This window comes from Vicia villosa, unplaced genomic scaffold (assembly GCF_029867415.1).
Source record: "Vicia villosa cultivar HV-30 ecotype Madison, WI unplaced genomic scaffold, Vvil1.0 ctg.001794F_1_1, whole genome shotgun sequence".
NCBI classification, from domain to species: Eukaryota; Viridiplantae; Streptophyta; class Magnoliopsida; order Fabales; family Fabaceae; genus Vicia; species Vicia villosa.
Genome location: NW_026705731.1, coordinates 171,432 through 243,520, shown reverse-complemented (window position 1 = coordinate 243,520; position 72,089 = coordinate 171,432). Strand labels below are relative to the sequence as shown.

Here is a 72,089-nt window from a genome sequence, read left to right as displayed (position 1 = left end):
TACAACTCTGTATAAGTCATAGGAATAGTATCAAAGCGGCGAGGCCTTTTTTGTTGTTTCCTCAATGTTTTATTCAGCTTCTTGCCTTGCCACTGATAACCTTGGCTTTGTCGAGGGATAGGCAAAGATTGTTGATCAGGAATTTTTGAAAAGGAGGGTTGAGGAAGATCCATAGGAGACGGGCCATAGGCTTCCACTTGAGCAACCACTGGATGATACAACCTTTGGGCTATAGGAGCTTGCACTTCTGATGCAATGATCGGTGGAGAGATTTTTCCACCTCTCAGTAAGACTTCCAGAATTCCCATGATATGATTCATCTGCTCCCTCAACTGGCCAACTTCCGCTCTCAACAACTTTTGGTTTTGTTGAAGTTCTTCCATAGTCTTGAGGAATCAGCTTCTAGTCAATGTTTCGAGGAATCAACTTGACGATTGAGGATGACTGAATGAAAGAGACAGTTGGAATGAGGTATAAGGACAACATGGATGTATGCATGATGCAAATGATATGCAATGGCATGCAATATTGAATGTAAAGCGTGATAACAAAACAACCTATAGGAAGGCTCCTTAAGTTAGGATAGTTCTAAGTTCTTTACCCAAAAAATCCCCTCACAAGGTTAGCTCTAAAGTTTTTTGGATATAACGGTTCCTAGAGGCACCCAAGCATGATCAGAATTTCATCATGCGACAGGTGAACCGTCTTATAACGAACTTCATGAATATGCAACCTCTAGGCGAGGTTATTGTATCAATCAGACAAGGAGTGCACCTTGGGGATCGATACATAACTTCTTTAGATGGAACGGGTTCTAAAAGGTCCTTGGAGTTAGCGACAAAATCAGATTTCGGCCATGCGATGGGCGAACCATCTTATGACAAATCTCATGACTAAGTCTCCTCCAAGTGGGGTTTTCGTATTAGCCATTCAAGGTGTTCACCTTGGGGACTAGCACTACACAACCACCTCCTAACTTATGTTTTTTCTCTTGTTTTTCAAAAGCTCGGGTTGAGAGCTTCACTCAAATATCATTCCCATACCCACAATTGAGTTTATACAGAAATAAAATAAAAGCGATAAAGCAAGAGTAAAGAAACATAAATAGCACAAGGGTAAACATAAAGAACATAAGCATAAAGAACATAAGAAGGAACAAACAAAAACAAACACTCAAATATAAAACAAACTAAACTAGGGTTGACTCTCTTAGGATGTAATTCTAAATTTCCCCAGCAGAGTCGCCAATTCTGTAGCGCTAAAAATTACTCGAGGTGTCTACACACTCGAAAAAGAACAGAGTCGCCACCGATCTTTATTAATTCCATAATGGAAAGGGAAAATATCGAATAAAACCCACGAATAAAAAGAAATGGATAAGACGGTCATTGCAACCAAATTAGGGTTCGGGAGTCGGTTAAGCAAGGGGAAGGTATTAGCACCCCTCACCTCCATCGTACTCGATGGGACCCATTTAGTTAGTTTTATGAATGAGTGTTTGCATAATGTTTGCGTTCTTTAATTTATTAATTAATAAAAGAGAAAAGAAAAAAGGATTTTATTTTTTATTATTGTGCTCGCCAAGACGTTTGTGTCTTGTGCCTACGTATTCCCTCGTGCAATGGGAAAGTCAGAGCAATCGTAGTTCGGATAAAAACTAAACTACGATTTTGTTGGTTATTTTTATGAAGGATGTTTAATGTTTGGTTCAATGGATGAAAGGTATTCAAGAGGTGTGCACCCCTTGTCACTTAATCACTTCGATTTAATTAAGAAAGATTTTTATTCAAAGGATCAAAGGTATTCAAGAGGTGTGCACCCCTTGTCACTTAATCACTTTGATTTAATTAAGAAAGATTTTTTTAAGTTTGATTCAAAGGATCAAAGGTATTCAAGAGGTGTGCACCCCTTGTCACTCGATCACTTCGATTTAATTAAGAAAGAAGATTATTCAAAGGATCAAAGGTATTCAAGAGGTGTGCACCCCTTGTCACTTAATCACTTTGATTTAATTAAGAAAGATTTTTATTCAAAGGATCAAAGGTATTCAAGAGGTGTGCACCCCTTGTCACTTAATCACTTTGATTTAATTAAGAAAGATTTTTTTTAGTTTGATTCAAAGGATCAAAGGTATTCAAGAGGTGTGCACCCCTTGTCACTCGATCACTTCGATTTGATTAAGAAAGATTTAATACTTGATTCAAAGGATCAAAGGTATTCAAGAGGTGTACACCCCTTGTCACTTAATCACTTTGATATAGTTAAAAAAAATATTAACGACTTAACGTTGGATCAAGCTTTTTAGGGTTTTTTAATGGAATCAAAGCATTCAAACAAAAGCTTAACGGCCATCGCCTAAATGCTTTAGAGCAACTTGTACAAGTACGTACAAACCCCTCTTTTCATCCATTATTGGCAAAAATTCGATTTAATTATTAAAATCATATTTTGAAGTTTTTGATTGTGATAAAAGAAGTTTGAAATGGATACTTGGTGTTAACCAAAAATGATTATGAAATTGTTTGAAGTGGGAAAAAAGTGCTTGGTGTTGACCAGGGTTTATTAAGATTATTTTGAATGAAAGAATTTAGTACAAGATCAAGCATACAAGCATACAAGAATATGGCAAGTAATTCATGCAACAATTCCAACAAGATTATATCTAAAAGACGAAAACCTTGAAGAAAATAAAATCTTTTTGATCTTTTGAAAATATTTGAAAGAAATCCTAAACATACATCTAAAGAGAAAATATTTTTTGATCTTTTTAATTTGATAAAAATATTAAATATTTTTTCTTTAATTTTGTTTTATCATTTTTCAATAAAACTAAACTACTGTTATAAAAAAAAAACTAAACAAAAGACTAGATGAGCCAAGAGTTTTACTCGGCTAACTATATGGCCTAAGATAACAACACAAATGGAAGCCCAAAGTGTGAACAAACTCAAGATTTGAACTGGGCCGACATGATCCGACCCGCGACCCGCCTTCCTCACTAACAAAGTTGATGGGTTGAGAAACCCTACAAACAGAAACACGCCATGCTCCTTCAGATCAAACGTATCTCTCTTTCTCTTATCTCACGAAAACTCAGTGTTCTCACACTCGGCTTCCATGGCTTCTCTCAATCTCGCAATCGATTCGGCTCTCTAACAACAAACGCGAAGATCTCGCTTTGTCTCTCGATCTCTCATTCGCCCACTCTGCGTTCGAACAACCACGACGACAAAGAAAAAAAACTCAACGTCTCACTCGATCTCTCTCTCTCCCGTAACTCTCTCGATTTCAAGACAAGCACGGTATCAGAAGCAATCAATCAAGCAAGAAAAACAATACCCTCATCCCCATAAAAACCCTAATACCCCCAAAGGATCATGAGATTTCAGTGGTTACATACTACAAGCACAAATTAATGGAAGCAAGAAAAACGAAATTACATGAATCAAAGAAGGAAATTCGGAAAAAAAACCAGGTATGTTCGTAAACTCTGCTTCGGTTCTGATGGATTTTTTCTTCTTCTGTTTCCTTCTTCTTTCTATCTTTTGAGCTTCTGAACCCGCTGCTTCCCTTTCTGCGATTCTGAATGTGTTGTTCTTCCTCTGTCTGTGTTGTTTTGATGGCTTTAATGTGAATGTTTGTTGTTGAGGGTGGTTGGCTCGAAGGTGAGGAACGGTGCGGTTGAGTGAAGTTGTGTGTTAGGGTAATGGTGTGAACGGAAAGATGGTTCGGTTCTGCTGGGAGTGAGGTTAGGTTGCTGTATGAAGGGCGATTTGTGAGGTGATTTGAGCGTGGTTGAGGTTGTTTACTGGTTTTGTCTTGCTGTGTTTATGAGTGTGAGAGTTCAGTGTAAATATTGGGTTTGAAAAGAGTGTATTGTGAGGGATATGATGAAAGGTTTGATTGCTCAAGTGAGGTTCTGAGAGAATTTTTTTCAATTCTGTGTATTTCGGCAGAGGTTTTGTAGGTCTAGTTGTTGGTGTCTGGTCTGAGTGTGTTTAATGTTCTGTTTGGGACATTTGAGTGTTACATTGAGTTGAGCGTTATGTTGCTGTATTTTCTGCAGGTTTATGAGATGTTTATGAGTGAGTTTGTGAGGATTGAAGGTTGGGTGAGACTTTGAGGCTATGATTATGGAAATTACTGAGGGAATGCAGAGTTGTGGTTTCTGAGGTTATTGTATTATGCGTTGGTGTTAAATGTGCAGAGGTGAGTATTGAGGGTGTTGGAGGTGAGGTTTTTGTCAAGGTGTTTGTGGCTGCCTCTAGGGTTTTTCCGGCCTCCCCCTCCTTTTCTTCAGGGTTTATCAGTATTTATACTAGAGAGTCTTCAAGGATTGGAGGGAAAAGAGGTTTGAACAAATACCTTAAACTGGATAACTCTGCATAATGCTTTTTTCTGATTCATCACTACTTTCTTTTTTCTCAACAATTTAATGAAAATTTTGTCCCTTTGTTGCAAGCCTTTTCTCTGATGTGGTATCTGATTTTTCTCTTTTTGATACAGCTTTTGTTCTTGGCCATTTCCAGCAATTTTGGCAGCAGACAGCCGGTTTTGGTGGTGTATTGGACAAGTCAATGCAAGCTTGGGGACAGCATTGTTTTTTTGCAGGTTTTGCTGGTTTTGGACATAAGGTTTTTGGGCATGGTTTGAGTAGCAACAATTTGGGCTTTGCAAGCAATAACTTAGGGCCCTTAGAGTTTGGGTTTATGGATTGATTTTCTGTAACAGCTTGTGCAATTCATTTGCAACATTTTCAATGCTTATTTCAAATGTTCATTTCAATTGATTAATGAAGCTTTAAAATGTATCATGTAACTCTTGTAATTTTCAAATGAAATTTGAATGAAGTATCTCTTTTTTCTTGTAAGATACAATGCCATTTGAAATTGAATGGAATGTAACCTTGGGATTTTGAATGAACTTGCCCTCATGTTTAGATTCATGGACTTTGTATTTAGATAACAAGTATTCTTTATAACTTAAAGAAATTATCTTATAAGTTAACTTATAATATTGTCAAAAGCGTACAATCTTTATTTCCCGAATCTTTGAATCAAACGTTCGCTGCTCTTATGTGAAACTGGTGCTTAATCTTGAATTCTCAAACTCAAGGAAACATAACTTCACCCTAAACCAATAATCGTGACCAAAAATGATTCTTAAATTGATAAATTGGATCAACATATTGATGAAATAGAAAACCCTAATTTCTTTCCACTAGAACCAACACTTGAATCACACTCAATTGATATACCCAGCTTAAATCACGTAGATAACCCAATCTTGATAGATAGGCGGGACATTTAACGTTTCTCGGTTGAAGACCTTAGTCAAGCTTAAGTGCAATGGTCAACGCCTCAATTCAATGATCCTCAGTTGTCTTGGTGTAACCCTAAATACTCTAATTTATAAATCTTGCACCCTGATGCTGAGAAGAGAAGAATAGCCTTGTAGCTTGAAAAGGATCCCTAAAAATCATATTCCAAAACCCTAAGCTCAAGAGAAGAACCAGATGAATCTGCTTTATTTGGGTGAAAAAGTCTCTGAACCACCGTGAAACCCCAAATTGCACAAATGTCGTTCATTTGAAATCATGCCTTAGTGAATGAATGAATGATATGCAAATGATCTAGTGGAACAAAATGTATGGGTCAAAAATTGGGGTATGACAGTTATGTTGTTATATTATTGATAATTGTTGTTGTTTTTGTTTTGCCTCTATTAATTGGAAAATTCAAGTTGTAGGCATATGGCTAATGTTGATGTTGTTGTTAGGTTGTTGTTGAAAATTTTCGTTGAGTTGTTGTTACCCCGCATTCATTGTTGTCGCAAACATAACATATTCAAGTTGGAGCTAGTGCTCAGTAAGTTGACCTGGATTGGAAAATATTAAGTTGGAGGCTTATGCCTTGTTTTAAAGTTGAAGGCTTATGCCTTGTTGACGCCTCTATTAATTGGCGGTTTTTAAGTTGGGAGTTCTGCTCCAATGGTACCACATGCATGTGCATTGTAGGAGTCGCATTCCGAGTTGCATTTTTTATTGTTGTGATGATAAATTAGTTGTTATATTTATGTTGATAATTTTGTGGGGACGAATGTTGTTTGAAAGTTGTTGAAGTGGTGATTTTATATAATCTAGTCTAATATATTGTTTATCATACACTAAATTATATGGTTTGATATCTCACCCCTTCTGTTTGAATGTTACTCCTATGTTGGTAACGTGCAGGTAATCCAGAGTGAAGGCTGCTTACCTTCATTAGTTCGAGGGTGTTGTCGCTCTGATACGTAGCACTCGGGGGGGGGTGAACGCATGTGTTTTATCGTTGTTAATATATATCTACTTGCTGAATTTTGAGTTGAATATAATAATAAGTATTTTGTTGTTTTGAAGATGTTTTCAGTTGGACAAGATAATACGTCATTTAAGTTGAAATTGTAATTCCGCTGCTTATTTAATGAAAGTCAATTTGTTTTCGAAGATCAAAAATATGTTGTTATTGGTTCATTCGAAATATGTGTTATGTATCTGTTTTAATTGCGATTAATTGTCGTTGTTTTAAAGTTGAAAGTGTAGCATCCTACTTGTATGTAGAAATTTTATAACTCTGATTTTTATAATTCTCGCTGGATAGAAATGGGGTGTTACAAACTTCGTTAATAGTGAACCAGGATAAAAATAGTTTTGTTCATCTATTTTGTATTCACTTGTTAATCTCTTGTTTTGAGTTGAGAAAATATTATATTTGGTGCAACTCAATTCAAACCCCTTTCTTGTGTTTCTCGCACCTTCGCATATAGGGGCTAGGGATCCAGCAGTTCCATCTCCTCTGAGGGATTGACCTCATGTTGACGGTGTCTGATGTTTTAGAAATCCTCTTCCAATATTCGGTTATGGCATCTTCATTCGTCCATGGTGGCTCACATCTCCGCCATGACCTCGACATCTCCTGTACCGCTGGAACCCTCAAGAGTAGGGGTGAAGCTCTTTTGTTTGCCATGTCTAGTAATGGCTATATGTTGCAGTTGAGGGTGCGACAAGGATGATGTTGGTTGTTAGAAAACAGTGTGGCCCAAAGTAGTTTTACTGGGTCCTGTGGTGAGCGCCACTGTATTGTCCAAAAAAGTACATGTGTGTGTGTGTGTTCCCCTGTAAGTGCATAGAGACTCAGAAGCCCTAGTAGGTATATTACACGGCAGCGGGTTGCCAGTTGTCATACCCCAATTTTGACCGCCCGATTCCAAACATATAAATAATTTTCAAACTTGAGTTTTGTAAATTGTTTTGGCTTATTCTAATATTTTGGGTCATATTTATTCGCAATTATGTTGCCTGTTTAAAAAATATAAAATAGTTTGGTTTTAATTATATGTATTTTTTTCAAAATAGAAAAAACTTGTTTACGTTTCACATACCTGTAAAAAGCTATTTATCTTGAATGAATAGCCTAGCACAGTTGGTAAGAAATTATAGCTTGCAAATGCCATGTCACATGTTCGAATCTCATCTCACTATTCTTACTTTTGGCATTTTTTTCTAACTTTGCTTCCATTTTATATAATTTAATTCAAAATCATAACATCTCAAAAAAAGGAATTAAAAATGTTTTTTTATCATTTTTTTTTATTATTTTCGAATTTATTAATTACGTATATTTTAAAATTGATTTTTTTGATTTTTATGCACTTTTATTCAAAAATTAGCCAACAATTATAAAATTAAAAAAAATTATTTCCATTTTCCTAAGGGTGCGTTTGATTTGCTAAAAAACAAGAGACTGGACAGTACAACTCTAGTTGTCCTGCGTTTGATTTAAAACTTATTTATGGGATAGAACAAAAATCAGGATTAGGGACTGGACAAAAACGCAAATTTTTGTCCCTCATTAAACCATGGGACAACTTTTTGTCCCTGGTACAAATAATTTAAAATACAAAACTATCCTTTTATTTTCTACTAAAAATAAATATTCTCTCTGATTACCCTCTATTAATATTTATAATATGAAAATACATATTCTTTTATTTTATATATATATATATATATATATATATATATATATATATATATATATATATATATATATATATATATATATATATATATATATATATATAGGGAGCGTATCCGGTGAGAACTGATATCTATCGTGAGAAACGATAACTATTCATATCAATCATCAGATTTAATTGACGTCTAAGATTTAAAAATTCCATATCAAAAACAACATAGTGAATTATTTTCTATTAAGATTAACATTTAAATATTCTATAAAAAGAAATTCTTACCATAAATATTTTATTTTTTTATTAAATCATTGTAAAAATATTTTTTATAAAAATACTTATTAAATTAGAATATTATAATAAGTTAGAATATTATGAGTACAAAATATAACTCAAACGTATTGAGTATTTTTATTTAAAATTAAAATTTTCTAATTTTTTAATAATATTCAATTCTAAAAGAAGATTTCAAAAATAAAAAAAATCAGAAAAATAGTATTAATTGTTTTGTTTTTTATTTTTTTTAATACCAGGAAGACGAGTAAATAGTTTATGCTTCAACTGTTAAAATTATGTCATTTAATTTTTTTAAATATAAACTCTTATATAATTAATTTAAAGAAAAACATATTTTAACATGTATTTAGAATTTTATATAACTATATTTTTTCACAATTTACTTTGGGTAAATAAATTGTTCAAGACATAATTTTAAATGCAAACATGACATACAATATTTTAATATTAATATAATAAAGATTTCTAAGTAAAAAATTTAATACTAATACATAGTTCATTCCTTAAATTATCAATAATTAAAAATAATAAAATAATTTGATTTTCTAAAAATAAATAAATGATTGCTTCTACCTAACAAAGGACCAAACTAACTCACATTGATATATAAAAACTATAACTTCACCAAATACCAATTATTTAAAAAAAATCAAATTATTTGATTTCTTTAAGTTATTGCTGATTCAAGGAACAAAATATTTAATTAGTGTTAAATTTTTTATTTATAATCTTAATTGTTTGTTATTAAGTCTTGTTTGATTTCAAAAGTAATTTTAGAGCAGTTTATTCAACAAAATAAATATATATAAATTTCAAAATACAATGAGAAAATAGTTTTATTAATTAAATTAATTTTCTTAGAGTTAAATTTTTAAAATAAAATCAAATGATATAATTTTTTTAATAAAAGTTTTCACTAGAGAGAGTAGTAAATAATTTATGCATCTAACTATTTTAAAATGAATATAATTTTGGCATTTTAAAAAAGTGTAAAAAAACAAAAATAAATTACTATTTTTCTGATTTTTTATTTTTTAATTCTTCTTTTAGTATTGAAAAATATTTAAAATTTAGAAGATTTTAATTTTAAATAAAAATACTGAATATGTTGAGTTATATTTCATAATTATAATATTCTAACTAAATATTAAGTAATTTTCTAAAAAATATTTTAATAATGATTTAATCAAAAAATAAAATTATTTATGGTAAGAATTTCTTTTTATAGAATATTTAAATTTTAAGCTTAATAGAAAATAATTCACTATGTTGTTCTTGATATGGAATTTTTAAATCTTAGACGTCAATTAAATCTGACGATTGATATGAATAGTTATCGTTTCTCACAATAGATATCAGTTCTCACCGGATACGCTCCCTATATATATATATATATATATATATATATATATATATATATATATATATATATATATATATATATATATATATATATATATATATATATATATATATATATATATATATATATATATATATATATATATATATATATATATATATATATATATATATATATATATATATATATATATATATATATATATATATATAGAGAGAGAGAGAGAGAGAGAGAGAGAGAGAGAGGAGGGATCAAATTACACCAATTAATTACACCAACTATTACACTCATTTACAACCTTTGATTTACTTAAAATCCAATGGCTATTAAAATAACACCTTAATATAATATTTCCTTTTCTTATAGGACCAGTTATATATATATATATATATATATATATATATATATATATATATATATATATATATATATATATATATATATATATATATATATATATATATAGAGAGAGAGAGAGAGAGAGAGAGAGAGAGAGAGAGGAGGGATCAAATTACACCCTAAGAGTTACACTCGTTCAATAATTACATTTCGAATTAATATTTTTTAAATTCAACCGTTGGATTGAAACATAATATCATATAGATCATACCTATAAAGTTTGAGCTTAATCTATAATGATTTGTTATACGATCAAGATATCCAAAGATTAACGTCAAAATGAGCTTTCATATAACGTTAATTTTGATGTAATTCAATGACATAGTAAATCATTATAGATTAAGCTCAAAATTTATAGGTATGATGTCATGGCTAGTCCCAAAAGTGTATCTTATTTGAGGTGTCATAAAAATATGAATAGTGCTGCAAAAAATCTTATTGAGAAGTTTAGTGAAGAAGGTTTGCCTACTGGAAAGGTTGCTTCAATGTTTAAGGAAAGTGATTTAGCGTTTTCTAATAGACTGTTGGAATCACATGAGAAATGTTCGAACGAATAATTTGGATATCGGAGATGCACAAGCAGTTTTTAATTATTGCAAGCACAAGCAAGCTCAAAATTCTAATTTTTTCTATGCAATACAGTGTGACGATGAAGCTAGAATGGTAAAAAAAATTGGGTTGATACCAGATCAAGGTTAGCTTATCAACATTTTGGAGACGTTGTTACCTTTGACACTACTTATAAAACCAACAAATATAGTATGCCATTTGCCCCATTTACTGGGGTAAACCATCATCTCCAATCAATTTTATTTGGCTGTGCATTATTACAAGATGAATCAGAAATATATTTTACATGGTTATTTGAAACTTGGCTTGAACCAATGAATGGAAAAAACCAATATCAATAATAACAGATCAAGACTTAGCTATTAGAGCTGCAGTGACTAAGGTATTTCCACAAACCCGTCATCGTTTATGTTTGTGGCACATAAGAAAGAAGTTTCCAGAAAAGCTTGCACATATATATCACAAAAGTTCAAAGTTTAAGCATGAGCTAAAGAGATGCATTAGAGAATCACCAATTGTAAATGATTTTGAAGTTGATTGGCAGCAAATAATGGATACCTACAATTTATAAGAAAATGAATGGCTTCGGCGGTTGTTTGAAATTCGAGAGTCATGGATACCCATTTATAACAGAAAAACTTTTTTTTCCGGTATGAATACTACACAAAGAAGTGAGAGCATCAATTCTTTTTTTGACTCTTTTGTTAATTCAACCACAACACTACAAGAATTTGTGGTAAAATTTGAAAAGGCATTTAATAATCGTTATGAAGCTGAAAAGAGATAGGACTTTGAGTCTAAACATAAATCACGCATTTTGAGTATCAAATCGAAAATAGAGGAGCATGCAGCATCGATTTATACAAGAAATATGTTTGGAAAATTTCAACATGGGCTTGCACTTGTTAGCCAATTTACAAAGCACAAGATTGAGAAAAATGGCTCACAATATAGGTATCAAATATCCAATTGTTTTAAAGATCGAGACAAATTCATCGTTGATATAAATTTAGACTCAAAGGATGCTACTTTTAGTTGTTAGCTTTTTGAATTTATGGGAATATTATGCAGACACATTTTGACAATTTTTCAAACTAAAAATATACTTCAAATTCCTAGTCAATATATATTGCATCGCTGGACAAAAGAAGCTAATAGATACATGGAGGTTAGTGTTATGGATTCTCATAATGATGAGGTGGATACTTTGAGAAGCGTACACTTGCATCAACAATTTAGCAAATTTTCAAATTTTCTAAACAATCAAAAGAAGCATATGAGTTTATTATGGTAGAGTTTGAGCGTATTTGTAATACTTTGGAAACAATGGGATTAAAATTCTCCAATGTAAATGATGCTCCTATAGATTTGCAACAACAAGATGTAGATGACACACTTGATAATGTTTCGAATTTTATCATCCAAGACCCCAATGTGTCACAAACAAAAGGTAGAAAGAGAAAAGATTCTGACAGTGCCTGTGTACAAGAAAGATATAAAAGTGGTCTAGAATTGTCGATGGATAAGATACTAGTTAAAAGAAGGGCATGCAAATATTGTGGAGAATATGGTCACTATCAATCAACTTGCAAAAATAAAACAACTTGACATGTTCATTTTGTAAGTATTTGTATATAATTTTGTTTGATAAAATATTATAGAATTATAATAGTACAAACATGATATTATAGTTATAATGCTTCATACTATTTTACAGGTCTTCATGCAATGACTAAATCACATAACTCGTGTATACTTATCATGAAAGATGGATAAAAGGAAGCTAGCACATGGAGATCGAAGATATTTATAGTTATTATTATAGACATTATTTTATTTTCTAGTTTCAAGGAATTTTAAAATGATATCTCATCAGTACAGTGCTATGACATTTTATTTGTTTTAAAATTTTAGAATGATTTCTTATATATACTTTATTTTCAATTAAATTATTTTATATTTATTATTTATATATATTTTAGTTTTTATGTAAATTTTATTCTTTAATTTTAATTAATAGAATGTAATTTAATTTAAATAAAATTGAAAAAAAACAATGAGATATTTTTTAAAAACCTAAAAGAATATCTTGATGAAAATATTTTGTACAATACATGTAAATGAAAATATATGTATATATATGAATCTCTTAATTTAAAAAAATTAATATCTTAATGAAAATCTTTTTGTTTTTTAAATTAAAAGATAAAACTCGCGTGTGAGCGTGTACCATATTTTAATGAGAATCTTAGGTACATTACATGTAAATATATTTGACATTAATTATTTCACATTACATGTAAATACATTATATATATATATATATATATATATATATATATATATATATATATATATATATATATATATATATATATATATATATATATATATATGTCATAATTGGTTTTAAAGTGTTATTTTAATAGCCATTGAATTTTAAATAAAATATTGTAAATGAATATAATAGTTTGTGTAATTTGATACCTCCTCATATATATATATATATATATATATATATATATATATATATATATATATATATATATATATATATATATAAATGTATTGTAGTAAATTTTATTTATCCTGTCCATTTGTACTTTTGCAAATCAAACGCATCAATAAGTTACAATCTTTTAAAAAAGGTATCAATAAGGATTAATTATTTCTTTATTGACCCCCCTATATATGGGGTGACCCCAGCGAAATTCCCAAGTTGCTCCTGCCTCGGAGATGTATCTCCGAAGTTTTTTTTTTTAAAGATTTTTCCAGACTTCGGAAATGCACTTCCGAAAACGCCAAATGGGGGTGTTTTCGGAGATGCACTTCCAAAAACACCTTTTTCACATTTTTGGGGGTTTTTGGAAGTGCACTTCCGAATTATGCAGAAATTGTGTTTTTTTTTTTATGTTTTACTTAACAGCCCCTTATTTTTAATTAAACGAAAACGCCGAATAAAATAAACGACATATCAACATAAAATACTAATATAATAAATACAAGCCGAATAATATATACAAGCCGAATAAAATAGTAATAGTGTGCGAAAATGTACGTGAATGTCAATAAATATAACCTGAATACAATAAAATCCAAGAAAAATAATCCGGAACCCCTACTGTGTATGCCTAACCCTAACTCCCTGGGACCTCCTCTGCCTCCTATATGCCGCTGCACCGCCAGCATCAACGACCATCCTCCCCACCACGGCGACTGCCTCTGGACCGCCCTAATCAATGATACATCGCTCCAACGCGTCCCGCCCAAGCATTTTATCTGTTGGCATATCGGCAGGAGATCAATGGCATTGTCATCCTCGGTCTGCTGGTTCTCTAGGATCTCCTCGTATGCTGGCCTAGGAGCGCCGGGAGCGTCGGCTGTCATCAGAGAATGTGACACCCGATAGAACCATGTGACGTACCCCTCTACACAATGCCACTCCTGGGTGGCCTGCATGCGACGATACTCCTCCAGGACCAAATGACGCTCCCAGTCCTTAAATATGGCAGTGAGCTCCACTCGGGTAACTGTGTCGGGAGCAGCCTCAAAAGGTGATCTCGATATCATCTACACATGTCCAAACTGCCGCATGCACCGCTTATAGAGATACCTCACCAAGGTGTTGGTACCGCATGCCAACCAACCAGAGTATAACGCGATGCGATCAAAGGGGACAACAACAGTGTAGTCATTGAATGGCCTCCAAGGAATGTCATCGTGAGCTGTGCGGTTGAGGTACCCGCGATATGGTCCCACTGCATTGTTCCCCCTTTGGAGAACATATCGGGCGACCCTGGGTATGGCATCCTCGTACGCAGTATCAATGGCGAAGCCGTGGATGCGAGGGAAGTAAGAGATGATCTAGCCCTGAAACACTAACACGATAATGTATTAAAAATAAATATGAATCATAAATAAATGAAACAATTAAAATGAATAGTACCGTTAGGAGTATGGTGGATCCGGTCATCTGCCTGGTCTTCCAGTTGGAGGCTTCATTCAGCTTCTGGTATAGGTATACCAGAATAGCTGACCCCTAGTTCCACTGGTGAACGGTAGTCACGTCCATGAAGTAGCGGAGGTAGGTCACGTCGACGTATCTTGCACTCTTGTCCACAAAGAATGCAGTGCCTACCAAAAATATGAACCAACACCGGAGAGCGCAGGCATGATGATACTCCATAATAGGTCGTTACCCGCCTCCTCAGAATCGGCCGCCGCCACCAAGTGGTGCTCATACAGCTTGCTCAATATGGAGAACCGGATATGAGGCCCATTTGTCGTCCGGCACTCATAATCAGCCATATAAGGGTCCATACCCAGATAGATCTCCATCCACTCGATCGTATCAACCCTCTGGATCTAGGAATGGTTCAGCAGCATCCCCCTAATCGGCAAGTGGAGAAGACAATGCACATCGTGCAAGGTGATCGTCATCTCCCTAACTGGTAAGTGGAAAGAAGACGTCTCCCTATGCCACCGCTCCACAAAAGCCCCCTGCATGCCGTGGCTGATGGTGGTATACCCGGTCATGCACAACCCACCTAACCCGGAAGCAGTCACCGCATCATTGAAGCACTGCGCCTCTGGTTTAAAGAGACCAAAAATCTTCCGCGCGTGGTTCACCATTTTTAAAGTCGGCCTTTCCTGTTACAACAAAAACAAAAAACATTGTTAATTATACCGTTAAGAAAATGTGGAATAAAAAGCTAAATAAAAAACCGTTAAATAAAGTCGAATAAATTATAAAAAATACCTCTCCCTCCCAGACACGTCGAGCGACGTGCTCGTGGTAGGAAATCAGCACGGACGTGTCCCTAGGCCCTCCCGGGTAGCCCTCCTCTTCCTCCTCCCCGTGTGGAGGATCAACATCAGGTATCTCCTCCTCCGCCTCCTGGTATCTCACCTCCTCCTCCTCCCGTACCTCCTCCTGACGGAAAGAAGATACCCTAGCCAGCCGACTCCTCGATCCAGACGAGGAACCAGGCTCATCTGTCTGAGCGGGTGCTCGTACTCCACCACATCCCCACATCGATGCAAGCTGCGCCGCTCGCTCGCGTCTAGCTGACGCTGTCAGTGTCTCTCTCCCCTGTCTAATTCTAGCTGGGTCGCCTACCATTTTCCTGAAACAATTGAAATCCATAAGTGAACAGGTTAGAAGGCTAAACAATCAACAAAATTTAAAAAAAAAAAACATTTGGGTCAACTTCGAAAGTGCATTTCTAAAACTGGTCAGGGAGGTGTTTTCGGAAATGCACTTCCGAAAACACTTGCGACACCATTTTTGCAGAAAATCCAAAAGCTTGCCCTAAGTGCATCAAAACCTCAATTTTCCTATCTAAACAACACCAGTGACATGTAATAACTTTTTTTTTTTTTGACCAAACATGTAATAACTTAAATGAACTACACTATAACACCCCTAATATCAAATTCAAACCTACATTGAAAGTTTAGAAAACTTACTGATTTGAGATGTTGTTGGAGGTACTTTAGAAGTAGTTTAAGAGCCTTTGAAGTAGCCTTTGATGGTCTTTAAATTTGCCTTTGGTGGTTATGCAACTGGTTCAGACGAATTTTTGGATTTTTGAATGATTTAGGGTAAATGATTTGGGGGGAGGCTGTTTTGTTTAAATAGCAAAAACGCACATTATTTCGGAAATGTATTTCCGAAATATATTTTTTACGTAAAAAAAAGGTGATTTCGAAAATGCATTTCCAAAATCAGTCTTTTTTTCAACTTCGGAAATACATTTCCGAAGAAAAGGGACACTTACGGTATTTCACTGAGGGTCACCAAGAAGATAGGGATGTGGATAAAAAAATTCTCTTAATTAAATATGATCACTAAATCAAACCAAATAAATTTTGTTAATTATTTTGATCAAGTTTTATTTTATTCCTTTTCAAAAAACCCTAATTTTCTTTAATATAAATATACTCATACAATTGCACAGGGGGGCCGATTTTCTATTCCCCGTAGATTCTCATCCGAGGCCAATTTCCATCCACAATCTACACTTCACGTACAAAAAAAAAACATAACCTGCACTGTACACACAAACTCCCCAACCATTATCTCTACACCAAAACAATTCATAAAATAAACCAATATCTTATTTAACTTGTCAACTTTTCAAAGCTTTCATCAAAAGAAGAACGAGAAACAGAACCGCACAAATCGTCGGACCGCGATGAATGCAGCACCACACTAAACAACCGTGCGGCCACCTCCCAATCGGACCTCCCAACGCCGCCTTGCTCGCCCAACCGTCATCCAAATCGCACTCCGCACGGACAGATTTTCGGTCGCGATCCGCAGAAGCAAATCCGGTAACCACCTCTTCTTCTCCTCTTAATTTGTGTTGGATTAATTGATTTATTACTCGTTTGAATTGCCTTGCGGAGTAATTTTATTTTGTGGTTTGAATAAAGGAGAGAGGGTGGAGAATTTAAGAGAGTTTTTGCAATCTGAAAGAAAAAAAACGAGTGAGAGAAGGTTAGGGTATTGTAAAAAGGGGCTGGTAGTTTCTACCCAAATTTATTTCAATGTTTATTCACCTTTTTCTATTTAATTTTGTATTTTTCTTTTTCTCTTTTTTAATGCCATGTGTCAACCATTGATTGGTTGATGTTTAAAATTTTCTTTTGAGATATGAGAAGAACATCCACGTTTCTCCATTTCTCTATTTTTTTCAAATTGTTGTTTTATTATTTATTTATTTAAACAAATTTCAATGAGTCAAATGTCTTTTAATTATTTTTTTATTTTGATTATTATTATTATTATTTTTATTATTAACACAAAAAAAACAATAAAAAAATCATAACACAAAAATGTTTTAACTCTTCTAATTAATAAAGATAAAAAATACTTGTGTTCCTTTCTTGTCCATATATAAAAAATGTTTATAATAATTAAATAAATAATACATTAATAATGATATTTGTAATAGTAATTAAATTTTTAAATCTCTAACCATATTTTATAAACACTTACTAACATTAATCATTTTTTCTATATAATTGTATTAATTACTACTCCGTCCCACAATAGTGATTCATCACACCATTTCACACCGATTAAGAAAAGTGTAAAAAAGTAAGAGAGATAATATTATTTTTTACCATAGTACCCTTATCATGTATTGGGAGTTGTGAACTTTTTAATAATTAGAGGGTAGAATTGTAAAAAATGTATTGGAAATTGAAATGGATCATTTATTTTGGGACATCATTTTATTCCAAATTGATCACTTCATTGTGGGACGGAGGGAGTATAATTCTTCGCAAATAATAGAATAAACGGATATACATCCACCATATCCACGGGTAACTAATAGGTCGACTTAACACCTTACCGATGTATTATTCAACGAAACATTTAAAATTCATGCGAAATTTGGTTTATGCCTTGAGCAATAATCAAACGCTATCGCTCAAAGCGATAAATGAACAAAGTCAAATTTCTCCGCCTCGAGTGAATTAATTCTGATAAAGATCGAAATTCTTTATCAAGACTCAATCGAATCAATCACTTCGCCAAGAGCGATTTAATTCTGATGAAGACCTGACCTTCTTCGACGATTCAAAATTAAGCTAAAACACTTAACTTTTCTAATTCAATTTAACATAATTATTAAATAAAAAATACAAAAAATAGGGATTATATGCCATATTAAATTCATTGTTAACTACGAATTACGAACTGCGTAAACATTCTAAAACACTTTCAGCATACAAATAAATGCATATAATCCCATAAAAAAACACCAACAAATCCTACGAACTACGTTGACTTTGATCCTCCTTCCATTAAGGAGGTACGTAGGCATTCAGGCAACCGTTGACTTTGATCCTCTTCCATTAAGGAGGTACGTAGGCATTCGGGCAACCGAACGAGTCCCCTTTCCCCAAATCTCAATAGGTTTAAGGTTTTATCCTTTACCCTATTTTCTATAATTGGATTATATTTCTTTATCGTAAACCATAAACCTTACTGTAATACTCTTATCATAAACCTTGTTTAGAAGACATAGAAACCTTGTTTAGAAGACATAGAAAACCTTAAGGAAGTCCTTAACACCTTCCCTTAACCCTAATTTCTCAACTTACCCAATCTCAATAATATTAGGTTTTTTCTCCCATGTTTACCCTTATCCTTAGGATAAAATAAAAACGTAGGTGACGACTCTGTAGGTTAAGTTATAAACTTAAAATTTAAAGCCGGTCGTAAAACCAGCCCTGTACGGTGGTTTTTGAGGTTGTTTAAGGGAATAACCCACGTGAGGTGAGAGGTCTTGCTAGTGGTCGGCGTTGCTAGGCAGGCGGTTGAAGTTATGTGGTCAGGGTTACTTGGAGTAGAATGCTCTTTGAGTAGTGTTGAGTGTGTATAAGTATGTGTTACTTGAGAGTCCTCTATCCTCTTGATGGATAATATATTTATAAGAGTTCTTCCAAGAACAATAGCTTGAATCACAAGCAACACACACTTAGATAATTGTATCAATGATACCTAAGTTATACACATACATTCAATACTTAGCAGCTTATGAATGCATGAAAGAACTTACAACTCAATAAAACAGTCCATCTCTTATATCAACATGATAAAGCAACACACACTTAGATAACTGTATCAATGATACCTAAGTGATCGGAAAATTAGCAAGTGTACTATTTTTCACCGATGTAGTTTTAAATAGAGGTTTATACCCAGTATCGAACTCGCGGACTGCGTAGGAAATACAAGTTTTACAATGATTCAGTTGAACAAAATATCATGGGGTTTGTTGGTTTGTAGAGAAATTATATAAATTATAACTAATTAAAGCAAAAGTAAAATAACGCTTCTTGACAATATGAGAAAGCATGCTAGGTTAGGTGTTTAAATTGCCGCGCAATGAACTTTATTCCCCAATTTATGAAATATAGTTATAATGAGCTACTACCGAATCTCAAGAGTTGTTTTCCTTAATTCCTTAACGGAAAACCTTTGGTGTTTATCTTTAATCCTAATTCCTTAGCTATTAAAGATAACATCAAGTGCTATAATAAAAATTATCAAGAATTAAACGGTTACTGCGGTTAAATCCTCATTCCTAAGCAATTTCACTGAAGTATTATTGTGCAAATTGCGTTGATTGGTTTGTCCGACCTAAATCTCATCCGTGAATCCGAAAACTATTTGTCCGATAGAAAAGGCATTAAGAATTTTGCACAATAAAAATAAACTCATAAAACTTCAATAACATAAATTGATGAAAATACGGTTCATAACAATGGCAATTCAGGGACACCCCCCTAACAATGGGGGGTTTAGCTACTCATAGTAATATTCGAAGAATTAAAAATAAAGATGATAAACATTACAAAAATTAGGGAAGGCTTTGATCTTCAATTGCGATTGCCGTTGAAAATCTCCGTTCTCGAAACCCTTGTTAGCTTCTCTTCTTCACCGTAGAATTCTTCAATATGATCCAAGATAATCCCCAAAAAACTCTCAAACTAGGTCTAAGTAAGTAGTGTTAGGTTACATTTCATTCATGTAAAAAGTCGAGAACGCCCTTAATGAGACTTGAAATAATGAAACAGCTAAGAAAACAAATTCTGGCCGCATCAGCTGACACGGTCGTGTCTCACGACACTGGCGCCCGTGTCAGCCTCTATTTTCTCTTAAAAAGGCTCTTTTTCATGTATCAGCTGACACGGCCGTGTCCCATGACACTGGCGCCCGTGTCAGCCTCTGTTTGCTCCCAACAACATTTTTTTTCTCTTTTTCAGCTGACATGGCCGTGTCCCACGACACTGGCGCCCGCGTCAGCTTCTTTCCTTGCAATTTTGGCTTTGTTTTCTTCTGTTCTCGTCCCATTTTTTCGGCGATTCTTCCTTACACCTGAAATAACCAATAACTACCAACAAAGTGATCAAAAGTAACTATTCTACTAAAAATTACCACTAACAATTAGATTAACAAAACATAAAAGAACTACTTAAAACAAAGAACAAACCATTCACAGTGTTACCGAAATGACTGATTTTTACCAAATAATTTGCGGAGTATAAGTGTAATTGGTGACCGATCACAACCCCAAACTTAGCTCGTTGCTTGTCCTCAAGCAATGCCTGAGACATCAAACAAAGGTCACCCCTAAATTTATGCTTCCACAATACAACCGTGTTTTTCACAACTCGACTTCCACCCTTCCGGTCAATCGTGCTAGCTTTTACTCCCCGAATTTTCCGCTCCACTTTCACATTAAAATTCTCCTTCACCTGTAAGCTTTTTCACACTTCTCACCAAGTCTCTCACAGTTAAAAGCAATTCACTCATAAATCACAATATGCAATATCAACTTTTAAATTTGAACAAATTCTACTTTCATACACAAACACTTTGCACACACTTTTTGAGGTCTTTGGATTGTAACGGGGCTTAGGACAGGTGGGATAAACAAGGAAACTGATACACAAAGGTTTTGGGGGCTAGGCAGTCATGTTTTCTTTCTTGTCATTGTGCTTATTTGAATACGATGGGGTTTAACATTGACTCTTTAACTTCACTCAATTATTCGAGTGTTTCAAATGTAACCAAGTCATTTAGCCTGGACAAGTGTGTTTTTATGAGTTCTATATTTTTTTTCTTCTCTTTTTTCTGGAGCATTCAAGAGTCTCCACATTTTTTTTTCACACTTGCCCTTTTCGTATAAGGTTCACCACCCCAAACTTAGAATTTTGCACAGTTTCTACATCCACAACGTTTATGCCGAGCACGGGTAAGAGGGAATTTTTTTTTTCTTTTTGGCCAAGGGGTAATATATGCGGTTTAAAAAAAACAAACAAGGGATACAGGCTCAAAGGGGTTTGCAATGGATAAACATAAATAAAGGACGGCTAGAAAGGCTCAAGGGGAAACAAAAAAAAACGTGCCTCAGTGTGTGTTATCATGTAGTGTCATATGAGTAGAACTTACGCAAATTCAAAGTGATAAAGTCATACCTGACTACTCTCTCATGATGATAAATTTCTGGCTTTTTATGATCTCACCATGTTGGGCATAGCTTACAGGATCCCGAGTGCTTATTGTGTAATGTCGCTTCTTTTCCGGTTCGTATGTACCAGCTTTCAATCTCAGTCCGGTGTCATCAAGTTGCGTTCAACTACTTCTTTCGGTTGTATCAACTTTCAGGGATGCCTTTTGGTGCAAGATTGAGTTGTCTCGTTCATCCTTTCCTTACTACTCCATCAATCATCCAATAAAGCACATCAATCTATAACACTGGAAGGTCAACATTAAACAGAAATAACTAAAACAAACAAGAATAACTGGAACTAAAAACTGAAAGCAATAAAACCCCCCCACACTTGAACCAAACATTGACCTTAATGTTTAAATTCAAGATAGTGAGGGTGAACTCACAGAGGGTACTGCGACTCCAGCTGCCGCTTCCTAGCTTTCACCGAAGAGACCCGCCTTTTTTTTCTTCTGAAAACAAAACAAAAAGTAAACCGCATTATTAAAACTGTGGGTTGCCTCCCACGAAGCGCTTCGTTTAACGTCGCATGGCTCGACGGTCCAATACCCTTTATTAAGGAGGGTACTTCCTCCTCCAAACTTGGTTGCTTGTCACTTCCGCAAGCACAAACTTATGAAGCAGAGAAGTATGGACCACTTTTCTCTTCAAGTTACTACCCACTTTCATCGTCTCACCTTTACTTTCCACTGTTTTCTTCTTCTTGATTTCTTGAATTACTGCATGAATTTTTATAGGTGTAAGAGCTGAGGCCACCTTAGAGATGATACTTGAAACTTTTTCGGGATGATGTGGACTTTTGTTGGCTCCCTCACTTCTGATCATACCAACTTTAGATTGATTATTCCCACTAGCAGCTTGTTTTTTGACTTCTAACACCTTCAGTGTTACCTCCTCATCAAATGATTTAACTACGAGTTCCCTTTTTTCAATATCCAAATTGCAGCGACTAGTAAGCAGAAATGGTCGCCCAAGAAGGATTGGAGTCTCTTCATCCTCAGGAATGTCCATGATGTGGAAATCAACTGGGTAGACAAACTTGTCAATCTCTACCATTACATCTTCGGCTATCCCATATGACTTCTTAATAGTGTGATCAGCGAATTTCAACTTTGCTTCACTCTCGCTTATTTTTCCAATCTCCAGCTTTTTGAAGATGGACAATGGCATCAAACTCACACTAGAACCAGAATCAATTAACACCTTCTTGAGCACTCTGCAATTGATGGTGCACGGTATTGCCACCACTCTAGGGTCTTTCTTCTTAATGGGGATCTTCCTTGCTGGCGAGACTCTACCACACTTTTCAGTCACAATTTCTGTTTCATCCCCCACTAACCTTTTTTTTTGAAATTACCTCCTTCATGAATTTCTTGTATGCAGGCACATTTTCAAGTGCTTCAAAGAAAGGTAAGTTGATCTCTAACTTTTTGAACATTGCAATAAACTTCTCAAAGTCTTTCTCTTTTGAATCTTTCTTTGTCACTCTGGAGGGGAAAGGTAGCTTGATCGCCGGTTTAGTTTCTTTCTTATTTTTCTCTTCAAGTGGCTTAACCGGTGGTACCACTACTTCGGGTTCTTTCGGATTTTCTCTCACTTCCAGATCTACCTCTATGACTAAATTGTCATTTATTTCCTCTTCTTCTTCAGGCTCTGGCGCTTTCTGACTTCTTGTTGAGACAACATTAATTTTCTCTTGGTTTTTTGGATTTGCCATAGTTGAGCTTGGAAGAGTGCCTTGTGCCTGTAGAGTGAGATGTTGTGCTATCTGACCCACTTGAACTTCCAGATTTTTTATTGAAGCTGTTGTGTTCCTATAGTTATTTCTTGTCTCTTCTTGAAACTGAGAATATTGTCCAGCCAGTCTCTCAATAGCTATTTCCCATTCTGCCTTCTGAGGAACTTGTTGTTGATCTTTCCATGAGAAGTTTGGATGATTCTTCCATCCCGGATTATAGGTGTTAGAATAAGGATTGTTCTACTTCAAGAACTTGATCTCTTCAATTTGTTGAGGAGTTGCAAAACAATACACAGTTTGGTGAGGGCCATTACAAATCTCACAACTGACCGTCTGAGCCGGTTGAACTTGAGCCACATTTTGAGTCTCAACAGTCATCTTCTTGAGTCTTCTCTCGACTTCAGCTGCAATTTGGTCTTCCATTTTCACAACTTGATTAGCCAACTTTAAATCAATCATCCCTTCCGGCTGGCTTACACTACGGTCATATAATTCCAAATGCTCATTCGCAGCAATGGCTTCAATGATCTTCTTGATACTAGTGGCTGTTGTTAAATTAGATGAGCCACCAGCAGCTATGTCAATGAGTTGCTTAGTCTTCATCTTGAGGCCATTCACAAAGTTCTGCATCTGTTTAGTTGCATCCATATTGTGAGTAGAACATGCAACTAATAATCGTTTAAACCTCTTGTACGCATCTCCAAGTGATTCTCCTTCCTTCTGTTTAAATTTTACTATGTCATACCTCTTACGGATATACACAGAAGCAGGAAAATACTCGTTGAGAAATGTCGTCTCCATCTGTTGCCAAGTTGTAATGCTCCCAGCAGGTAAAGAGTAGAACCACTCTTCAGCATCTTCTGAAAGGGTAAAGGGAAACATTACCAACTTTTTCACTTCCTCAGAGTGTCCTTCAATTTTTAACGACGTGGTCATCGTGAGAAATCTCTGTAAATGCTTATTTGCATCTTCATTGATTTTTCCCGAAAAAGGTCTCTTTTCGAGTTGCTGGATCGTTGAAGGGTGCAACTGAAAATGAGCAACATTGATCTGTTGATTTACTATTGTCAAACGTCCAGTTGGAGCATTTAATCCTCCATAGTCACCGAGAAGTCTCTCCACTAGAGGTGGATCTACAGCCATGGTTTCAGACTCGGTGTCTAAATGTTCGGAATGAACCGAAATTACTTCCTCTTCTTCAGATTCAGAAACTGTCAGTGTTGCTTTTGATGTTTCCGGTCTTTCTTGTCTTGCTTTTCGAAGTCTAGCTCGCAATGATCGTTCTGGCTCTGCGTCAAAAAGAAATTTTGCTGAGGCCTTACCTCGCATACAAAGATTAGACAATTATTAGTAGTGAGCAAATAAAATAACAGAAAATTAAAATTTTAGTTGCAGAGCAACAAAAATCCAATTGAATTATTATTAAACTTATATTTTGGCAGTCCCCAGCAACGGCGCCAAAAACTTGATCGGAAAATTAGCAAGTGTACTATTTTTCACCGATGTAGTTTTAAATAGAGGTTTATACCCAGTATCGAACTCGCGGACTGCGTAGGAAATGCAAGTTTTACAATGATTCAATTGAACAAAATATCATGGGGTTTGTTGGTTTGTAGAGAAATTATATAAATTATAACTAATTAAAGCAAAAGTAAAATAACGGTTCTTGACAATATGAGAAAGCATGCTAGGTTAGGTGTTTAAATTGCCGCGCAATGAATTTTATTCCCCAATTTATGAAATATAGTTATAATGAGCTACTACCGAATCTCAAGAGTTGTTTTCCTTAATTCCTTAACGGAAAACCTTTGGTGTTTATCTTTAATCCTAATTCCTTAGCTATTAAAGATAACATCAAGTGCTATAATAAAAATTATCAAGAATTAAACGGTTACTGCGGTTAAATCCTCATTCCTAAGCAATTTCACCGAAGTATTATTGTGCAAATTGCGTTGAGTTGGTTTGTCCGACCTAAATCTCATCCGTGAATCCGAAAACTATTTGTCCGATAGAAAATGCATTAAGAATTTTGCACAATAAAAATAAACTCATAAAACTTCAATAACATAAATTGACGAAAATACGGTTCATAACAATGGCAATTCAGGGACACCCCCCTAACAATGGGGGGTTTAGCTACTCATAGTAATATTCGAAGAATTAAAAATAAAGATGATAAACATTACAAAAATTAGGGAAGGCTTTGATCTTCAATTGCGATTGTCGTTGAAAATCTCCGTTCTCGAAACCCTTGTTAGCTTCTCTTCTTCACCGTAGAATTCTTCAATATGATCCAAGATAATCCCCAAAAAACTCTCAAACTAGATCTAAGTAGTGTTAGGTTACATTTCATTCATGTAAAAAGTCGAGAACGCCCTTAATGAGACTTGAAATAATGAAACAGCTAAAAAAACAAATTCTGGCCGCATCAGCTGACACGGCCGTGTCCCACGACACTGGCGCCCGTGTCAGCCTCTGTTTTCTCTTAAAAAGGCTCTTTTTCATGTATCAGCTGACACGGCTGTGTCCCACGACACTGGCGCCCGTGTCAGCCTCTGTTTGCTCCCAATAGCATTTTTTTCTCTTTTTCAGCTGACATGGCCGTGTCCCACGACACTGGCGCCCGCGTCAGCTTCTTTCCTTGCAATTTTGGCTTTGTTTTCTTCTGTTCTCGTCCCATTTTTTCGGCACTTCTTCCTTACACCTGAAATAACCAATAACTACCAACAAAGTGATCAAAAGTAACTATTCTACTAAAAATTACCACTAACAATTAGATTAACAAAACATGAAAGAACTACTTAAAACAAAGAACAAACCATTCACAGTGTTACCGAAATGACTGATTTTTACCAAATAATTTGCAGAGTATAAGTGAAATTGGTGACCGATCACTAAGCGATACACATACATTCAATACTTAGCAGCTTATGAATGCATGAAAGAACTTACAACTCAATAAAACAGTCCATCTCTTATATCAACATGATAATATAGAGGCTCGCATTAATAGGACAAACCCTAACCTAATCCCGTAACCTCTGCTTTTTCAAAAGGTTTGTAGCTAGCTATTTATAGCACACATCTGGTCTGGACTTGGGCTTCAAAATGCAGTAGGGAGACTGCTAGAGATCTGCGAGATATTCTCCATAAAAATATATCTTCAATCAAATTTTCCTAAATATTCTCCATATTTAGAAAACATGAAAATCTTTAAAACAGATAAAATATTTTATCCTTACATTAAGCGTTGTATTAGATTGCATAATATTCTCCAAATATTTGTTAGAACAAGATTTGTTCTTATCAATTATCTTAGTTTTGATGATAACAATAATATGAATTTTGCTTAAGATAATATGGTACTCTAATACAATGCAATTTCCCTTTCAGGAAATATATATAAAGAGTACGCATAATTCAGCGCTCAGAAGTTGTAACTCAAATGGTTCAGCATGCAACATCAGAACATGGTCTGGCAAGACATCAGAAGATGGTCGAAGCAGAATCAGAACATGGGTCTATGGAAGCATCAGAAGAACATGAGATCAGAATCACTGAAGATCAGAAGATGGTATCACGCTCAGAAGCACTTCAAGGTCAGAAGATCAGAAGATGCTATGCACCAAGCTGTTTTGACTCTGATGATATTCAAACGTCGTATTCACAAACATCAGATCAGAAGGAAGTACAGGTGGCAGACTACGCTGACTGACAAAAGGAACGTTAAAAGCTACTAAAGGCTACGTCAGTAGACACAGCGTGAACAAGGCTCGAGGTAGTTGACAAAAGCGTATAACATTAAGTGCAATGCTGTACGGAACACGCAAAGCATTAAATGCATTCAACGGTCATCTTCTCAAACGCCTATAAATATGAAGTTCTGATGAGAAGCAAGGTTAACGATTCTGCACCAAAACAACTTATATCAAACTTGCTGAAACGCTGTTCAAATCTAAACTCAGAATCTTCATCAAATCAACTCACTACATTGCTGTTGTAATATATTAGTGAGATTAAGCTTAAACGTTAAGAGAAATATCACAGTTGTGATTATCGCTTTTAAGAAGCATTTGTAATACTCTTAGAATTACATTAAGTTGTAAGGAACTAGAGTGATCAGTGTGATCAGTATACTCTAGGAAGTCTTAGCAGTTGGCTGAGCAGTTTGTAACTAGAGTGATCGTGTTGATCAGAATACTCTAGGGAAGTCTTAGGAGTGAACTAAGCCTAGAGTGATCGTGTTGATCAGTAGACTCTAGAAAAGTCTTAGAGGGTATCTAAGCAGTTGTTCCTGGAGTGATCAGTGTGTGATCAGAAGACTCTGGAAGACTTAGTTGCGGACTAAGTGGAAAACCATTGTAATCCGTGCGATTAGTGGATTAAATCCTCAGGTTGAGGTAAATCATCTCTGCGGGGGTGGACTGGAGTAGCTTCGTTAACAGCGAACCAGGATAAAAATAATTGTGCAATTTATTTTTATCGTCCAAGTTTTAAAGTCACACTTATTCAATCCCCCCCTTTCTAAGTGTTTTTCTATCCTTCAATTGGTATCAGAGCGCCGGTTCTAAGGTGCAAGCACTTAACCGTGTTTAGAAAAGATTCAGGAAGAGAAAAACGCTTCATTTAAAAGATGGTTGATGAAAGTGAAAAGTCTACATCTACACCTGCATCTACATCTGGCTCTGCTGAGCAATACAACGGTAACAATGGTTATACTAGACCGCCGGTATTTGATGGTGAAAACTTTGAATACTGGAAAGATAAACTGGAAAGTTACTTTCTGGGTCTAGATGGTGATCTATGGGATCTTCTAATGGATGGTTACAAACATCCAGTAAATGCCAGTGGCGTGAAGCTGTCAAGGCAAGAAATGAATGATGATCAAAAGAAGCTTTTCAGGAATCATCATAAATGTAGAACTGTTTTGCTGAATGCTATCTCTCATGCTGAGTATGAGAAGATATCTAACAAGGAAACGGCCTATGACATATATGAGTCCTTGAAAATGACTCATGAAGGAAATGCTCAAGTCAAGGAGACAAAAGCTCTTGCCTTAATCCAGAAGTATGAAGCCTTCAAGATGGAGGATGATGAAGACATTGAAAAGATGTTTTCAAGATTTCAAACTCTTACTGCTGGATTGAGAGTTCTTGACAAGGGATACACCAAGGCTGATCACGTAAAGAAGATCATCAGAAGCTTACCCAGAAGATGGGGTCCTATGGTGACTGCATTCAAGATTGCAAAGAATCTGAATGAAGTTTCTCTGGAAGAGCTGATCAGTGCCTTGAGAAGCCATGAAATTGAGCTGGATGCAAATGAGCCTCAAAAGAAAGGTAAGTCTATTACATTAAAATCAAATATCAAGAAATGCACTAACGCTTTTCAGGCCAGAGAAGAAGATCCTGAGGAATCAGAATCTGAAGAAGAAGATGAACTATCCCTGATCTCCAGAAGGCTAAATCAACTCTGGAAGACCAAGCAAAGGAAGTTCAGAGGCTTCAGAAGTTCAAGGAAATTTGAACGTGGAGAATCTTCTGATGAAAGAAGATTTGACAAGAAGAAGGTCATGTGCTATGAATGCAATGAGCCTGGACACTACAAGAATGAATGTCCAAATCTTCAGAAGGAAAGTCCCAAGAAAAAGTTTCATAAGAAGAAAGGTCTTATGGCAACCTGGGATGAGTCAGAAGATGATTCAGAAGATGAGCAGGCTAACTGTGCGCTGATGGCGACAGAAGATGACGGATCAGAATCTACATCAGAATCAGATTCTGAAGAGGTATTTTCTGAACTTACTAGAGATGAGTTAGTTTCCGGTCTAACTGAACTTCTGGAACTCAAGTCTCAGATTAGTCTCAAATACAAAAAGCTGAAAAAGCAATTTGAATTTGAAACAAAGAAGCTTGAGTTGGAAAATTCTGAATTAAAAGACAAACTTTTAAAATTATCCAATGATGTTGGATCTCCTTCTAATTCAGAAAAATCCACTCCTAGTCTAAACCATATTCTGAAAGAATATGATTTAAGTTTCAGGAAGTTCTTATCTAGAAGTATTGGCAGAAGTCAGCTAGCTTCTATGATATATGCTGTGTCTGGAAACAAAAGAGTTGGCATTGGTTTTGAGGGTGAAACCCCATACAAACTTGAACCTGTTGATGAAATGAAAATTACATACAAGCCATTGTATGATCAGTTCAAGTATGGCCACTCTCATGATATTAGGCACACTTCACATGCACAAAGTTTTCACATAACACACACCAAGAAGCATGTGACACAACCTAGGAAATATCATGAAACTCACATTAAAAATTATCATGCTGTTCCTCCTATTGCTTATAATGTTAAACCCAAGTTCAATCAGAACTTGAGGAGAACTAACAAGAAAGGACCCAAGAAAATGTGGGTACCTAAGGACAAGATTATTCCTATTGCAGATATCCTTGGCTGCAAGAAGGACAAAGCACAACATGTCATGGTACCTGGACTCTGGATGCTCACGACACATGACAGGAAGAAGGTCTATGTTCCAAGACCTGGTGCTTAAGTCTGGAGGAGAAGTCAAGTTTGGAGGAGATCAGAAGGGCAAGATAATTGGCTCTGGAACTATAAAGTCTGGTAACTCTCCTTCCATTTCTAATGTACTTCTTGTAGAAGGATTAACTCATAACCTTTTATCTATCAGTCAATTGAGTGACAATGGTTATGATATAATCTTTAATCAAAAGTCTTGCAAGGCTGTAAATCAGAAGGATGGCTCAATCCTATTTACAGGCAAGAGGAAGAACAACATTTATAAGACAGATCTGCAAGATCTTATGAGTCAGAAGGTGACCTGTCTTATGTCTGTTTCTGAAGAGCAGTGGGTCTGGCACAGAAGATTAGGTCATGCTAGTTTGAGAAAGATTTCTCAGATTAACAAACTGAATCTGGTCAGAGGACTCCCTAATCTGAAATTCAAATCAGATGCTCTTTGTGAAGCATGTCAGAAGGGCAAGTTCTCCAAACCTGCATTCAAGTCTAAGAATGTTGTGTCTACCTCAAGGCCATTAGAACTCTTGCACATTGATCTGTTTGGACCAGTCAAAACAGCATCTGTCAGAGGAAAGAAATATGGATTAGTCATCGTAGATGATTATAGCCGCTGGACTTGGGTAAAATTCTTAAAACACAAGGATGAGACTCATTCAGTGTTCTTTGATTTCTGCATTCAGATTCAATCTGAAAAAGAGTGTAAAATCATAAAGGTCAGAAGTGATCATGGTGGTGAATTTGAGAACGGATCCTTTGAAGAATTCTTCAAAGAGAATGGTATTGCCCATGATTTCTCTTGTCCTAGAACTCCACAGCAAAATGGGGTTGTAGAGCGAAAGAATAGGACTCTGCAAGAAATGGCCAGAACCATGATCAATGAAACCAATATGGCTAAGCATTTCTGGGCAGAAGCAATAAACACTGCATGCTATATTCAGAATAGAATCTCTATCAGACCTATTCTAAATAAGACTCCTTATGAATTGTGGAAGAATAGAAAGCCCAACATTTCATATTTCCATCCTTTTGGATGTGTATGCTTTATTCTGAACACTAAAGATCATCTTGGTAAGTTTGATTCCAAAGCTCAAAAGTGTTTCCTTCTTGGATATTCTGAACGCTCAAAAGGCTACAGAGTATACAATACTGAAACATTGGTTGTAGAAGAATCAATCAATATCAGGTTTGATGATAAGCTTGGTTCTGAAAAACCAAAGCAGTCTGATAATTTTGCAGATTGTGATATTGATATATCAGAAGTTGTTGAGCCAAGAAGCAACGCATTAGAAGCAGAGCTCCTCAGAAGCAAAGAACCAGAAGATCAAGTATCAGCTTCTCTGGAGGATCTAAGTATTTCTGAAGAACCATCTGTCAGAAGATCATCCAGACTCATCTCTGGTCATTCAGAAGATGTCATTCTTGGAAAGAAGGATGATCCAATCAGAACAAGAGCATTCCTTAAGAACAATGCAGACTGTCAATTAGGTCTTGTATCTTTGATCGAGCCAACTTCTGTTGATCATGCTCTAGAAGATCCAGACTGGATAATTGCTATGCAAGAAGAACTGAATCAGTTTACAAGGAATGATGTTTGGGATCTTGTTCCTAGACCAGATGGATTCAATATAATTGGTACAAAATGGGTCTTCAGAAACAAGCTCAGTGAGAAAGGTGAAGTGGTAAGAAACAAAGCCAGACTGGTGGCTCAGGGTTATAGTCAGCAAGAAGGGATTGATTATACAGAAACCTTTGCACCAGTGGCCAGGTTAGAATCTATTCGTCTATTAATTTCTTTTGCCTCTCAACATAACATCACTCTCTATCAAATGGATGTTAAGAGTGCCTTCTTAAATGGTTATATAGATGAAGAAGTTTATGTCCATCAACCTCCTGGTTTTGAAGACTCTATGTCTCCGAATCATGTGTTTAAACTAAAGAAATCATTATATGGATTGAAGCAAGCTCCCAGAGCTTGGTATGAACGCTTAAGTTCTTTCCTTCTAGATAATGGTTTCACTAGAGGAAAAGTGGACACTACTCTCTTTTGTAAAACCTTTGAAAAGGATATTTTAATTTGTCAAATATATGTAGATGATATTATTTTTGGAACATCTAATGCTACACTTGGAAAGGAGTTTGCTGAGTCTATGCAGGCTGAGTTTGAAATGAGCATGATGGGAGAACTCAAGTATTTCCTTGGAATACAAATAAATCAAACATCAGAAGGAACATATGTTCACCAAACCAAGTATGTGAAGGAACTTCTGAAGAAGTTTAATCTTCTGGACTGCAAAGAAGCCAAAACTCCTATGCATCCAACATGCATCCTAGGTAAGGATGAGGTAAGTAAGAAGGTAGATCAGAAGTTATACAGAGGTATGATTGGATCTCTTCTATATCTGACTGCTTCTAGACCTGACATTCTGTTCAGTGTTTGTTTGTGTGCTAGATTCCAATCAGATCCTAGAGAATCTCATTTAACTGCTGTTAAGAGAATTCTAAGGTATCTGAAAGGTACTACTAATGTTGGCTTAGTTTACAGAAAATCTAAAGAATACAACTTAGTAGGATTCTGCGATGCTGACTATGCTGGAGATAGAATTGAAAGAAAAAGTACTTCAGGAAGTTGCCAATTTCTTGGAAGTCATTTGATCTCCTGGTACAGCAAGAAGCAAGCAACTATTGCTCTATCAACGACAGAAGCAGAATATGTAGCTGCTGCTGGTTGTAGTACACAGATGCTCTGGATGAAGAGTCAGTTAGAAGATTATCAAATATCTGAGAGTAACATTCCTATATTCTGTGATAATACTTCTGCTATATGTTTATCTAAGAATCCTATTCTTCATTCAAAAGCTAAACATATTGAGATTAAACATCATTTCATAAGGGACTATGTTCAGAAGGGTGTCATATCTTTAAACTTTGTTGATACAGACCATCAATGGGCTGATATCTTTACAAAACCCCTGGCTGAAGATAGGTTTAAGTTCATTCTGAAGAACATCAGTATGGATTTATGCCCAGAATGAGAAGATGAGAAGTTCTCATATATGAGTATCTTCTGAAATGAATGTGGAACATTTTTTTGTCAGAAGTTCTGATTGAAATCTTTTAGAAATTATGATTCGGTTATTACTAACGTTTCATTGTCTAAGTTGATTCAGAACCTCTTTTAAAGCAAAACAGCTGTTACGTTTTATCTCGGGATGGTAAACCTGTCGTTACTATTCATGGATAAGCGCGCGTGCAGTTGAAGGGACGCCGACCATAGGTAACTGTGCTAGTCACCTCATTTGTCTTTATTATCTCTCCTCACGTCACGTAACATTAAATGCTTTTCTTCATTCGTTTCACTTTATTTTCTTTTAAATACTCTTCAAAATGGTTTTTTGGTTTCCTATCTCTTTGTCTTCCTCTTAAAGTTTTTTTTTCTCTCTCTCTCTCTCTCGTTTTTCATTTCTTCTCTCAAAACCTAGCGTTCACTCTAAGTCTGTTGAAGCTCCATGACTCAAAGGCGACAGATCTCTGTGCATCTCGGGATGGCTCTTCTAATACCGCTCAAGTCAGACTCTTCTTTGATGTTGTTATCAACTTTCATCCAAAGACAGAAGACTTTCTTGAGTTATGGGAGGAGGTTAAGAATGATATTCTTGACTTCTATGTTGAGGGAAAGCCCCGTTTGCAACATTAGCTCTCTGTCTGTGAACTGTCCCTCACTTCCTCCTTGGTTCTGGGATCTCTCCTACAGTGGAGGTTTCAGTCTGGAAGACAAGAAGTCCTCCGGGATTCTTGATGGGTTGACACAGAGCGTGTCTAGCTAGGGTTCTGTTTTTAATTTTTTGTAGTGATTTCCTCTTTGGAAACTCTACTTTGTATTTGCTAGGAATGTTTCTCATCTTGTTAAACATAGGAACCTTTTGTAATATCTTTTGGTTATCAATGAAAAGTTTCTTTGTGTTTCACATTCCAGTAAATGTTTTCTTTTGTCGTTTTATGCATCTGAATTTTTTTTTAAAATATTCTTTTTGATGTTATGACAAAAAGGGGGAGAAGATAAATGATAAATGATTTGATTAATCTATCAGTTGCTGGGTAAAGGCTCCCACACATTCACTAACAAGAACTGCAAGTTCTATATGGTTTGAGTGTTTTGCAGGTACAGAAGTGAAGTGAATCTTCATAAGCAAACACTAGAAGCAAAACCATAAGAAGCGTTATTATGTAAAAGGAATAAGCTCTTGGAAACTGAAGCAAGCTGAGTGCTGTCAAGCTTCAGAGATCAGAAGCAAGAAAGAAGAATGGATCAGAAGCACTGATAATAGAATTTGAATATCATTGTCTATCCTGTTCTGACAAAATTCTATTTGCTATGATACATATAATGTTATGGCTCTGATACATTATTTGCTCTGATACATTATTTCAGCCTATATGGCTCTGATACATATAATGTGTTCAAACATACATTTTATGTTCTAACTCGTTCATGCTGACTTTTGTCATTTAGTTTTTTGTTCTGTAACATTTCAGGATGTAGAGATGCTCTGATGATGCTCTGGTACATTCAACAATGTTCTGATACAAATCTAGCATGAAGTAATGTTGGTAGACATTCAAAGTTCTGAAGCTATCCGAGGGAAGCAGAAATCAGAAGATGTGAATGTTCTAAAAGATCCAGAAAATTCAAGTTCTGAAGCTGTCCTGAATGGAAGCAGAAGTCAGAAGCTGTGAATGTTCTGAAGATCAAAGAAATTCAAGTTCTGAAGCTGTCCACGATGGAAGCAGGAATCAGAAGCTGTGAGTGTTCTAAGGATCTAAAGAAATTCAAGTTCTGAAGCTGTCCAATGGAAGCAGAAGTCAGAAGCTATGAATTCTCTGAAGGCAGAAGCTTATATGATCGTCTCTACCGAAATAATCAGGGAAGTCTTTTATCAAAGTTCTTCGAGTATTTATTTCAGGGGGAGATTATTTATCTCAGGGGGAGATTGTTAATCTCAGGGGGAGACATATTCATATGCTTATGCTATAGCTGTGTAATTTGTCTTTTGCCGTCTACTCTTTCTGATCGCAAATTCATATCATTTATATATGTTTTTGTCATCATCAAAAAGGGGGAGATTGTTAGAACAAGATTTGTTCTTATCAATTATCTTAGTTTTGATGATAACAATAATATGAATTTTGCTTAAGATAATATGGTACTCTAATACAATGCAATTTCCCTTTCAGGAAATATATATAAAGAGTACGCATAATTCAGCGCTCAGAAGTTGTAACTCAAATGGTTCAGCATGCAACATCAGAACATGGTCTGGCAAGACATCAGAAGATGGTCGAAGCAGAATCAGAACATGGGTCTATGGAAGCATCAGAAGAACATGAGATCAGAAGCACTGAAGATCAGAAGATGGTATCACGCTCAGAAGCACTTCAAGGTCAGAAGATCAGAAGATGCTATGCACCAAGCTGTTTTGACTCTGATGATATTCAAACGTCGTATTCACAAACATCAGATCAGAAGGAAGTACAGGTGGCAGACTACGCTGACTGACAAAAGGAACGTTAAAAGCTACTAAAGGCTACGTCAGTAGACACAGCGTGAACAAGGCTCGAGGTAGTTGACAAAAGCGTATAACATTAAGTGCAATGCTGTACGGAACACGCAAAGCATTAAATGCATTCAACGGTCATCTTCTCAAACGCCTATAAATATGAAGTTCTGATGAGAAGCAAGGTTAACGATTCTGCACCAAAACAACTTATATCAAACTTGCTGAAACGCTGTTCAAATCTAAACTCAGAATCTTCATCAAATCAACTCACTACATTGCTGTTGTAATATATTAGTGAGATTAAGCTTAAACGTTAAGAGAAATATCACAGTTGTGATTATCGCTTTTAAGAAGCATTTGTAATACTCTTAGAATTACATTAAGTTGTAAGGAACTAGAGTGATCAGTGTGATCAGTATACTCTAGGAAGTCTTAGCAGTTGGCTGAGCAGTTTGTAACTAGAGTGATCGTGTTGATCAGAATACTCTAGGGAAGTCTTAGGAGTGAACTAAGCCTAGAGTGATCGTGTTGATCAGTAGACTCTAGAAAAGTCTTAGAGGGTATCTAAGCAGTTGTTCCTGGAGTGATCAGTGTGTGATCAGAAGACTCTGGAAGACTTAGTTGCGGACTAAGTGGAAAACCATTGTAATCCGTGCGATTAGTGGATTAAATCCTCAGGTTGAGGTAAATCATCTCTGCGGGGGTGGACTGGAGTAGCTTCGTTAACAGCGAACCAGGATAAAAATAATTGTGCAATTTATTTTTATCGTCCAAGTTTTAAAGTCACACTTATTCAATCCCCCCCTTTCTAAGTGTTTTTCTATCCTTCAATATTTTGCATCTGTAACACTAAAAACAGAATCCAAAAGTCCATCTTAACCCTTAGTCACGATGTCGAATGATCTTTGCATATGACATCTTGTTCGACATGTTACACCAGATGTAATTTATAGAACATCATGTTCAACATATATTTTCTGCAATGTTGAAACATTCTATCTAACATGTTGTTGTCTAATTTGTTTTACTAAAATTAATGACAACCATACAAATAGAGAATCTACAAATTTCATCCATACGACTTATGTGATAGACGATAGACGCCTTAATAAAAGACTTTGCCAAATATAACACTACAAGTTTCTATCTCTATACCATAGTGTACTTCTAGTTTAGATACGTTTTGTGAACATTATTAAACTTTGGCATTGATCTTATATCTTGCACAATTTGTGCCTAGAGTATATTCTTTTTAATACTATTGTTTGTATTGTTGTTTAAAAAAATGGATAAATATTCATCCAACTATACAATATAATTTAAGAAGAATATTTAGATACAATTTCTTATGTGTGATATGTACTATTTTTTAATGAAAATATGACAAGTGTATAATCTCCTCTTACACATGCAATTTTCTCTTATTTCACTCTTCAATGATGTTAAAATACACTTGTTATATTTTTATTGGCAAATTGCATAAATCACACCTAAGGAATTGTAGGTAAATTTTCTCCATAATCATGTTTTATTTAATTCTATTTTAAATAATAAAAAAACAAAAAAAATTAGCTTTCACTTATACCAATTAAAACCCAGGTGTCATATAGGATGAACCACCATTCAAATGGTTTATGGTAAACCACAAAAGTTAACCATCACATTAAAATGTTCTAGGATATCTTACAATATACCCACACACACCATAATTATTTTCTTCTCATCTCTTACTCTCACGTTTCCAACCACCATCATGACTCACAAATCACAATTTTACTCTTACTTTTTTTCTTTCTTTCTGTTTTCCATAATTTCTTTCTGCCATTACCATTGATTTCTTAAAAATATTTAAAAAAAATGAATTAAAAGATGTGATTTGATGATGTTGGATCAACATTTATGACTAGTAGAATGATGTTAGATCTGGATTGTACCATTTTTCTTTTCTCTTCCATTATACATCTTAAAATTTTATTATTTTTGTAAATATACTAACAAAAATTTAAAATGTTGTTATCACCCGTATAATTGACTTTTGAGGGGATGATGTATTTGATGTAAAGTTTTGTTCAAGGATATAATTGTGTTAAAAATTGATCCAAATGTCAATTGTGTTAACAATAATTGTTTTTTCTATTGTATAAAATGATTTTCTTCGTTTTTTTTTATGGGAAGACAATTTCATTTAATTGAAAGGAGGATCAGATACAAAAAGTGCAGGAGTCTCTCCCTCCCACATACAGTCACCTTCCCTATACCCACACCTAGCAAGGTTATGAGCAACAAAGTTTTGTGATCTAGGAATAAAAACAACAAAAGCACAGTTAAAACTATTACACAAATTCCTACAGTCAGCTGCAATTGGTTCTAGAACCGCAATGTTTGAAAAACAGTTTATGCAGTCGACCGCAGATAAACAATCGGACTGCACCAAGACCTTTTCTATGTTTTTACTTCTGGCCAGATTCAGACTCCACCTAATTGCCAATGTTTCTGCCATGGCCACCTCGACGTTCATCGCTTCTACCTTGCACGCCGACAAAACGATTATATCTTCATCTTTGATAATGCACCCAAAAGAAATGCATCCCTCTTCAAAAACACTAGCGTCTACTTGGATGATACAAACTCCCTGCACTTTGTTGTCATTGCACTCGGGGATTCTGTTCTTGATACACACCTCCGGATTCCATTTGTTGAAATCAAACACGAGATCCTCCGCCATCTTTGCAACCTCCATGGGAGTGAGGGATTTTGATTGAAAAACTCTTAGGTTTCTAGCCCTCCACAGGTTATAAATCATCGAACACATGTGCTGCACTACACGTTTGTCTTTCCCCGAGAGTATAGTTTCCAACCAAGAAGCAAGCTCCAAATCTGATTGTAAACGGTAACTCAGGCTGGAGGAAAAGAATAATTGTCTCGCGAAAACACAATTTAGCAGAATATGCTCAATAGATTCCACATTATTGTTGCAGAAAGGGCACAACGGATCTAGTAACATACCTTTCTTTCTCAAATTCTCCCTTGTAGGCAATATGTTTTTGGCAGCCCTCCACATGATATTCTTCACTTTGTTACTGATAGAAGTTTTCCAGATGAGTGGCTATAGCTTCTGATGCTGCATGTTTGAAGGGCCCGGCTGTTTGCTACCTTTCTCGCTCATGCACAGATGATATGCTGATCTAACTGAATACTCGCCGTCCTTCTCAAAGTGCCAAATCAGTTTATCTTCAATGTTCTGCTGCGAAATTGGAATGTTAAGAATGGACGAACTATCATGAGAACTAAAGGTTGATTCAATGAGTTCCCTATTCCAGCAGCCAATTTCATGAACAATCAGATCACTAACTCTTGTTTCTCCATTGATACTTCCTGTAGGAGTCAGCACCTTAAAACCCGGATTACCCGGTATCCACCTATCCTTAAGAACAACAACTTTCTCCCCGTTACCTATGCGCCATCGGGAGCCCTTCTGAATCACAGATTTTGCACTCAAAATACTTCGCCACGCATAGCTTGGTGAATAACATGCAGAGCACTCTTCAATATGGGATCTGGGAAAATATTTGCCCTGTAGAACTTTCTTCACCAGAGAGTTATGGTTGTCTAGCAGCCTCCAAAATTGTTTTCCCAGCAGACTTGTATTGAAAGCGCTTATGCCTCGAAAGCCTAATCCTCCTTCACCTTTTGACTTTGCCAGCTTTTCCCAACTCAGCCAATGAAGTTTCCGTTCACCATTTCTCGACCCCCACCAGAACTTCGCAATAAGGCTCTCTATTTCGTCGCATATAGCTTCCGTGAGTTTGTAGCAGCTCATTACATAACTGGGAATAGCTTGTGCGACTGCCTTGATCAGTACCTCCTTTCTAGCACGAGAAAGAAACCTCTCTTTCCATCCTTTAATCTTTTTCCAGACTATTTCCACAACCATTGCGAACACCTCATTTTTCGACCTCCCGAAAATAACTGGCAATCCTAGATACCTGGCATGGCTATCCACTGTCTTAACATCCATCATGTTCCGGATCAAATTTTTGACTTCTTCGCTTACATTTCGACTAAAGGAAGCCTCCGACTTCTCAAGATTTACCAGTTGCCCAGAGCTGCATTGATATTTCTTCAGGATTTCCAGAATATGTGAGGCTTCAGAGAGATTTGCCCAAGAAAATAATAGGGAATCGTCTGCAAAAAACAGATGTGAAATACTAGGGGCTTTATGAGCAACCTTCAAACCATGGATTTTCCCGTCCGTCACCGCTCGTTTCAACAGTCCCGACAAGACATCTGCACAAAGAACAAACAAATAAGGTGAGAGAGGGTCTCCTTGGCGGAGACCCCTGCTTGGTGAAAAACTTCGACCCGGCTGACCATTGATGAGAACACGATAGGAAACCGTGGACACACATCTATCAATCAGATTTATAAATTGGATAGGGAAGCCCATAGAAGATAGCACTTGAGATATGAACTTCCATTCCAATATGTCGTATGCTTTCGACATGTCCAATTTGAGAGCCATGTGACCTCTTTTTCCTTTCACCTTCTTCTTCAACCAGTGAAAGCATTTTAGAGCTATCAGAGCATTATCAGTAATAAGGCGGCCTTGAATAAATGCGCTTTGCTCCTCGTCAATAACCTCTGGAAGAATCCTTTTGAGTCTATTCGCAATCGTCTTCGTCACTAATTTCATCACAACGTTACACAAGCTGATAGGCCTGAATTCCATCGGGGTTGCAGGATTTTTGCCTTTAGGGATCAGAACAATGTTAGTGGTATTTATGTTGCTTGGATTTCTTCCATTGTTCAATATATCCAGTACTAAATTGCTCACATCTTTTCCCACAATATCCCAAAACTTTTGGTAAAAAAGCGCCGGTAGACCGTCGGGACCTGGGGCTTTCAAAGGGTGCATTTGAGATAAGGCCTCTTTAACCTCCTGCGCTGTAAATGGGGTTTCGCACCATTGCACATGGTCCTGAGATAGCTTGTTTTCCACCACACTGCAAACCTCCTCCATGGAGCTTGGATTCGATGATGTGAAGAGTTCTCCAAAATAGTTTGAAAGAATCCTCTCGCAGTTATCCTCCCCTTTCCACCATTGACCGTTATCATCCCTTAACTTTGGTATTCTGTTTATTTTCTTCCTTTGATCAGCTTTTTTGTGAAAGAATCTGTTATTCTTATCTCCATGTTTCAACCAAATAGCTCTGCTTTTTGCCTCCATGCTACTTCAATGCGCAACAAATTGTTCCTCTGGTCCTCAAGAGCCTTGTACTGTCTTATAGATTCTTCACTTTCACCCCACATATTGTCTTCCTTTAGCAAGTTTTCAATTCTGTTTAACTCTTTACGCACTGCTCCCACTCTATATTCTTTAAAGTGTTCGCTCAGGCCCTTCATATCTGATAATTTCCCCACAGTATGGGACGAGCTACCCTGCCAAATTCTTCGAATCTCCTCTACACACTTCGGGTCCCTACTCCAGTTCTCTTCAAATTTGAATTGGTATACTCCTCTCCTTTTACTAACACCAGAATCTGCCTCAAGATCTATTCTAATGACGGAATGATCGGATCCATACCTGGGTAAGTGAATGACTCTTAAAGGATTAAATCTGTTAATAAAGCCATTTGAAGCTAAAACTTTGTCCAGACTACATTGTATATTGTCCGCACCTCTTCTCCCATTCGACCACGTGAACGGATATCCTTCAAATCCAACATCCAAAATGCCACATGATTCTAGTGCCTGCCGTCCCCATGACATTTGGGTTGATGATCTGATATTGCCTCCCTTCTTTTCCTCTTCAGATAAGGTTTCGTTGAAGTCTCCAAAGCTAACAGAATTGATGCCTCCACTTCTAATGAGATTCTGCAGAAGGACCCATGTTTGCTTCTTATGCTGCTCAGTAGGGAATCCATAGATTCCATTGAAATCCCACCCCTCAGAATCTGACTCATCAGCGACATGACCACTAATATGGTTTGAGGAGAAAGATTTAATATCCACTGTCAAGTTTTCCTTCCACAAGATCATCAATCCGCCTGCTCTTTCTTTACCGGCCCCTGCACAATCAACACTAATAATACTACCAAAATCCGTTCTTAGTCTTACTTTTTGAGCCTCCGTTTGCTTCAGACGGGTTTCCATCAAGAAAACCAAGTCGGGGTTTTCATTTCTTAGGAGCCTCAACAAGGCTCGAACTACACGGGGGCTCCCCAAACCCCGGCAGTTCCAACTTAACAGCTTCATTGATTTAGGCAGTGTTGGACTTCCAACACCACCTCTGGTACTTTGTTTACGTTGTTGCCAGCATCCTCTTGCCCCTTCAGCTTCTTCTCTCCTTTTCCAAGTGAGTCCACAGTTCCCTCCATCACCATAACATCCGCTAAATTCCTCTTCCCACACTCCATTTCTTTCTCAATAGCCTTAGATGTTGACACCTTTCTCACATTTTGACGTCGTATCCACTTACGTTTCTTGCTTTTGCTTTCCAATACCGAGTCCTTTCCACCTCTTCTGACATTCGAGATGTCTACTACACCTAATGATTCTGCCATTGCCTTTATTTCCAAGAGTGCTTTACCAGCTCTCTCTCCTTTCTGATTTGAGTTACTTCCTTTAATCATCAGTTCCTCACCACTTTCTTTGTTCGTATCTATACCTTCCCCTTTCTCCATTTGGTCTTTTACCTGTAGTTGCTCCACTTCTCCTTCCTCTTTCCTCGCATCTACTTTGACTAGAAGAGACATTGAATAGGTTTTTACTGCATGAGCTGGATGTGGAATCTTTCCTCTTCGCTTCTTCCTGAATTCTCGGCAGAGGTGATGCACGCAGCCATGCTCCAAATGCTAGATCTTGTTCTTCGATATCTTTAAATCCTTCCTCACTTAAATCTCCCACCGTTTCACAGTGCTTTATCTGGTGTCCTAGCTTTCCACACACAAAACAAAATGTGGGTAAGCGCTCGTATTTGAAGTGAACACGTAGATTTTTCTCCTTGAACTTCACCACAGTTCCTCTCTTAAGCGGTTTCTTTAGATCAATGGTGACTTTTATCCTTAGAAATCTTCTGTTTCGATGAGCCTCTTTTGTGTCAAGTTCCTCAAACTCGCCCAGAATACCTCCTAGTTTCTTCCCCATCGCCTTTGATCTAAGCATTAGCGGTAGTTCATAAATGCGGACCCTGAAAGTACCGTAATGCATATTAAGATCTGAAGGTTGTTCTTCACCTGTAATCCTGCTGAGCACCAACAAGTTTCTATCGAAACTCCAAGGGCCGTTCTTCAGTATATTCTCCAGATCCCTTCTCGTTGCGAAACGAAAAAGGAAAAGATTTTTGTTCAATTCCTGCACTTCGACTGGGTTTTTCAGCTTCCAAGCCCCCACCATTGTACTTGTAAACGCTTTTGAGTTGAAGCTGTTGTCCGTCCATAGCCTCCCCGCTAAGGTCCGTTGGAAGATTTTTCCTTCACACACTTCTTCAATCTCAGTCGTTATTCCTTCTTCCTCTTCCTTTGAGAACCTTACTGATTTCCATTTATCCATGGTAGCGAGTCCACAAACCAAATCTTAAACTCAGATTCGCCACCCAAACTGGGAGCAGACAAGATTCTTGAAGAGCTCCAAGAACCGAGAAGACCACCGACGGTGGTGAGAGACCAGTGTAACTGGGGACGACGCTCAAAAGAGAGAGATAAACTCTTAAACCCTAAAGGATAAGAGAGGAGAGGACACGATAAGTTCTAGAGAGAAGTTAGAGAGTCTCTCTCTAAAGCACGTGGGAGCCGTGTGATGAACACATTCTTGATTTTCTTCGTTAAAGGAATGAAAATAGTGATGATATCGTTTAACAGAATCATTGGAGAATTAAAAATAGCAGTTTAGAAAAATCTGATATAACCACTATTTATGGAAACAGAAGACATCAAAATAGAAAAATGTCTCTCAAAATCAAATTTCATAAAACTGTGAAAAATCATAAATCCGTTACTATGTTTTATTAATTTATGAGAAATGATATGAATATTTTTATTAGAAAATGAAAAATAAATGGAATGCACCAAATTTGGATAGACAAATGCGGAAGTTACGAAAAAAAATACAGAGGCATGATTCAATGTGCATTGGATATATATTCTCATTTTTCCTAATTAATATGAACGGTTGATCAAATCCACTAGAGTATTTTTTTTTTTCTGGTCCACCCATGAGCCATATGTTTGCTGCCTCATTTTAGACCTAAACCTTAAAATCCATGGAATAAAAAATTACTTTGTTTTTTTGTCAATTGAATTTGAAAACAAAAATATTGAGCCAGGGAAATCAAAAACAAAAACAAAAACCTAATTTCAGTGTCTCTCAGTCTGTCGCCAACATCCATCCACCGTGTGCGAGTGGCGAAGCCTACAAAGCAACCATCTCCCGTCGACGTTCCCTCCCCACTGGCTTCGAGTAAGGTACACGTTTCTTCAAATCTCTGCAACTCTGTGTATTATTATTCTTTGCTATTCTCTCTAAAGTTCGAGTTTTTTTCAACATTTTCATATTCACATGCTTCTGAAAATGCCATTTACTACTCTTAGGATTTCAATGGACACAACACTAACGAAAATGACAACAAACAAGAGGAAGAAAACTAACCAAACACCGGAAAACAAGTTCCAGTTCGAGCTCAATTCATGTTCTAAATCGAAAGACTTCCGCGGCGCAATCTCGCTATATGACGATGCTGTTTTGAAAAAAACCCGTGTCAATCAACACCACCTTAATGCACTACTCTACCTTTGTTCTAATGCAGTCACAGACCCTTCACTTAAACAGCTTGCATTGGATTATGGATTTCGTATATTCGACCATATGGCCTCCCAAAATATTACTCCTAACGAAGCTACTGTTGCCACGGTGGCTAGACTTGCTGCAGCTAATGGGGATGGTGATCGCGCGTTTGAATTGGTGAAAAATATTGGTGATTATAATGTTGCTCCTAGGTTAAGGACTTATGATCCTGCGTTGTTTTGCTTTTGTGAATCTCTTGATGCTGATAAAGCGTATGAGGTTGAGGAGCATATGAATGGTGTTGGGGTTAGTTTGGAGGAAGAGGAAATTGCGGCGCTTTTGCAGGTTAGTGCGAAGAAGGGTAAGGCTGATAGGGTTTATAGGTATCTTCACAAGCTAAGGAGTAGTGTGAGGTGTGTTAAGGAATCGACGGGGACGGTTATTGAGGAGTGGTTTCGGAGCTGTGAGGGGTGTGAGGTTGGTCAGGGGGATTTGGATGTGGAGAGGGTTAGAGATGGGGTTTTGAGAAATGGAGGAGGTTGGCATGGTTTGGGGTGGGTTGGAAAAGGGGATTGGGTTGTGAATAGAACGATTGTTGACGGTGACGGGATTTGTCGTGGATGTGGCGAGCAATTGGTTTGTGTGGATATTGATGACGAGGAGATGGAGAAATTCGCTTCTTCGGTTGCTGCATTGGCTGTGGAGCGTGAGGTCAAGGCAAATTTTAGTGAATTTCAGGTTATAGAGAGAGCATTGTTAACATTCTTTTAAAGTTATAATTGTAATTGTAACTTGTTTTTGACGATTATGTTATCTTTTTGGCAATTAAAAGGGTTGGCTTGGGAAACATGACTCTTATGAAGCCATAGTGGATGGTGCCAATGTTGGTCTCTACCAGCAAAATTTTGCTGAAGGTGGATTTAATATTCAGCAGGTATTGCAAGTTCTTGCTAAAAAAACATTCATTTACTCATTTAATTATTCCTATTCCTTTTACTGTCAAATGAAGTTATGCATATTCTTGCTCTTGGTTGGTAAGTTAGCTTTACATTTCATGCTCTGACTGTTTGTATGTATGTTGAATATTTAATAATGTAGCTTGATGATGTTGTGAAAGAATTGCACAATCAAAGCGGGGGAAAATGGCCCCTGGTTGTCTTACATAACAAGCGTGTAAGAGGGCTAATGGAAAATCCTTCCAGTAGAAAACTGGTAGAGGAGTGGATGAAAAACGGAGTGCTATATACAACTCCAAATGGATCCAATGATGATTGGTAAATTGCAATTTTTTTAAAGCTTTACTTATGTCTCCATCTTGGGATAACATTCTTATTTCTTGAAATGTTTCATAACATTCTAGCTGTAAACATGAAGATAACAATTCAGATTTCATAAGATTTCCTTAAACAAGTGGACAAGTCGCATACCCTATAAAATTTGGGACATTAAAAATATGGAAAATTGGAAAGAAGATTAGAAAGCTAAGGGACTAACGGGGTTGTGGGCTATGGGAGAACTAAAGCTTTTGGTGGCTTATACAAATCCTTAAGCACCAAGGATGGAGAAAAGTCTGTTTATAAGTTTGCTAGAGGTAGAGAAAGACAGACTAGAGACTTAGACCAAGTAAAATGTATCAATGATGAAGAAGGTAAAGTTTGAGTTAAGGAACACGATATTAAAGATAGATGTGATAATTATTTAATGAAGGATATTAATTTTTATAGTGATCTAGTGAGCTCGACGAGAATCAAAACTATACCTTTTATTGTAGAATTCAAGAACATGAGGTTCTAATAGGCTTACACAAAGCATATTGAACGGAAGTTTAGCAAAAGGCAAAGCATCCTTAGCTTAATTATTATGGATAATATTCTTTGATACTTTCTTGATACTATGTGAGCTCTCGCATTCCGCCAGCATCAACTTCTAATATCATGTTTCTGTCGTGAACAATATACTGTAATGTTTGGGCCTTATGATAGTATGTCAAGTTCTCACATTGATTAGAGCTACAGGCAAAATAGTGCTCACGAGGCATGGACAATCCTCAACCCTTTAGTTTGCCTGAGGTAGCTTATGGGATTGAGTTAGGCCTAGTCCAAAAGTATATAAGGTGAAACTTTCTCAATGTTGTCGTTTTTATTTATAATAGTGCTATTAATAATTATTTTGCAAAACTGCACTGGAACTCCATTAACTTAATTTAGGTTTTGTTTTGAATCTTTCAATCACTATCATGTTAAACCTTTTTACATTATGCAGTTTTACAACCTATTTTTGTGTTGGGTTTTATGCACCTAATTTATCTTGTGGTTCAGGTATTGGCTCTATGCTACCGTAAAACTTGGATGCTTGCTTGTGACAAATGATGAAATGCGAGATCACATATTTGAACTCCTAGGAAGCAACTTTTTTAACCAGTGGAAAGAGAGACATCAAGTAAGATATTTATCATTTCTAACATCACTTATTCTAGCATCACAAAGGAGGTGTTGCTTATTCACGACCAAGAAAATCCTTCATTGATAATATAAGTTCAGATTTTGTTTACATCAATAAAGCCTTCAAAGTTGATCCGTGTATCCTACAAAATCTGATTTGTTGACAATTTAAGATTTTCTCGTTGTGCAGATATTTTTGGTCACTTTTTTCTTCTTTATCTACAGGTTCACTACACTTTTGTTAAGGGGAAGTTGAAACTTCAGATGCCGCCATCATACTCATTGGTTATTCAGGTAATATTTTGTAGAACGGTGTCATTTAGACACAATTTTAAATACTGTATAGCTCTTTCTCTGTCTCTCATGCTTTTTCATCTATTTTGAAAACTATACTGTATAGCTCTTTCTCTGTCTCATGCTTTTTCATCTATTTTGAAAACTATTTTTGAATGAAGTCGTTGAAAATGTTGTATTTCAGGAAACAGAAAAAGGATCATGGCATGTGCCTTTGGCACTCGGCACTAGCAACGAGTCTTCGAAGCCTTGGCTCTGCATTACGCGGGCAACTGCTGATGATGCTGTTGCTGCTGTTTCTAATGGTGTGGATACTTCTGGAAATGGCCATCGAGACGAGGCACAGAAATTAGCAGGCAATGTTGATAGCTTAGATTCTTCTCCAGTCATTGAGAATAAGAGTACTTCTGTGACTGGTAAAAGAAAAGAGAGGTCTTATCCTTCATGATAGATTTGAGTTATCATTTGGCATAATTTATGATAGGATCTTAAGACATTAATTAATTTATATTGTCAACCCATCTTATGTGGAAAAAGGCATTGGTGGCTTTTATTATAACTGATGTCTATTTCAATTGTTAACCATACATTTTCTGAATTGCACTAATTAATTTGTTGTCAAATTTGATGAAAACTCTGAAGTCATATTACGAGTCATAACCCAAATCAAGAAAATCTCTCTAGGAGCATTTCAGAACGAGTTAAAGGCATGTCATCTCAATGAGTCATTAGCATAAAAATCGACCACAAATGTGCAGGAAATCTAGAAGCAGGTAGAGACACTGAGAGCTTGAGAATGAATGGAGAACTACCCACCAAGGGGACGTTATGGCAATCAACGTTACGTAATAACTACCGATCTATAATGAACAGACATTGCCATCAAGATTGGGTTTTCCGGTCACTGAGAAATCAGTTGAAAGAGAGAAATGCATTGGGTTTTATTTATTTAGTTATTGATTATCAAACTGAACTAATTCATTCTAGAAGCATCACCACATGAACGAGGGGTGAATTGAAATATCAATGAATCATTCTAAACCAAAATGCTTTCTTAAATATGGAGAATTTAACCGGGCACCCCACACTTGCAACTCAATGATTGTGCTATTATTACTCTTATGCTCCTATAAACATTTATTGGATTTTTCATAAATCTGATAGTCCATATTCAAAAGTAAAAAAAAAAAAAAGATTTTTTTTACACTGGTGGAAAATTGAAATTTCCGATAAATCACAGAAAATTTTAGTATATTTCAAAATTTTCCGTAGAATATTTTCTTCTTATATTATATTGAAAATTTATAAATGAACTATATCAAAATTTTGATATGTTACCAAAAATTTCATTCTTGACTAATCCAAATTTATTTATGGACATTTTTAAAATAATAAAAAATAGTGGGTGTCAGATAACTTTTGAAGGGTGATAGGTAAACAAACATCAAGATTAAAAGCGTAACATTGTTTGAATTGGCACTTCAACTTGAAAATTAGATGTTTTTGATGTTTGGATATTTTTTCAAAATCAATTTTCCTCTTCAAAGCTACAATTCTTTAACTTTCAAATTTAATTATTCAATTCTACATTTATTATATATTATTTATTACAACTCTTTTAAACTTCTCTTTACTCTTTAATTTTCATCAATTACTTCTCTTTTTTTTTTTAATTTATATTATAATTTATTACCATTTTGATAATTATACAATTCCAAATCAATTTTGTTAAAACAATCTAAACAACATTAATTGTATCCAAACATAATCAATTCTATCAAACTCAATTTTCTCAAAATCAATTCTACCAAACTCAATTCTACCGAACTCAATTCTATTCACCATTTTTAATATAACGTGTTTCTAGAATCCTATGCATTACACTAGACACAATACAAAATATCTCAATTCTATTCAGAAGACAAATAAAAATATTTGTTTTTGGGAAATAAACAAATGTAAATAATTCGTATGTTATATGTATTAATATAATAACATTGATGTACAAAATAACACCCCCCATTTTAGTCCTTAGAATAACAATCCTGGAAGATCATGCTTGAACTAATTCATCTGTTCAGTGCCCTGATGGACTCCTATTCCATGACAAGTATGATGGATCTCCAAGTTGCCTATAACATAAGAGACACAAGGATTAGGACCTAATAACATTCAAAATTGCCATTGTTCATGTCTCTTGAAATATGAGACTGTGACTTCCTTACCTTGGCTTGACAAAATATAGAATAGTAAAAGCCATGGCCAAGAAGAAGCTTAATCCTCCAACAGAGAGATAAGCAATGCCAAGGAAGTCATTCTTCCCACCAAGCCAACTAGCAGTTGACAATACAAGCTTCTTCTTGCCGCTAAAACTATACGTGTTGTAGTGGTTTTGCACTACCACGTCTATCACATCACCTTTCTCCAAATCGACCTCAATCCTTCCATACAACTTTCTAAAAGTTGGTAAAGCAGCAGTTCGCATCCAAACAATAAGGTCCTCCTGCTTGCTCAACTGTTTCATAAACATACAGTGTAAGCAACTTATAAGTACTTTAGAGCAAGTGAAAACCATAAAATTATTTTAACAGGGAAGATTCTTAATGCTCCAAATTAGGCCTAATTCAATAAATATCTGGGTTCAGGTCAAAGATTTACTGGTATTTTATCGTTGAGACGAGCACCGCCTATAATAGTACCATTCTGGAAATTTTTAGGGAAAACATCACTTCCAAATTTGTGATCCCTATCACTCTTCCATGAGATTTCATTCTTGTTCACTGTAACATTCTTGCTGTTGCGCGTGAAGTGGTATGTATCATTGAACATACTCCAAGCTATAAGACCGCAAGGTACAATTGGAACACCGTTTACATAATCTTCAGGCTGACAACCAGTTGTTGAGTTTCCTTTTTTTGAATCCCTCAACTGTTCATCATTTCGGCTTTTCACATACCTAAATTTTAAAAAATATTTATTTATAAGATTATAAACATTTAGACATAGTATATTATATTCATAAGAAGCCAACACTAAATAACCAAACATTGAAAGTGGAAATTACTGAAGGAAGCTTGCAAATGAATTTCATGTCGGTAATCGTCAAACTAGATATTTTCCTGCACTATTTATTACAACTTGTTCTTCACAAACTAGTTTTCCTTATTATTCAACCAAGGGAAAACAGATACATAGCTCCGGCATCACAATATGTGTTAACTTTTTCAAACTTATAGTTCTATTACTTTCTAATACTATGACATAAACTCTAGCATGATGCACAATATGAAACATATTACTGTCAAAACAACATCAAAACAATTGAGGGAAATAAACAACAAAATCTAAAAGAGCATGAGATCCCCATCACTTGAAACTATTTTCCTCTCTGCTTGGCAAATATGAAAATCATACAAATAAAAGGAATGTGTGATTCATGAAAAATAAAAGGATATGTACCTGCGATGATTTTGGTAGAAGTTATCAAGCTGGTAGTAAACATGGATAGGAGACTTCATACGCTTCGGCACCTATTGATAAGAGCAGTATTTAAAACAAAAGGATCATCAAAATTTGAAATCCACAATTCAGAGTTAATGGAGAAATAACAAACATAAAGTAAAAAGAGAAATTATGAGCAGTCAAGGAACCATACTTCCAGCTTCCTTATGCAAGTTTTATTGGCATTACTCTGAATGTATGCTACCTTGTCCGTCCAATTTGATGGTACGCATGCTTCCTCGTACCTATCAACAATTTCAACAACCTGATATAGAGACAACAATAACAAATTCAAAGTCAGCAAGAACTATACATATTTGTATAGAGTTGTAAACAAAAATCAAACACAGTAATGCAGTCATGTGGACGTACATCTCGTGAAGCAATAAGTGAAGCAACTCCAATAGGAATGAATACGACGGTAACAATCAAGAAAGCTGAAATAACCTGCAGGGAAAGTAATATCCAATATAAATGCTGATCTCTAAATCCATATCGGTTAAAATAGATAATCACAAACACTATATACAACAAACAAATATATTTACCGCTTGTGGTGTAAGAATAGGCTTGCATGCTGGAAGCTCCTGCTGTGTAAACTTTGAGTCTGAAAGAAATGAAAAATTTCAAAGATAGTCAGAAAACTTGTGTAAGTAGAAACACATAACACAAAGAGATTGTTTGGTTCTGCAATGAAAATAATTGATTTTGAGTGAATTGATTATGTAAAATTGATTAGGGTTAGAGTGATTTATATTTGGATATGCAAAATTGTGTTGAATAGTCAAAATTACGTTTAAAGTCAAGCTACAAATTCTAACTTCAAGTAGAATCAACTCTTGAGGCACAATCAATTCTACTTTAGAACAACCAAATCCCTCAAAATCATTCCAAAATCAATTCTATACTAAACTCAAGCTACAAATTCTAACTTCAAATAAAATCAATTCTTGAGGCAGAATCAATTATACTTTAGAAGAACCAATCACCTCAAAATCATTCTAAAATCAACTCTAAACTAAACTCAAGCTACAAATTCTAATTTCAAATATAATCAATTATACTTTAGAAGAACCAATCACCTAAAATCATTCCAAAATCAATTATCCACTTCTGGAATTGCCAAAAGCTAAACCAAACATACACAAATACAATTGTTGTCAAATCCTAATATATTCTCTAACTTGACAACACAATCCACAACTAGCTCAACTATAACAATCAACACATCAAATCAAGTTTAAAAAATCCATAGGTAAATTCCATGTTTAAATTAAGCTCTATTCACGAAATAGAGCTTCAAAGAGGGTAACTAACAACTATCAAAACAAAAAATATTCACCCCTCAAAAAACAAACACCAAAAAGTTGAAACCTAACCCTAAAAACCAAAGCATGAACATGAACAAATTGAGCTCAAAACCCTAAAAACAAAATTCCTTACACTTAGGTCGTTTCGTTTGTGGTCTATTAGCAGTAGAATCGCTGGATCCAGCGCTGGTGGTAGCCATAACAGAATCAGAAAATCTTGGGAACTTTTGCGAAGTGCTTGAGAAAACGAAAGAATGAAAATAATGAAAGAACGAAAGAGAAGAAAATGTTATAATAGAAGAGAAATGAGAAGGAAGGGTTACCGGTTGAGCAGGTGGATGAGAGAAACGAAATTGGATATTGAAAGGAAAAGGGAAGGAGGTTTCGTGTGACGGGAGCGGCCGGTGACCCTTTCTCTCAGTTTCTCTCTCTAGGTTCTTTGTGTTTCTTTGGAGTTGTGGGATGAGAGAAGAACAGAGAGGAAAGAGAGAGAAAGGGACATCGTGTGGGACCAAGGGAAATTCCAGTCAAGGAAATACAAATTACACGCTTTGGTTGAATTCGATGTTGATCGGTTCTTTTAACAATTTATTTTGTTTTTGCTTTTGTATATATTGATTTTGATTTTCTTTTTTCCTCTTTTGTTTTTTTTTCAAATGTTCTAGATTAGGATAATGGATTTGGAGGAAATTTCAATGTGACATTGTGAAATAAAATACAATTCGGAATATGAACAAAAATATGTTAATGAAAATATGCAAAAATAATAGAAAATATTTTGGGCTATTTTGGATACAGAAACGGAATAGAGTAGAGCGAAATGAAATAAATATATTAATTTACTATTTGAGTATTGCATGACATAATAGAATAATTTTATCATTCTATTTAAATTGGAGAGTACAAGAAATGATGGAAAGTGAGTAAGGATGGCAATTGGCAGAATTTGGACAGGATACTATAGTACACATTTTTATATCTGCGGTTTGAAAAAATCTCGTACCCGAACTCATGCCTGCATGAACACCATTGTTCATACCCGTACTCGTATCCTATGGGTACCTCAATATAAAATATTATATATTGTTTTAACAATATTACAAAAATTATGGATGTTATTTTTGGGTTAAGAAATAAATAAACATTTTTACTAAAACTTGTGATAGTTTAATAGCGATATATTATTTTAAAAAATTAAAAATCATGTACTTTTATATATAATATAAAGGGTTAAATAAGTTTTTGGTCCCTCTAAATATATCAAATTTCGTTTTTAGTCCCTAAAAAAATTTCCTTCAAAGAATAGTCCTCATAAAATTTTCCGTCCACACTTTTGGTCCCTCCTGTCAACGCCCGTTAACAAAAGCTGATGTGGCACGCCACGTGGCAATGTCAGCGTGGTCAGATGCTGCCGTGTCATGCCACGTGGCTAAGGTTAACATGGTACTTGAACCTATAAAATTTCGTAGCAAATCGGCAGGTAAAATCGTAGCTAATCTGTAGCAAATTCAAGAACCAAGAAAATTATCATATTTTCCATAACTCGTGATTTATCTTCCTGAGCATAGTCTTTGATTTGCTAAACCAGTGAATGCACTGCATTCTAGTTGCCTCCAGTGGCTGTTCAGCTTCTAAATCAATTGTATAAACATCACCTGATCTTAACCTTAAGTGTCCACTCTTGGCAAGTCCGTCAAACATGAGAATCTTCGTCCTACCATAGACCGAGAGCGAGTGTCCTAACCTAGACGGCGGAGTCCATGGAGTTGGAATTTCTTTCCATGTAGGATTGTCTATTGTTAGATCGAGCAAATATGTGTCACAAAGAAGCACTCCGGCATCCGTGCAACCGCCTGAGACAACCAATTTGGAACCTTCAACTGTGCAGGAACTGTGCCATGATCGCGAAAGAGGCGGTGCTCCGCCGAAGACCTCCTTCCATGTTGGTTGTTGAGCATCCAAGTCAAGCACAAACACGTCATTAAGCAAACCTTGCCTGCCGCATACACCGAAAACCAGTAGCCAAGAACTATTTAAGAAAGAGAGCGTGGGACCCCACCGTCCCGGCGGGGATGCTTTCACGATAACCCTTTGCCATTCTGGATTTTTAGCGTCGAGGTTTAGAACAAAGGTATCATCCATAGGCTGCATATCAACTCCTTCACCTCCAAACAATACAAGCTAATTGCAGCGGGAAGGCTCGACTCCGCCTCCGACCGTCACTTTTTTCCAGCAAATAGCCTCGAGAGTAGTAAGCTCTCGAGATAGACAACCCCATCGTAACATCTTGGTCATCAGCTCCAATGTACCTATCACTTCTTTGCCCCATGCATTTTGACAAACCATCTTCCTAACATGCTCGTTCTTTGTTAATTGACGGATCCTCCTGCAAACAGAACCAATCGACGCAACATCCCTCGGTGTCAAATGTGATAAAATATTATGCGCCAAAACCTCATCAGAAAGCTGAAGAATGCCACACATCTCTCGGCGCTGCTGCTGTGGACTGTACAACAATATTCCAAATTTACAATATTTTTGAGTACATGCCAAATTTTTTGCAGACATACCCTTATTTTTACTGAAAGAACGAAAAAAATAAAAATCGTATGATCAGATGAAGACTAAAAGCATTAAGAATAGAAAATGTTGAAACGTGATGTTGCAAGAGAATTTGTGTAGACATGTAAACTTGACCGTATACACTAGTGTTTCGATTAGTACCTTTTGAATAAGCCACTAGATGAAGCTCCAACGCTAACTTGGTTATCGTGTCCTTAGTTACTTCCTCTGCTACGGCGGATGCCACATGATCCAATTCAGTCACTACGAGATCTGCATGCACCTGGAGTTACTCTAATCATATGTAGCTCTAGTAATTTATATTTAATAAAAGTGTATTTTGATTATGAATAAAGTATTTTATTAATTTTACATCCATATTGATGCAGGGAGATTAGATTGAACAATTGGCACAAGGATTTGCTTATGATGAGTCAATTTTATAAATGTCATGCAAGATGTTTCAGCTGGTTTGATGATGTATATTTAATAAGTAGTTGTTAACAACTAGTAATGAGGATTTTATTATGTCCATATGTTTGTGTTTTGATTTTACTATGTCCATATGTTTAATTGAGTTGGGTATAATTGTTATAAAGATTCAAAGACTATACTCAAGAAGAAAAATCACGAGTCATGGAAAATATGATAATTTTCTTGGTTCTTGAATTTGCTACAGATTAGCTACAATTTTACCTACCAATTTGCTACAAAATTTTATGGGTTCAAGTATCATGTTAACCTTAGCCACGTGGCATGACAAGTCAGCATCTGGCCACGCTGGCATTGCCACGTGGCGTGCCACATCAGCTTCTGTTAACGGGCGTTGACAGGAGGGACCAAAAGTGTGGACGGAAAATTTTAGGAGGACTATTCTTTGAAGGAAATTTTTTGAGGGACTAAAAATGAAATTTGAGATATTTAGAGGGACCAAAAACTTATTTAACCCTAATATAAATGACATTATATTTTTAGACGTTAGAAAAGAATTAGTTGGGATATGTTTCATTTTTGCAGGTAACATCAAATGCTATAATGGAGATGAAACTTCAACTCCTTTTTGGACGGCAACATGGAGCTCTTCAGAAAGGTTATGCGATATTTATCCAGACCTTTACCAGATGAGCATTAAGAAGTCAGTGTCGGTGGCAAGTATGGGAACTTGGTTGAACAACACGTGGGGCAACTTAGGGATCAAAGGAGATTTGGAGATTAATTATTGGAACTTACTTCATTTGGCTCTTATTATTGAATAAATGTCCTATAGAGGAAGCGGCGGATTATTTTGTGTGGCAACTGGACCCGGTTATTGCCTACTTTGTTAAGTCAGGATACGAGTTTGTCAAAGCCATTATAATCCATTTTCGTTTTATTTACAAGTTTGTCACCGTTTTTTTTCCATCATTTGAGTTCAATACCTGATGTAAAATCACTAAATCAAATTTTTTCCCATTATTTGAATTAAATACCTGATGTAAAATCCTTTGATAAATATTTTTCACATCAATTATCTTAATACCTGATGTAAAATCTTAAAACCAAATTCTTATTTTTAGTAGTGTGAATGTAATATAAATTGTAGAAGTATGAATTCAATTAATACTTATGAGATATCTGTCGCATAGTTACCATTATATGATTTATTAGATTGTTGTGATATCTCACCTCTTCTGTTTGAATGTTACCTCTACGTGGGTAACGTGCAGGTGACAAGGATTAGAGTAGCCGAGGTATGGAGCGTCGCCTAGTATCGTGTAGAGAGAGTCGGGTTGTGCTCTGATACGTAACACCGAGGATGAACGCTTGTTTGTTATCATGTTATGAATTGATTGTTTTGAAGATTTTTGAGAACGTTGAGTACTCCATTAATTTTATTGGGAAGATGTTATTTTTGAATTGTATACGATGATGATTTCTTTGTGTTGACTTATTTCCGCTGCATTAATAAAGTGAAGTTGAATTCTATGGTGATTTTATGTCGGTTCATCTGAATATATGTGTTATGTATCCTTGATTAAAAATCTGAGCAAAATTTGTTTGATGTTTCGATGTAGCATCCCATTTGATAATGGTTGACATGTTGTATTTACTCTGATTATTTATTTAACTATACGATGGGGAAATGGGGTGTTACAATTGGTATCAGAGCCTGGTTGGTCCGTCCGGCCATGTTGTCGAGTCAATAATGTCGTTTGACAATCGAGTATTGCCATTTTAGTTACCTAAACGTTGTTTACTATTTGGTATGAATTAGAGGAGAATGGCTGGGAGAAACGATGTTGCGTTTGCCGCTGCTTTGGAAGCCATGGCTCACACTATGTAGAACTAGCCGAACACTGACGGGAATGCTGGGTCTCATAGTTTGGCGACTTTTCAAAGGGAGAATCCTCTCACTTTTAAGGGTATGTATGATCCTGATGGAGCGTTGGCTTGGCTAAAGGAGATAGAGAGGATCTTCCATGTAATGGACTACACTCCAGCATAAAAGGTTCGTTACAGGACTCATATGCTGGCAGTTGAAGCTGATGACTAGTGGTTAGAAACTCGCCAGAGATTGGAGAATGCGGGTGAAGAGATCACGTGGGCTATTTTCTGTAGGGAATTTCTAAGGAAGTATTATCCCGAGGATGTTCGGGGTAAGAAGGAAATTGATATCCTTGAGCTAAAGAAAGGGAATATGTCGGTGACTGAGTATGCTGCAAAGTTTGTGGAGTTAGCCAAGTTCTACCCACATTATAGCGAGGCAACCGCTGAGTTCTCGAAACGCATCAAGTTTGAGAATGGGTTGCGCCCAGAGATCAAGAAGGTCGTGGGATACCAAAAGATTTGTATCTTTGCTGAGTTGGTTGACAGTTGTAGGATTTACGAAGAGGATAGTAAGGCTCATTACAAGATTATGAATGAAAGAATAGGCAAACAACAGCAGAATCGTGGTAAGCCTTATAGTGCTCCAACTGACAAGGGAAAACAGAGAGCTACTGATGGTAAGAGGACTAGTGGGGGAGATGCTTCTGCTGGTGTGGTATGTTTCAAATATGGAAAATCAGAGAAGCGAAGAGATGTTTTCGTTGCGGAAAAGCTAGTCATGAGATTGCAGATTGCAAATATAAGGCGGTTGTATGTTTTAACTGTGGTGAGGAAGAACACATCAGCACTAAATGTCAAAAGCCAAAGAAGGCGCAAGCGGGTGGAAAAGTTTTTGCTATGGCTGAGACTCAGACACCTAGTGATAACACGAAAATGTATCACATATTTGGCTTGATTTACATAGACTATTTCCCTATTTTATTTTAATTAAGTTATTTTATGTTGGTATTATGCTGGTATTTTAATGTGTTTCAGGAATTTAATGTTTACAAGGCTCGCTTGAGAAAAGGAGTAAAAATGAGAAGAAATGAAGTAAAAAAGATAGGAAGTATAGAAGAAAATAAGGGAGTGAAGAAAGAAGCATATGTACAAATCCCAAAGGCCCAATTGGCCCGCGACGAGGGGCACTCTGCAGCCCCTTCCGGTCGGCATACTCCTTCCCCTGCCGGTCGGCATGCTCCCCCTCCTGCCGGTCGGCACCCTTTGCTGTTTTAGTGTGTGACGTTAGTCACACACTCAGACGCGCTCGTCACGTCCTAACTTCCTCCTATTTTCCAGCCTTCCTCATTTCTCTCCAGAACCAAGTCTGAGACGGATCCACCTAAATTTCCTCCATTATTTTCTCAACCCAGAGGCGGAAGAATCAATATAAATACGGAGCATTCCATCAGTAGGGATATATCTCTTCTTTTCGGAAGAACTTTTCTTTGTTTAGTTTTTAGGCAGATTCTCTACCATGTAAAAGTGGTAGTTTCTCACATTGAGGAACTACCACACCATTAAATTTAATTTTTGTTTCCTTTCATTACGTGAAGATAATTTCAGAAGTTAATTCCAGTACCTTTTATTTCATCATTTACAGGTTTTATTTTATGCTTTCTTATTTATCTTCGTTAATTTAATTGTCATGTTCTTCTTAATTTCCATCTGCCTATTTAATTTGTTTACACTTAATTCCATGTCCGGCTAAATTGTTTTGAGTCCGGTGTGTGAGGACCGTTGTCTCCGACGGGACTCGGTAATTATTGTGTTAGCTTAGTTATTATTATTAATTTATATTTTGATTTATGTTTTTAATATTAATTTAGGTAACCTTGTCACGAGAGTGAAAGGTTACCTACCACGATTTTGTCACGAGAGTGAGAGATCTATTAAGGTTCGAACCGGCACTGCGAGAGCATGGGGGTCAAACCAAATAGTAAAAACTAGGCATTAATCTTAAACACAGCGAGAGCGCTTTAGGATTAATTAGGACTTGTTTAGTTTTCAAAACGCGTTCTTTGATTTAAGTGGGCGAGCAAGAGCAGAATCCTACGGTTAAGGAGCGTGACTTTATTCAAAACCACGAGAGTGTGAGGTTTAGTCTTTAAGCTAATATTGTCTACTAAATATGATTTTGACATTTTTATAAGCCAATGAATTACAGAGTTCCCGAAGTATGCGGAATCACATTCCGGTCTCTCTTCTCCTATATTTATCTTAATCTTAGTTTTATTTCAGTTTTAGTTCTTAGGTTCCCCTTAATCAAACATTAATTAGCCTTAGCTTTACAAAGCAACAATAGATTATAGTAGGTTGACATTGGTCTCTATGGTTCGACAATCGTTTATATTACTTCAATATATCCGTGCACTTGCGGACGCATCAAGTTTTTGGCACCGTTGCCAGGGACCAAAAGTCAATATTGTTATTCCGTTGTTACACCGTATAGACTAAGGCATTAAAGAAAAAATAATAATAAAAAAAATAAAAAAAATATTTATCTTATAATCCTAGGTAGATGTATCACTCAAATTTTTTCTACAACTCCCATTCCCAATATCTCGAGGAATCGCACCCAAATTTCCCATATAATTACCATTCCCAGTATCTCGAGGAATCACAAGAACCCCATAAATCCGACCTCGAAATATTATTGGAGAATTTTAACGCGTCACTACCTGATTCTCACCCAAGCTACCTCTTCAACCACCAATCCCAACATTTCGAGGAGTCTGAAGAATCCCACAATGCCAAATTCGAAACATTCATCGAGGATTTAAATTCAACACTAACTTATCCTCAACCGAATTTCCTCTACGATCACCACAACCAACAATTCAAGGAGTCACCAGAATCCCATAAATCTGACCTTGAAATATTAATGGAGAATTTTATTGAAACGCAAACTCTTGCTAGGCTAGTGATCAGTGGTTTTCACACATATATTTACCATTGTTTTTAAGTATCTTTAAGTTATATTATCTAGTGTTTTATTTCTTTATTCGTCATTTTATGCTTTGGTAGTATGTTTTAATGTTTTCAGACTGATATGGAGAAATCAGAGTAAATCAGTGCAAAACTCGGAGTTTCGAGGAAGTTCAGAAAACATGTTTCAGGAGGCCTGACACGGGTGGCCGTGTTGCTCAACACGGGCCGTGTCAGGAAGAGAGCTGGGAGCGAAGTTTGAGAGAAAGGAAAAACAGGGGTGCAACACGGGTACCCGTGTTGCTCAACACGACCCGTGTTGCTAAGTCTGGGACCAACCAATAAAAATAAATATGACAGGGAGCCAACACGGGTGCCCGTGTTGCTCAACACGGCCCGTGTTGCTCAACACGGCCCGTGTTGGGTTTGACGCTGATTTCAGTGATTTTTGTGATTTTGTTCAGTGGTTTGCCTGCAAGGGTGTTTTTGGGATTTCCAACCAACTTAAGTGAGTCTGCACTATTTAGGAGAGTTTTGAAGATGAATTAGGGATCTTTTTGCCACACGAAGAAAGAAGAGGATTGAGAGAAGAAGCCTATGCAATTGGAGAAGAACAGAGAACTCTCATGAGCGGAAGCCATTGAAGATCAAAGTTCATCATCTCTATTGTAATGTCTTTATTTAATATCTTTGTATTTTCTTTGGATGATATGAGTAGCTAAACCCCCCAATGCTAGGGGGATGTCCCTGATTAACATTTGTGATGATTTTGAATTCCGAATTTCAATAACATATTTCTCTTTCACGTTCAATTTAATGGCATAAGGTTTTTAATGCTTTCCTCGTCGGACCAACTGGATTGATTTATGACTGACAATTAGGATTGACCTCCATTGTTAGGGTTTTTATACCATTATATTATAGTAGATATCACCTAGGACTAGGGATACCCTATAGTAACCGGATTGTTCTTGATTATAATAATACTTGATTTGATCACTAATTTCGAAGGACTTTGGGATTAGGATTTCAATGTTCAAAGGTTTGCCCACTAAGGACTTAGGAGCAAATACCCTTAAGAACCGGTAATTGATAAATTGAATTTTGTTAATGAAACAAGGGTTCAGAATTGCTACATGTTAATGCACACACCTACCCTGTCATGTTACTCATATTTGGCTAAATCAACCCTTTTAAGTTTATTTGCAATTTAATTCGTAATCATAAAAACCAAAATCCCCAAGGCTTTTTGTTTAATTGAATTCCTACTAACTTTATAATATCACGCAATCCTTGAGATCGATATTCGGGGAATTTTCCCTTTATTACTACAGAGGCAAAATAGTACACTTGCTATTTTTCTGATCAAGTTTTTGGCGCCGTTGCCGGGGACTGCCGAAAATTATAGAGTTTTTAGATTTATTTCAATTAGAATGTTGTTGCTCTGCGACTAAAATTTTACTTTCTGAAAAAAAAAATTTATTTTATTTTTGTTCCTCATTCTAATAATTGTCTAATCTGTTTATGCGAGGTAAGGCCTCAGCAGAATTTCTTTTTGACGCAGAAATTGAAAGGACTTTGCACGCAAGGCACAGACAGACTCGTCAAACTAAACTGGAATCCGAGGAAGAAGTGATTACAGTTCATTCTGGTTCAGACACCGAACATGAAGAAGAGATCATGGGCGAGGTACCACCACCAGAGAGACTTCTCGAAGACTATGGAGCTCAAAACACACCGGGAGGAAGACTAACTATTGTCAACCAACCGGTGAATGTTCCTAATTTTCAATTGCATCCAAGCACCATCACTCAGCTCGAAAGAAAGCCTTTCACCGGAAAGGTTAATGAAGATGCAAACAAGCACCTACAGAGGTTTCTGACCATGAGTACAACTTTAAAAATCGAAGGTCATACAGAAGAGGCCAAGAAGCTGAGAATGTTCCCATTCACCTTGGCAGAAGAAGCAGAAGAGTGATTTTATTCCCTTCCAGCGGGCAGCATTACATCATGGGAATAGATGGAAAAAGCTTTCTTAAATGAGTATTTTCCTGCATCTGTATTTACAAGGAAGAGGTATGACATCTTGAACTTCAAGCAGAAAGAGGGTGAGCCCTTAGGAGATGCATACAAAAGATTCAAAAGAATTCTAGTAGCATGTCCCACTCACAATATGGACAAGACCGAACAGATGCAAGTTGTAACTCGGTGAACTGACTTTTATTTTTGTAAGCAACAATGTTGCGGTGAGCATGAGTCGCCACCGACTTTTATTTTGTCCAATTTTAGGAAAGGTAAAAAGTACAGAAAAAGACCCTTTTTTAAAAAGAAAACGGGCTCGGGGGGTAAGTTATGAAAAAGGAAGGTGTAAGCACCCTTTTCATCCGTAGTTATCTACGAGCTCTTAATTTGCTTAGCTCATGTTTGTTTGTTTTGAGTTGAAAAGGGGCATAAGGACTTTAGCGTAAATGCGTAGCCTTAGTTTTTTGAAAGAGTTTTAAAAAGTTTTTTTTATTGAGCTAGGCATATTAAGAGCACTACCCTAAATAGTTGGTCTTTTTCTATACCTTTTAAAATTCTTAGGATTATCCATACTATATAGAAGTAGGAAATCCTTGTTTATATTGGACGCGCGGGCCATCGAAGGGTCATCAGAGGGTCATAGAAGGCAACATGTAAAGACGTCTTAGCATTCGAAGGGACGGTCATCGTTTTATCGCAGGCAACTCGAAGGGACTATGATGACATTAATCGGAGGCAACCTTGCTAAGACATCCCTACGTTTGAGGGACTTGACCATTATTCGAAGGCAACAGAAGAGGGGAAACCCTAGAGGTGAGTGTGTGAACAGTCACGTGTGTTAGATTCAGCTATTTATTTATCTTGAGTTAGGTTAGCTAGCGTTTGATTATTAGTCTTGCCATACAATCCTAAGCATACATCTAAACAGATATAGGAGTGCGGAAAGTAAAGGCAGAAAATAAATCCTACGCTATTACATGGCTTCGGGGATTAGGGATACATAACCAAAAATAGGGGATGCGGAAAGTAAAAAGGTGCGAAAAGCAATAATATATACAAAAATAAAAAAATCATAATCATCAGTCAAATAGCCCAATGCCTCACAGTGGTGATACCTCACAAAAACGAGAAAATGTTAGTACGGATATGTATAGAATGGTGCATGAATAAATGGCGAAAAATACTAAACAAATATTAACAAAAGAAAATATAAAAATAAGCATGTTAAATCTAAAAAGAAATTAAACTACATATTTTTGTATTTTTCAATATTCAAAACAAAACAAATTAATTATCATTTTTTATTTTTTTTAATACGAAAATAATTCTAAAATCATTTTTTTTTGTATTTATTTTATTTAGTGAAAATTTAAACTAATTAATCAAGCTTAATTAAGTTAATAAAAAACCTAATAAAATTATACTAACTAATCTAAAAAACTAATGCATGAAAAGATCTTTTTATTTGAAACAAAATGATCATATTTAGAGTTTTTTTTAGAAAAAACTTGTTAAGATGCATCTAGTAAAAAAGAAATGAATTAGCAGCATTCTTTGATTTTCTTGCTGTCTAATGTGACATAAAAACAAATAACCATTATAATACCCAAAATTAATTTACCAGCAGCCCAACATATAATATACTTATAAACGTAACAACTAAAATATATAGAGACAAAAAAAAAATGCAGCAAAACCCCTTTTACTATTTAGAACAACAAATGATAATTAAAAATAATAAGTGGTGTTTTCAAGCCATCAAAAAATAAATAAATAAATAAATAATGAAATACCACGTTAGAACACAACACCACATATTCTTTCTCTCTTGACCAAAACCAACAAAACCCATTGAATTAAACCATAAATTATCTCTCTCCCATAAATCTACTTTTAATATAATAATAAAGTAGGATACAGTAGGATACATATGAAATCCTATCATTATCCCTCTAATCACCAATTTGAGGGTGATAATCGGAGACATAACGGTAATTACATCTCCTTTATTATTTTAATTAATAAATTATATTCCTTAATTATTGGGTAACCTTTCAGTAACCCTTTTATATTTTTCCATCATTACTAACGTGTAAAACTTCCTTGGAATTGTGCAAAATTTCTTGGAATACAACAAAACAACCTCCATGCTTCTCCTCTTAGATTTCTGAGAAACCCTTCAATTTTCTCTCCTTAATCTACCATCATTACTACCGTTTGGAAAATATCAATTTGCAGCATGCTTTATCACAAACCTCCTTGGAACTGTACAAAACTATTTCCATTCATCCCCCTCTTAGAATTCTACAAAACTCTTCAAATTATACTCTCATTAACCTATATATTATGGCATCTGATTTCGTCCCACTTCCAGATTTTTTTCAACCATTCCTTCATTACAGTAATGTTGTTCGTCTTCACTGTTTTCCCTCGATTTTTTTTCCATGTTTTCCTTTCTATCTGCAATTCATACCAATGGATCTTGGTCTTCTTAAATTCGCAGCATGGTTGCATAACAAAATTCCCCTTTAATCACCACCCATCATTTATGCATACGACTGAACCATTTAGGTTTTAGAGGATTTTTGTTTATTAACCTAATGTAAACTGTTTCTTAACTTTTAGGTATTTTTTCATATGCTTTAATTGGATGGTGATGGCTGATTCGTTGTCTTTTTTTCCCGATCTGTACAGAGGAAGCGTTGGTCTGGATGTTGTCAAAATTGTGGCTTCAATACCGTTTCAAAGATTGAAACTGGAAGTGGTGATGTAAGAGCAAAAACTAATTAGGTTTTTCTCCAGCTTATTAATTCACCAAAGTTTTATAAGAGATTTATGATTTGGTCTCTATTGTGTCACTTCCTAAATTTTAAATTTAATGTTGATTTATTTTAATCTTTGATAAAATATTGACTGCATTTGTTGCATCAAAAGCAAGATGTTAATCTCTTAGAATACATTAGTATGGATATATGACTTTATTTTTCTACCTGCCAATGTCTTAGAATACATATACATTCAATTTCATGAGGTAAAATTGATGGTCACCTCTGAACTTTTCTCTAAAAATTACCGGAGGAGCTGCTCCAATTTAGTTTCATGTATATGAAGGATAAAAACTTTTTGAGTGATTGTTGAATTAGTTTCTTTAAATTATAAATGTTATTGACAAAATATATCAACTGCGTTGCCATGTGTATGTGATTCTCTGATAGCATTCTTTTCATGTTGACAAAGGTGTATTTCTATGAAACGGTGTCACTAAAATTGTTTAAAATATAGTAACAAAAAGTTTAATTTTTATTTCATTATTTTAAAATTGAGTTAAGATTGACTTAAATTACTAAAGTTATTTAAAATATAATAACGAAAAGTTAAGTTTCTGTTTCATTATTTTCTAACGGAAAATTGAGTTAAGATAGCAATAAATTATAATTGATTCTGACGACAATAAAAAATGTATAGAGCGGGATTTGAAATTTGCAGCAATAACAATCTATACAGATTCAAAATTCTAATAGAAATTTAAATATAAAATATGTATAACAGATTTATAACCTAATAAAAATAAAAATATAAAATAATTATAAAATATTGGACGGGAGAGATTTATACTTCTACCATCAATATAAGAAAACGAATGTCATCTTATTACATTTTAATAAAGATCAAATCAATAGATTAACTAGATTTTGAGTTATGATAGTCATTAATAGTTTTAAATAATTAAATTAAAATAATCAAAATAATAAAATAATAACTATTGATAATTGGGAAGTTTGAAATATCACATTTAATGAGGCCAATTACAATTGATACACTCATTGTTATTCACGTGAAAAAATTATTAGTAAAAAAAAATTATGTTGAACTATTCCACTTCCAATGCATTTTTGGCGGCTCTCCATCACGTTTCATGTGCATAAACCAATTTCAACGCCATTTTGCAATAATTCTCTTGGAAACATTCACAACCCTTCAAATTATTATTATCTTTATTTTATTTATTATGACTATATTGTGATAGGAAGGCTAAATATATTTAAGTTAATATGTTTTCAACACAACTCTCTTAATTACAAAACAACAAAAATTTGAGACCATGATATAATCAAATCGATCATCATCGATAATAATAATAATAACTAATAAATTATAAAACAATATTTGTAATTTGACATAAAAACTTAATACTATATATATGCAAATTAAAATCTAAACTTTTAATAATTGTAATTATAATATTTATTTAAGGAAAGAAAATATATTTATTTTTAACTATGACATTTACTATTATAATAACCTATGATACTCACAAAAAATGAGAGCATTTATAATAAATCTATTAATTGATTGCTGTAATAAATCAATTCATGCCCTATATGATTTCTCACATACTCCATCCGGTCTCAAATATAAGCAAATTTGCAAAAAAGCTCACCCTTTAAGGAGAATGTCTCAATGCATTTAATTCTTACTCTCTTTTTAATTCTAACCCTATTTTTTGCTTTGGAAATTGTTGCAAACATTTAAAATATAAAAAATTGTAGGGGTATGTTTGGAATAGTGACATTGAATGTAATAAATATTGATTTTTTTGCTTATATTTAAGACTATAGAATTTTTTGTTGTTGCTTATATTCGAGACCGGAGGGAGTATATTATACATCAAGACTCAATTAATTACCATCATTATTAACTTTTATTCTAATCACTCACGACTCACACCAAATGCAATTCTTAATATTAAACCTTTGATAATATATGGAACAATTCAAGTTTTATTGTCTAATATAATCATTTAATTATTTTATTTATTTTTTGTCATAATCAATGTTGTCTTTTAATATTTTTTATTTGAAGTTATACTGATTAAATTAAATGTGTTAAACAAAAGAATAGATTGATTTTATATACATTCATCCACATGCTGAAAAATTAAATGACCCAATAGAGGTAGGTATTAGCTGTAGGTGATAATAATTGAATTTAGGTGATAATAATTCATTTTATAGGTACAAAGTTTTTTAATATCTAAAAGCAATCATTATGCTTAATTAATCATAAAAAAAAAAGTAGAATTCAAACATAATATCAATAAATATAACTCTCTACCTTCCATACAATACAAATAAAATAAATAATATCTTGACATAATTCAAACTCAAATGGAGGAATCAGAAAAGTATGAAATAATTAAAAATAAACGTACAAAAAAGATTTTATATAGAATTAAAAATTAAATGCATACAAACATATTCTCATATTTTCAATGCCTTCATTACCTAAACATGCACTATTATAAGGTTGACATTAATTTTAATATCCATGAAAAAATAGTTGATATTAATTTTAATTTTAATTTATTCCTTTAATATTCATAAAAATATCAAATATTTCGTACAAATAGAAAGTTGGTATTGACCCTTTTTTTTCTATAAAATTAATTCAATCAATTATATGTAATTTTTTAAATAATTTTTTAAAACAAAAATATCATATATTTGATAAAAATAATATATGATATTATGACATGATACAACGAAAAATAAAATTGACTTGAAAAAATGATAGCATTTTTATATTAAAATATTAGTATTTTTTTATTAAAATGTTAGCATTTATACTAAAATATGATACAAATATTTGTTAATACAAAAAAAAAACGAGTGACAAAAAAATTTCTTATGAAACACACAAATTTATTCTTCTTCTTTATATTTAAAACAATAATTTAATATATCAATTATAAATCTTATTCAATATATTATAACACTGTCATTTAATTTTACGGGATACATTTAAAATATTAATTAATTAATTCAATTTTATTTTAGTTTTTCAAATTTGTTTTTGACTTAGAACAAAATGTATAGGAATAAAATGTAAAACATATTTAATATTAAAATTTATTTCACATGAGTGTTATTGAATACCAATTAATATAATCATTTGATTTCTAACCAATAAATATATTTGATCACTTATTTGTCTACATTATTAATCTTCTTTTATATGTATTCTACTAAAGATACACACGCCGTAAAGAAACATATGAGATGTCTAATAATAATTATGAAATTATTTCTTATAGCAATCAAACTAATTAATTGTATTTTCATAATAAAAACAATTGATAGCTATATTAAACTAATAAGGAATCAATTATCACCATAATTATATTCTTATACTAATTAATACTAATTAAACTATTTTCCACACCTTAATTGTAATTTTTATCTTAACTATTTTCATAATTACTTTCATTTATTTTATTTTTATTTTTAGTCCTATATTATATTTTTTTCTTCAGTTTTCATTGTCTTTATATCTTCTATAAAATAGAAAATAGAGGAATAAAATTAAACAATATGAATAATTTTTCAAATGATAATTTTAATCATTAAAGTTTCTAATCGAAAATAATTATTATTACAGTTTTGAAAATATTGTTAACAGATTTCATTTTTTTCTTATTTTCACAAGTCTTATTGTGAAAAAGATTAATCAAAATGATAATATGATACTATGATACTATTTAAAGATTAATAAATAAAATAAATCTATTAAATATATTAACCATTTTTAAATAAATATATTTAATGCAATCTACTTTTAATATAATAATGTAAGTATACTATCAATTTTACTTAATTATCATAATTAAAACAATTTAATCATCTTTTTTTAGTACCTAAATGTGATTTTGCGTTAAAAATTTATTAATTAAAAATTAATTCTATAATAATAATTATTAATGACAGACTAATTAATAGTACAAATAAATTCAAATAAGTGATTGAGATAAATAAGCAAAATGTAAGAATATCTCTTCTTAGGGGATGTGAAAAAAATTAGGCATTAATAGAGGTACTAAGTATTGGGTTTTAATATATTAAAGATTCTCACACAAAATTCATAAATGAATGGAGAGTTTATATATTTCGATTCTATGAATCACTTCCATTTCACACAAAATCGAGATTGATTTATCTAAGGTTAGAAACTCCAAATGTTTTATTCTTTCTATTAACAAATAAAAAATATTAATTTAATTTTTAAATCAAATTATACTAAAATAGTAGAGATAAGTGAATTATATTAAAGTCAATTATTGATAAAATATTATTTTTCAACAGCAAATCAAATCTGTTAGGATATTAGATTTTTTGTAATAAAAAATATTAAAAATTTAATTTTTATTATTTATTATAAATCAATTAAAAATAACTTTTTGGAAACATGATTGTAGGTTAAATTATTTTTATGATAATGAGAGTTAATTTAAAAGTGGGTTAATTGAAAACGTGAATATTAGATTTCTTTAATGGAAAATCAAATTAAAAAGCTAAATACAAAATAATTATTTTTTTCTTTTACTTTTAAGAAAAATAAAAATAATTTACGTTGACAACTAATAATTAATTGGATTATGCGAAATTACAAAATTATTTTAAAAAGATAGATTGATAATTTCACAATTGTTTAAAACTATCTTTCGGTATCAATAAATATTTATTAAACTCTTTTTAATTGTTATTTCATAAAAAATACTTATATGTATATATAATTTATAAATTTTGCTATAGTTTTCATTATTAATTAATCAATAATCCTCATGTTTAATTTAAGGGATACATTTAAAATATTAATTAATTAATTCAATTATATAAAAGAGAATAATTATATCGGAATAAGTTACAAATATTTTTATAAACAGGAAAAAGTTTATTGTTGATACAATTATTTTTATAAACGGTAATATGTTATAGATATTTTTATAGACGAGAAAAGTCAATGGTTGATACAATTATTTTTATAAACAGAAATAAGTTACGAATATTTTTATAAACGGGAAAAATTCAACTGTTGATACACTTATTTTTATAAATGAGAATAAGTTACAAATATTTTTATAAACGGGGAAAGTCTACCTTAATACAATTATTTTTAAAAACGGGACTAAGTTACAAATATTTTTATATACATGAAAAAGTAAAAATATTTTTATATACATGAAAAAGTAAACGATTGATAGGATTATTTTTATAAATGAGAGTAAGTTACAAATATTTTTATAAACGGAAAAAAGTCAATTGTTGATACAATTTTTTTTATATAAATGAAAATAAATTTCAAATATTTTTATAAACGGAAAAAAGTCAATTGTTGATACAATTTTTTTTATATAAATAGAAATAAATTTCAAATATTTTATAAATGGATACATGGGTCATAAAACGTTATCCTGCCCTGCAAAACCACATAGGTGAGACGTGGAGGACACGCGGGCATTTTATGAATGAAAAAAGTCAATTATTGATACAATTATTCTCATACATTCTTCAACGTAAATTCTATGTATATCATGACAACTACAACCTGAAAAATTAAATTAATATTTATATGACAATTATCATTTAAGACATTTATTTTTCTCTTAATTCATATATATATATATATATATATATATATATATATATATATATATATATATATATATATATATATATATATATATATATATATATATATATATATATATATATATATATATATATATATATATATATATATATATATATATATATATGACAATCAAGAACAACAATTCTACATCAATTATCAAACAAACGAAACATGAAGAATAGAAGATAGATCTGTACCCAGGGCCGGCCCTGGGCCAGGGCAAGCAGGCCCACAGCCCAGGGCCTCAAAAAAATAGAGGCCTCAATTTTGGGAGGTGTAGTTGGCAATTTATAACAATGATATAATAAAATATATTGCTTTTAGCGAAACTAATTAACAATTGTTTACTTGTGTTCCAGCGGTTAAACAATACCTATAGGACAATAGTGTTAGTGGTTCGATCTTGGGTGGCTACACAAATCTTAGTTATCAATTTTTTACAAGAACACTTTAATAATTCTTAAAAAAAAAACAAACTTAATTAATTATACTTGGTTAAATTTGGTCTATTAACTTAGTTAATTCTTTACAAATGTAGTTACTAATTTTTTACAACATCACTTCAATCTTTCTTAAAGAAAAAAAATTCGGTTGGCCTAACAAATTTAGTTTTTAATTTTTTACAAGAACATCTCAATTTTTGTTTTTTTTTTATTTAAAATAAACTAATTTAATTATACCTTAGTTGTGATAAAAAAAATTATACCTTAGTTTTTTTGAAAAAAAAAATTATACCTTAGTTAAATTTAATTAATTATACTTTAGTGCCTACTAATTGAATTTCCATAGGTTTCAATATAATTTTAGTTTTTATGATAACTAATATTTATTAAATTTTAAATATAAAATAATGTATATAATCAATTAAAGTTTATAATGAGACTTGAAATAAAATTTTATTCTCGATGGTTATTTATATAATTCTTGTAATTTTATTTTAATTTTTTGTTAATTTAATTGCTATACATGTAATTTTTTTTACACTATCAATATATCAAACTCACTCAATTATATTACTTTAAAAGAAATTAAAATAAAAGTCAAATATTTTTAACAAATTAACGGCTGTGATTAATTTACGGTGTAAATTATGTTAATGTATTTCAATTATATTTATTTATTTTAGTATAAATTTTAAAGACTATTTATATGTTATAATTAAATATTTTTGATATTGTCTTCGAGATTTTTCTTCATTTTGGAGACGATTAAAACTTTATTTTGTTGTTAGGGGTCCATTTTTTTATTTGCCCAAGGCCTCTAAAAAGTCAGGACCGGCCCTGTCTGTACCTTAAAGCTCCCAATGGCGGCGGTGAGTTGTTTCCGTCGGAGGATCTGAAGGGTGTCGTCGGAGCCGCTCGCAGTGATGCCGGAATCGGATGGTGGTGCTGCCCTGTGTGAATCCATCGGGCTGTTACGGTGAAGATGATGAAACGGAGGTGATTGAAGATCCGAGGGAGATCCGACGTTAGGGTAGTGCCGACGTGTCGACGTCGTGGCTGGACTCTGTTGTTGTCGTCGTCGATTCCCAATCTTCCTCTGTTCTTCGACTGATCTTCTTCCACCTTTGCTGCGTTTTTTTCTTGATAACCTGTAAAAGCATGAGAAAACAATAACAGTAATGGAAAACACGTGATTTGCCCTTTAATTCTTCTTTCTGTTATTTATTCAATATTTTGTTGTTGATAGTTTGGATATGGGTGTTGTGTTGAAATTGAATTGAAATACATTTTGAAAAGGTTTGTGTTATGCTGTATGAGATTATGAGATTATGATAATGTGAAGGTGAGAGGAAGTTAAAGGTTTTGAATGGTGTATACAGTGATCGAAGAGAAACATGAATGAGAGTTTTGTGAATAAGGATTTTTATGGTTATGGTGATGGATCATAGTTTTGGTTGAAGGATTATTGGGCGAAACTGTGAGAAG

General features: G+C 34.5%; 4 protein-coding genes and 1 pseudogene across 6 annotated transcripts; 1 reads left to right on the top strand and 4 right to left on the bottom strand.

The window, feature by feature from the left end:
• The first annotated feature begins 16,588 nt into the window (after window positions 1-16,588).
• Window positions 16,589-47,583, top strand: LOC131636625 (proteinaceous RNase P 2-like). 3 transcript variants are annotated; one of them, XM_058907237.1, is made up of 8 exons: window positions 16,611-16,975; window positions 43,877-43,970; window positions 44,097-45,027; window positions 45,122-45,223; window positions 45,388-45,563; window positions 46,608-46,728; window positions 46,956-47,024; window positions 47,209-47,583. In XM_058907237.1, exons 3-8 carry the CDS (start codon window positions 44,104-44,106, stop codon window positions 47,470-47,472), a joined length of 1,656 nt encoding a protein of 551 aa, XP_058763220.1. In that variant the 5' UTR covers window positions 16,611-16,975; window positions 43,877-43,970; window positions 44,097-44,103; the 3' UTR covers window positions 47,473-47,583. The 3 variants fall into 3 exon arrangements, with proteins under 3 accessions (XP_058763218.1, XP_058763220.1, XP_058763219.1); XM_058907236.1 differs by having other exon boundaries at window positions 43,832-43,970; XM_058907235.1 differs by lacking the exons at window positions 43,877-43,970; window positions 44,097-45,027; window positions 45,122-45,223; ... (2 more) ...; window positions 46,956-47,024; window positions 47,209-47,583 and adding an exon at window positions 26,807-30,095 and having other exon boundaries at window positions 16,589-16,975.
• On the bottom strand, window positions 37,694-38,393 carry LOC131636630 (uncharacterized). The gene has a single exon (XM_058907243.1). It carries the CDS (start codon window positions 38,318-38,320, stop codon window positions 37,694-37,696), a length of 627 nt encoding a protein of 208 aa, XP_058763226.1. The 5' UTR covers window positions 38,321-38,393.
• LOC131636620 (uncharacterized) lies at window positions 42,148-43,059 on the bottom strand. The gene has a single exon (XM_058907230.1). It carries the CDS (start codon window positions 43,057-43,059, stop codon window positions 42,148-42,150), a length of 912 nt encoding a protein of 303 aa, XP_058763213.1.
• A 1,327-nt stretch (window positions 47,584-48,910) lies between the features above and the next one.
• On the bottom strand, window positions 48,911-52,384 carry LOC131636616 (ALA-interacting subunit 1-like). Its single transcript, XM_058907226.1, has 9 exons — window positions 52,159-52,384; window positions 51,969-52,072; window positions 51,074-51,132; window positions 50,898-50,972; window positions 50,680-50,790; window positions 50,484-50,554; window positions 49,683-49,980; window positions 49,250-49,539; window positions 48,911-49,156 (listed from the first exon to the last, which is right to left on the bottom strand). The coding sequence occupies exons 2-9, from the start codon at window positions 52,033-52,035 to the stop codon at window positions 49,102-49,104; spliced, it is 1,026 nt and encodes a 341-aa protein (XP_058763209.1). The 5' UTR covers window positions 52,036-52,072; window positions 52,159-52,384; the 3' UTR covers window positions 48,911-49,101.
• A 1,001-nt stretch (window positions 52,385-53,385) lies between these two features.
• On the bottom strand, window positions 53,386-54,403 carry LOC131636619 (adagio protein 3-like; annotated as a pseudogene).
• Between the last annotated feature and the right edge of the window lie 17,686 nt (window positions 54,404-72,089).

What these genes read in the sequence shown, in the direction of transcription:
- LOC131636625 (XM_058907235.1), top strand. Translation starts at nt 28,047, where the DNA reads ATGGTTGATGAAAGTGAAAAGTCTACATCTACACCTGCATCTACATCT.
- LOC131636630 (XM_058907243.1), bottom strand. Translation starts at nt 38,320, where the DNA reads ATGTGTTCGATGATTTATAACCTGTGGAGGGCTAGAAACCTAAGAGTT.
- LOC131636616 (XM_058907226.1), bottom strand. Translation starts at nt 52,035, where the DNA reads ATGGCTACCACCAGCGCTGGATCCAGCGATTCTACTGCTAATAGACCA. An exon ending in CACTTATTGCTTCACGAGAT is followed by an intron (nt 50,791 to 50,897) that starts GTACGTCCACAT and finishes TCTCTATATCAG; the next exon opens with GTTGTTGAAATTGTTGATAG. An exon ending in CTTGCATAAGGAAGCTGGAA is followed by an intron (nt 50,555 to 50,679) that starts GTATGGTTCCTT and finishes TCTTATCAATAG; the next exon opens with GTGCCGAAGCGTATGAAGTC.
- LOC131636620 (XM_058907230.1), bottom strand. Translation starts at nt 43,059, where the DNA reads ATGGATAAATGGAAATCAGTAAGGTTCTCAAAGGAAGAGGAAGAAGGA.